Below are 71,390 nucleotides of genomic sequence, written 5' to 3'. Positions count from 1 at the left end.
CAAATACAGAGTCTCTGTGTGTTATTTGGGGCTGGCGCAGCGGCGGGACAAGACCAGGCGGAGGGCGGAAAAACCATACTCCTTACAAATGGTGCCCAACGTGGGGCATGAACCCACGACTCTGGAATTAAGAGTCCCATGCTGGTTTTTCCAATCTGTGTATGTTGTGCTGGGAACTGAATCTAGGACTTTTCTTCATTTTCAAATGAAAAACAACAAAAATTTTCCCCTGGGCAGTGGTGGTGTACACCTTTCATCCCAGCACTTGGGAGGCAGAAACAGGTGGATCTCTGAGTTCAAGGCCAGCCTGGTTTACAGAACAAGTTCCAGGACAGACAGGGCTACAGAGAGAAACCTTGTCTCAAAAAACAAAACAACAAAACCTTTCCATTTCACCTTCTAACAGAGCAGATACAATTGTAACTGGGAAGGGATTATTGAGGGTCTAGAGGTGTCAGAGTCTAGCTAGCAATAAAACTCCAACCCCAAATGCCAGGATCTGAGCCCAGTTAGAGGGACATAATCACAGAAAGAAGCCATTACCTGTGGGACACAGTGCCTGAGGGGCAAGAAGTGTGGAGGAGGCAGCATGCTTTGAGGTAAACTTAGAAGGAAGAGGACATTGTAAAAGAGGGTAGAAAGGAGGGGATGGGTTTGGACCCTAAGGACAAGATGAGAACCCAGCCAGGTGGAAGGGCACCCAGGTGAAGCAGAAGAGGATGGCACAGAGTTTGATGACCAGCATCAGCCTATACAAACCAAATTGAGGCTAGAGTGTTGGCCAGCGGCTTGGAAAGCACAGGTGTACTGTGGGCCTTGGGGTACCCAGGGTTCTTTGTTGTGGGAGCCCGTTCAGCACCTCCCTAAGCAGCCTGCTACTCTCTGAAATTCCCTACCTTCCTTGAATAGGGTATTCATACCTAAGACAGCTGCTCAAGGCAGGAGGGGGCTTCCCTTCGGGGATCCCAAGATTGCAGGAATAAGGCTCAAGGAGGAGGCTCTTGGGTTCTGTTCTGACCGCTGTTGTCCCTGACAGCATTATTGTTCCAAATCCTTGGCCTCAGTTTCCCAGTTCCTGAAAGAGCAGGCCCATGCTTTGCGCCCCTCTGTTACTGATCTGGTGTTGTAGGAAGCAGGGGAATCAGGGATGGGTATGGGGCCAGCAGCTCTGGTTGAGGTTCAAGCTCATAGGGGAGATATGAACAGGATCATGCATCTCCAGGCCATTATGGAGTACTAAGAAATGATAAAAAAAAAAAAAAAAAAAAACTCCAAACTCCAAACAAGGGCTCAGTGCCCTTGCTTGCTAGGATCTGCATACTAGGCCAGACACAGCTTTCTTTCCAGAGGTTGGGACACAAGGAAGTCACGCCAGCTGGTTCTAGGGAGGTCAGGTACCTTTGAGGTCAGGTCTTGTGGAGTTTGGGCTCTGTGGAGGACATCAGTGCTGGTACACAGCCTAGGAAGGAGCATAACAGGAAGCAGTGGAGGCCTGCTGGGACATCCAGGGTATGTATGACTCCAGACACAGAGGGCAGGCCCCGTGTGATCCCCCTGGTTCCGTTTACCTGTCCCCTCCCCTCCAGCTTGGACTGTTGAAAGAGGCTGGAGCCAGGCCTGAGAGTGACCAGAGAGATGGGCTCTGCAACTTCCCAGTGACGCCCCATGGTAGGTGGGGCAACAGCCCATTTGCCTCCCGAGTCACAGTTCGGGCGGAGCCTCGGTGCTCCAGGTTCAGTCAGGATGGGTCCAGCTCTGCACAGAGGCCTTCTCTGGGCACTGGACGTTCACTGGCTCAGGTTCACATTGACTTCAAGGGTCTCGGCTCAAGTCCCACAATCCAGGATCTGCCAGGTTTCTAGACCTTCTGGAGTTCTCTGGCCCTTTGGCTTCCAGTGACTGGTGTGGCTAACCAAGCCTTGTCAGCCTGGCTGAGAAAGGCAGAAGTTAGCAGGTATGCCTGGCCTGACCTCCTGAGGGGCAGGTTCCAGGAGTCTGGATTTGTGTCTGTTCAGAGCTCTTCAGGATCGTGTGACTGCTGACAGGATTCTTCTCCTGGTCAGCATTGCCACCTGGTGGCCTTCCTGGGCATGGCCTCCACTCCAACATCCAAGCGACCTGGGACATCTATCCCTGAGAGGCACTAGCCTCTGGCCTGGCCCTGTCACAGGCCTAGGGAGTCATTCATTCCTCAGCCGCCTCTAGACAGACAGGCAACCCTCAGTGTCCCTCGGCCATTCTGGTTGGTGGTCCCTTTCCTGCACATGTGCAGTTATCCATATGGTACCATGTCCCTTCTGGTCTGCAAATGCACCCTATTTGGCCCCAGTGAGTGTGCCCCTCATGAGGGACCCTGCTTTTTCAGGTGATGGGCAAGTGTACCTAGTGGTGTCTGTTGAGTTTGGGGGTCATAGTATATTTTGCACAGATGTGTGCTTTGTGTACAGAGGTTCACAAACGCCTGTCGAATGTTACCTCAGACCTGTAGAATGTTAATGTCACCAGGGAGAGGCCATCGGAGACAATTGGATGAGGTCCTCAATTCTGGGTGAGGTCCCTCTGCTAAAGGGATAAACTTGACCATGCACAAAAGAGAGGAAGGGGAAGGAGGTATCAGGAGAAAGACACTGACGAGTAATAGACTTGAGCTGAGGAACAGGAAATGCCCTAGAAGGCAATGCAAGGATGTAGCAGGTTCCCAAGGCCAGTCTTGGGGCCTTGGGTTCCTCTGTGCCTATGCACTGTCCCTGAATGCCTTCCCTAAGACCATCCCTGGGTGTCAGCTGTCCATGGGGTCCCTCATAGGATACAGCCCCCAGACTCAGTCTAGGGACCTGCTCCTTATTTCTTCCCACCACCAGGCCACTAAACGCTATTGGTCTTTAGATATCTAAGGGAACCATAAGATACCACAGTGTGACTACTTAGTGAAGATGAGAATAAAAGCTGATCCCAGAGTGTCCACAGCATGGCCATCCTTAAAGGAACTTGCCTGAATGTATATGTATTTCCCTGCTGGCCAGAGACTCTCAGGCTTCCATAACCCAGTTTCCATTTCTATGAGATAAAGTCATAGATGCTGCTGCTACCCTACAAAGATAGGCATAACTCAGAAAGCCTGGGCAGGGCACCATGGCCAAAAACAGGTTGCAGAGAGCCTGGGGCAGGTGTGGTTCTAACCCAAGGAAACAGACCATCCTTTATGCTGTGCTCTGTCTGTGGTCACTGGCTCACTGGCCAATATCTAACCCAAGGCCATGTGGCTCAGGTGTGGATCAGGTGTACCCAAAGGGTACCCAAAGGGAACACATATATGGTGACTCCCAGTCATCTTGACCCATTCTCTTTTCTTTTTAACCAGGTATTTGGTACCCAGTAGAAAGATCCCATTTCCCAATCTTCTGGCTGAAATGGCCTTACTACAGTGGTCATTTCAGGACAGACGGTATCCTAAGGATCAAGTCATGCAAAACGGAGCAAAAACACAGCAGACCCCCATATATTGGGGTGGTCTCTTTGTGAACAAGTCTCATTGGTTATTTGGGCTTCTCTATTTATCACAGCCAACTCTTAACTCCAATTCTAACCCCACAGAGGCCTCTAGGCCCAGAGAAGTAAGGTAGGCACCGCTGAGAGGAAGGTGTTCATGGCAAGAAAGAGGAGCATAGGACATTGGCCATGCCCAGAAAGTTGGAAACCATCATGAGTCAGGCCATCTAACTGTCCTCAAACTCAGACTGATCATAATGGCCCAGAAACAGAAGGCTTTACTGGTATCTACAATGCCTGCCATGAACATATGGCCCCATAGACTTTGCAAAGGTGTTCTAAGCCCTCTTGGGCACCATGTTGCAAAGCAGAAGTGTGATGTCTTGTTCATCTGTGCTAAGAGTTCCGGGCATCTGTCTAGAGTCAGTTAATGCCTCGAGGAGCTCCCAAGCCAGTTCCAGCTTCTCCTCATGCCCAGTTGCCCCCAGAGACCTAGAGAGGGACTATGGGGTGACAGTTCCAGAGATCAGAATAGCAAAGCCCCAAACTTACAGGTTAGAACCCACCAGAGCCAGCCTTCACCAACCTTCAGGCAGTAGAGAGATAGGCTGGGTGAGTGTTCACCTATCCTGCTGGGGTTCAGGGTAGTCAGAGGATAGGCAACGAGGAGTCTATGCAGGAGCCAGAATAGCAGCAAGGTGTAAAATGAGAAGAGCAGGTGGGGTATGACATTAAATGGCCAGGATGACATCAGAGCCCAGGCAATTAATCAAGCATGGCCAGATAGATCTCTGCTGGCCCAGATGGTTGTAGAATCAGGACTTGACATGTAGGTGCAAGTGTCACTATGAAAATCAGCTCACTTTTCCCCCCAATTTTTTTGTATCTGTTGAGGTTTGATTGTATCTGTGGTTGATTTTAGAAAAGCTTCAATGTGGAACAGAGAAGAAGGTATATTCTTTTGTGTCTGGATGGAATGTTCTATAGATGTCTGTTAAACTCAATTGGTTCATAACTTCTGTTAGTTCTTTTGTTTCTTTGTTAAGTTTCTGTCTGGTGGTCCTGTCCAGTGGTGAGTGGGAGCTTGAAGTCTCCCACTATAAATGTGTGAGGTTTTATGTGTGATTTGAGTTTTAGTAGCGTTTCTTTTACGAATGTGGGTGCCTTTGTGTTTCGTGCATAGATGTTCAGAATTAAGACTTCATTTTGTTGGACCTTTGCTGTGATAAATAGAGAATGCTCTTCTACATCTCTTTTGATTAATTTTAGTTTGAAAGTCTAATTTGTTAGATATTAGGATAGCTACACCAGCTTGTTTCTTAGGTCCATTTGATTGGAAAATCTGTTCTCAACCTACTCTGTGGTAATATTTGCCTTTGAAGTTGAGGTGTATTTCTTGTACATACACACACACACACACACACACACACACACACACACAAAATGAAAACATTTTAAAATTATATTTAAAATTTAATTAAATAAAATTTAAATTAAATAGAGTAAATATTCAACTGAATCAAGAAAAGTACAACAGAAAAAAAAACCCAACATTTGAGATGAGAAGGGTTTAGTAAGGTGGCATTTTCCTCAACGTTTACTTACATTTATGTGTGGGTATCTTGTCTGCATGTATGTCTGTACATCATGTGCGTGCAGCACCCTCAGGAGCCAGAAGAGAGCGCCAGATAAACTAGACTCAGAATTACAGATTGTTGGGAGCCACCATGCAGATGGTAAAAACGGAAAGCGCTGGCCCTGTGGGGATGAGCGCCAGCTGCTCTTCACAGCTGAGTTACATCACCAGCGCAAGATGGTGAATTTAATTGTTTTCATGTGATATATTTACATCATGATTCCCCTTCTCCAACTCCTCCCATATCCTTTCCACCTGCCCACCCCTATACCCTTCTCTCTCCCTCTTTCCGTGATCTCTCTAAAACAAAACAAAAACGTGCAACAAAAAAAAATTAAAAATAAAAAAGGAGTGATCAAAAGACCAATAAAATAAATAAATAAATGAAATGAAAAATAAAGTTCACAGGAAAGCCATGGAGTTAGTTTTGTGTTGGCCAACTAGTCCTGTGCACAAGACCTTCTGAAGATGCAGATTGATATGCCCTGTGGTACTACATTGGAGAAAACTGCAATCTTATATGGATGTTTAAGTTATAAAATTCTTTAAAGTTCCTCACTCCCAGGGATTGACTTTATTTTGTTCATAATATGGTACATAATCTTTATGTCTCCCCTATTAAATTGTGTCAATGTGTATTTTCTGTCCCGATCGAGTGAGATAACATATTTCTTTAATTAGAAGCAAGTGTTTTACTACATGTGGGTTGTGTTACTTTAAATAAGAGGCATTAAAGCCTAGAGTTATAACTGAAAGAAGAAAATGAAGGAAAAGAAAGGGAAATCAGCTCACTGTTGAAGGGCATGGGGATGGGGGGGCCAAACCGGAAGCACCCTTTGCTCCAGGATCCTACTGTACCGACAGTTGAGCACCACACTGAGGGTGAGGACTTGGGCTGATTCAGGCATGTCTGGTGTTTCATTGCCTCGAGTTTGTGGCTATTTGAAAGTACCCCATAACTGTCCTGATAGAACAATGATGATACTCTATAGACTTGAGTACCCCACTTTGACCAAAACTGTTTGGTTACACATACCTCTTGCCTCCTATTTAAACTTGAGCCTAATAGCAAGACTCTGAAGATGGGTTTGGCATGTGGGGGTTGGGTGGCGTGAGTAGACTCGTTTATCTTCCCCACGTGGCCACATTGAGTAACTCTTTTTCTGCTTCTATTCCTTCACGGCTGATTGGCTTATTGAGGACGGGTGGCCAAACCTACATTGTTAAGACCGAAGGGGTCGAGCCTCTGATCCCAACAACTCAAGTAACAGCTTCAGGAAATATAGGGCCTGGGACTTGAGAGCCCCCAAGTTGAAGTGCTAAGTGGCTGTGCCTCCCCAGCTAGACCTCCCTGCCCCAGCCCTTAAACCGGCTGACAGGAGACGCATGCAAATGAAGAGGTCAGGCACTCCAAGTCGAATCACTGTGTTTTACTAAGTGCACAGGTCCACTGGGCATCTGAACTTAGCCCTGTGGCAGCAAAACTTTCCAGAACCATCTGCATGCATCCCTGCTGCGGGATTATGCCCCCAAAGTTCCCTGCGAGCACACACTGGCCCGCTCACACAGCACAAGTGTCATTCTGTTCATGTCGAGTAAGTTAGCATCTCAGCTAGTCAGTTAGAAAACTAGAGTTCATTCCCTGGGCATCTATCCCTAGAAGACAGCGTCGTGTGCAGGTGGCGGCACGCTGGCCAAAAGGAGGAGGCCATTCGCTGTGGCCCAAGGGCACGTACAAAATGGTTAGGGTGCACATCAGTATGAAGGCATTATGAAATATTCTTTGGAGCATGAACAAAAGTGCAAAGACAGCCAAAGGCAACAGCGCAGATGGGGAAGCTGCAGCCGCAGCTGCGGCCAGGGGACAAGACTGCAATGGGCAGGTGAGGGCTGGAAGCGCAGGGTGCGCTGCACTGTATATGGAACCATCCCAGGCAGCTGGATGATGTCAAGGGGATCACAGCTTTGAGCCCCTCCGTGTGGGACTACTAGCGGCAGCCCATCCTACCAGCACTCCTCTCCAGTGGCAGGACCTGGAGGTGGAGGCCAGTGTGTCTGTATCAGGCAGGGGTGACCTTGGTGAATTTCCCTCAACATACATTAAGGCAACAACTTTGTAAAATCCAGTCCCAGTTGGGTGTGCGGCATTAGCGATGTGCGCTCCTGCCTGGGAGTCCCAGAAGAGCCTGGGGACTATCCCTTCTCTGACAATGTTAGACACCAGGGGAACTGCAGGGCGGGTCATGGGCCAGACCCAGTACCCTCTGTCAGCCAGGACACCAGGCACCCCTAGGTGTTTGGTGGGTTCTCCTTCCTAGGGTGTAACCCTTTCCTGCTGGCTCCCAGGGCCTGCTGCTAGAACCACCTTATAGACAAGCAAAATTTATCAAATTGTGGTCCCAATTCCTCCATGCACAGGGACACTGAGCCCTTAAACCCTAGGGCCTAAGGCATGTGTTGGACACATGCTGAAGACACCTCAGAAAGAAGAGGCATCTGGATCTCTGGAACCCCTAATTTCCATCGTAGTAACTCCTGTGGGGACCTCTTGCCTGCTTGGCTCAGCTGGGGCACAGTAGGAGCCTAGGACAACCAGACAGACTTCCGTCCCCACACCTTATATCCTACGCCCTGGGAGGTCTCGGGGGAGCAGAGGGCTAGTCTTTCTGCATTGTGGTAGCAGATGAGCACATCGCTCCAGCCATGTGAGCCTGGACTTCAGGAGTATTCTGTATAGACTCTCCACTCTAACCCCAGCCCACCCTGCTGGGATGCAAGGTGCCCCAGACCTGAGTCCCTTCTACCGTGGGTCCCATTGTTCAAACCAAGTTTTTCATGTTTATTTCAAGATGTTGTGGCCTCAGAGAAAGGCCCACATGTCCTGTTGGTGTCTGGGTGTGAGCCATGGGCAAGTGTATTAGCTTCCCCACTATGCACTACTTAAATTGAAAGACACAAGCTCCATTGTTTCAGAAAGGCATTCCTGTCCTAGATCCTCTCGTCTCTAGGGGAAGGTCTGAAGACATCTCTAGGCATACTTCTTTCCACAAAAAGCAAGAGTGTTCTTCACAGTGCCCCTGATAGAGGATAAACCCAACATGGGTAGCAGAAGGCAGGGTGGCCTCCTTTTCCATGTTCTGGAACTGCAGCCACCAGCTCAAGGGGAGAAGGAGCCTTAAACCAGTGCATTAAAAGTAGATGGTCCTGGATATGTATCTCCTATGTCTAGGGACTGGGGATGACTACAGCTTAGAGAGTCACCTCCAAAGAGGCCCATTCGATGTCTAGTGTGGATTTCAAGTGCAGCCCATAAAGGTGAAAGCATAACAGCTAGCATTATGAACACTTGGTCTGCCCAGACCACATGTAGGACAGCAGATGGAGCCTCACCCCAGGTGTTATGGCCTTAGCAGACAAGAGTGCACTTCATGGAGGCCATGATTGAAAAGGTCAGAAAGGAAGATGTTAAGCCAGAAACACCAATCACAGCCTGGCATGATAAAGCAGGCTTGAATACAGGACGACACTGGGAACTGGCCAATACCAAGACTGACCCAATGCACAGGCTGATCTGGACCTCAGTAGGGACTAGAACAGCCCTCGTCCTGACCTAGGCACAGCCTCTCTTGGCACCTATAGACAGCTACCAGCTACTTCAAGGGGAGCAGTGTGGGAATTCAATGGGCTCCAGATGGACCCCCTGCCACTGTTGCCTGGAAGCCCTAGATACCCCAAACTCCCACCCCAGTCACCGCTCAATAGTTTAGAACATTCATCATTCGTGACCCCTCCCCAGGTGGCTCCAATCAGGAAGAGCCAATGAGAGAAAGGTGTGTGTGTGTGTGTGTGTGTGTGTGTGTGTGCGCGCGCGCGCCTGTACACACACATGTGCATATACATGAATATGCAGGTATAAAAGTAGATATTTGCTGTATGTGCATATATGGAATATGTAGCCTATAAGTCTGTATGATCACGTGTGAGCTTTCATGTGTGTGTAAAACAAGGAATACGTATTTGAAAGTATACCTTGTTGACTCCTCATGAGAGTCCTTACCTGTGAGGAGTGTACTGGGGGGTGGGCTGGGTGGGGGAGGCAGGAGGAGGGGTGGGAGGGAGAACTGTGGTTGGAATGGAAAACGAAATTTAAAAGAATTATAGAAACATGTAAGACGAGAAACATAAAAAAAAAAAGTACACCTGTTGTGTGTACACTGGTGTCTCTCTGTGTGTATACTTGTATGTGCATATGAAGGTGTGGTCTGTAAGCTTTCGTGTGAATATATATGAATGTACATATATGCCTGATGTATGGGCATGTGTTGGTAGGCATGTGAGGGAATGTGTTGGGACAAATGTTTTCTGAGGAAAATTTTTCCATGGAGCAGCTGCTGGCCTCCAGCCACACTTGGTCATGTGTGAATACCCAAGAAAGTGCATAAGTTTCTTGTAGGAGCTTCCAGCCTCTATCCTGTCCTGCTTCCCTGAGGGTGGAGATGCCAAGGCAGTGGACATTTGTGTTGCTCAGGCCTGGGTCTGGGTCCCCCAAAAGGGGCTCGGTCATCTCTCACATCAGGGTATCCCAGGCAGCTCTGGGGACAGGGTGTGGCTCTACTGTGTGGATCATGAAGGACAGATGCAAACTCTTTCCAACAGTCCCTGGAGCTGAGACAGCTATGGCCTATCCAGGTCTAGGGGGGAGTGCTCTGGTGTCTGATCTGTTCCTCTGCCCTGGAATCTTCCTGTGTGTCTTCTTAGTGAAGGGGTACATACTCCTTCTGTCTACACTGCCTGCGGTGCCCACGTAGGAGGAAGCTTCTCTCATACCGAGGAGTGGACTACAGCGCCACCCTAGAGGACCAATGTGCACATATTGTGACACAGGTCCTCAACCAGGTGCCTAGCAGAGGCATCCTGAGGTGCAGTCTTAGCAGCCCTGACATGGAGGCCACAGCAGACAGCAGACACAGCTCCTCAGATGCCCAGGTCCCTGGCAGAGACAACCTCAAACTTCTCCTCAAGGATAGGGTGCCTCCTGCTGAGCATAGCCCCCCCCAAGCTGCTTCTACCCCTGCCAGAACACACTGTTTAAGGGTGGGAGAAGTGGGCAGAACTCTGTCCAGGCTCAAGCTCTACAGTACTTGCCTCAAAGACTGGGCCCCGCCCCACCCCGAAATGCTACCATTCAATGCCAAACACCTCTGGGCCAGATGTTGCAGGACTACAACTGAGGGTCCTACCTTGTCTCCTTTTAAAACTGGCTGCTATATGGTCCAAGATGCCCACTCACAAGATGAACAGAGTCCTGCTCACCAGAGTAGAGGACAAGGTGACCCCAATCCCCCAAACACTGAGAGGCCACAGCCAAGGGACCTTTAGTGGATGAATGAGACTGTGGATGGCCAGCTTCCGTGGGAAGGATCCTTGACCAGGCACAGAGGCCATGCCCTCATGTGGAAAGAGCTGACAGTTTGACGATGTCATATGTAGAGCCTAGTGGGCAGCAGGCAAACTGGTGCCCTGGCTAAGGACAGTGCTGGTCTGTTTACCCGGTGGTTCTCTTGAAGTACTGGCAACAGCCTGGAGACCAGTGCCACACCAGGAAAGATTGAGGCCATGAGATGTCAATCCAGACCTCCTGGGCTACAGTGCCAGGGATGAGGCAGCCAGAACCTCCCAAAGAACTCCTTCCAGAAAAGGCTGTGAGCTGGGTCCTCCCTCCCCTAAGAGGTGGAAGCCATGGGTGGGAGGTTCAAGGGTCAGTTCTAAGCTCCAGGTTGGTCCCTAAGGATTCACCCCTTCCTCGTCTCCAGGAAAAGGGTCCTGATCTAAGGGTGGTTCCCATGGAAGGGTCCACGGATTGTGGAACAGGGAGGAAGATGCTGGCCGGCAGCTCTCTAGCTAGGTGCCCAGGGATGAGGAGCATTTCCCAGCCACATACAAACAGTGGGCCTGGTAACGCTTTACTGAGGCAGTCAGAGACTGAGGGATAAGCAGTCAGGTGTGAGAGACCTACTACTATACCTCCTGAGCTTCCAGCCTAAGCTGGGGGACCCATGGGTCTGAGGACTGGTCATCAGCAGTAGACAGACCTGCTCCACTGAGACCTCCCATGTACTGGGACCACCCAGCCACACCACCACTCACAGGTGCCACCATCACTCTGCTGCTCCCCACTCACAGGGCAGTGTCTGTCCCCCAAGAAGCCTGGGCAGGGATAGCTTTGCTGCCATAGGTAGCTCCTGGGGCCTGCAGGGCCCAGCCTCAACCTCCCTCACCTGGTTGGAAAAGAACTTCAATAAATGTTACCATGTGTGCCAAGTAGCCCTGCCTCATCTCCACTCCACGTGAACCCTGAGAGCCAGATCCCATGAGCATCCTCACAACCCCACGCTACTCTATGTCCTTCTGTCACTTTAGGAAAGACCCTGGAACTCCAGCTCCAAACCAGGAACAGGAGTGGGTGTGGCATGGGGCCCAGCAGCCCAGCCCAGCCTCACTTCCTGGGCCCTGCCCAACCCACATCTCCAAAGGGGCCCTCACCAGTGGCAGAGCGTGGGGGAGGCCCGCACGGTGTGCAGAGGTCTGAGTCTGTGTCAGACTCCCCCTCTGCAATGTAGGGCCTGACCTTGGCACATGGCGCCACAGCTGCATAACAGCTGCCTAGGGCATCCAGGTTCTCCTTGGACTGTGAGATACTGAACCCGCTGAAAGAGCGCTCCAGCTCCTCGTGGTCCACAGATGGGATGGAGATGGACGTGTCGCTATCCCGCAGGGCGCCCTCAGGGGGCCTGCAGGTTGGGGCGCCCTCCAGCCTCAGGAACTCGGTACTGGCCCGGTTGCCCCCACTGTAGGCAGACAGCGACCGCTCATGTGCAGGGGGTGGTGGGATGCGTACCAGTGAGCCATGGTCTCCCACAGGGGAGGTGCCGTGGCGCTGGTGGCTCTGCTGCCACGAGGTGGATGGAGGACACTGGGTAGGGGGCATGGCTGGGGGTGCAGCGTAGTTCCTCTGGCCTGTAGAGCTGGTGGAGCGGACGATCTTAATGATACAGCCATGCTTGTCTGCATGCTCACGGCTGTCCTCTGGGCTGTGGTAAGGTGGCGCCGGCTCAGGTTCCTTGGCCCCAAAATAGGCCTCTGTCTCTGCTGGTGGGATGCCCATTCGCTGCGTGTAGATGCTCACCAGGAAGTCTAGCTTCTTTTCCATGGATAAGACCTGCAAGAGTGGAAGTTGCTGGGCTGGACTTTTGAGGAAAGGACCCAGGATGCACTGGGAAGAAGGAACCTGGGAGCTGCCCTTTCTCTATCCAGGACTTCAACAGTTCAACCTCTGAGCTTAGCCTGCGCCTGATCTCAGGTCAGCTGATGAAGGTACTCATGTGGTGGCTCCTAAGGATCCATCTCCAAGAGAGTGAGGATTGGTACTGGGCAAGGAAAAGAGAGGAGCTGGGCGGTGGTGGCACATGCCTTTAATCCCATCACTTGGGAGGCAGAAGCAGATGGATCTCTGTAAGTTCCAGGCCAGTCTGGTCTACAGAGCGAGTTCCAGGACGGGCTCCAAAGCTACAAAGAGATACCTTGTCTCAAAAAAAAAAAGGGGGGGAGGGCGGGGCAACCTATGGCAAGTTCCACAGTGGTTACCCGCAAATAAAAACCAGGCCCGACAGCTACCCTTCTAGGTACTTCCAAGCTCCAGGTCCTGACTACGGGAAGACAATCTTCACAGGGTTATCGGGTATTTCATAGAGCTGTGCCCACTCCTGCTGCCATCTACCTTTATGCTTGGGCTGCTCAGCAGCCTATGGCTAACAAAATGAGACAGAGAGACAGCAGAGGCCGCTCCCTTTCTAGGCTTTTCCTACCTGTTTCTCCACCTTCCCAAGCCGTCCCATCATGCTGGGGTCTTCAGGCAGCTCCGTCTCCGCTGGGCCTTTGGTGCGGTCCTTGTCGGTTATTGTTGGGCCCCGCCCCACAATCTGGTCCACTCTAGCAGGAATAGAGACCCAGCCCCCAAGTATGAGTTTGAGAGGGTAAGACCAGGCCCCTGCCCCTTCTTCCTGGGCTAACCCACAGCCCCCCAGATCTGAGCTCTGAACCCTATCCAGAGCTGACCGGGGAGCAGCAGGTGCCAGGCAGATGGACACCGGTGCCTCGTGATCGCAGGCTGCCTCCTGACGCCTTGGGTCCTGTTTCCTATCTGTTCCATCCCCATGGGATCTGGCACATTAACAAGGAGTAAAGGGGAAATTTCTCCCCAGGGCCCTCTCTACTATGGTTCCATCCCCATTGGCCTTGCCTCATAGCTCTTCCAGGGCCTGGGATTCACGGGTCTCACAGCAAACTGGGGCCCATGGGGTCAGAGGTTGCTGGTGGGCATCCAGCCAAGGGACTAGAGTAGGGGAGGTTGTAACTTTGCCCAAAGCCACCCCCTGCCAGCTTTACTCCCACATTAATGTGCCATGGAGTTCCTTGGACCCCAATGGGTATGACAGGGACAGTGTTAAATGTCTGCGGCAAGGACAACAGAAGCAGGGAGACGGTGAGTGTCAGCTCCATGCATCAGGGGAAAGGAGACAGGGACCACATAGGAGCTGCCAAAGCACAGCCAGGGGAGAGATGAGCACTGCCAACCAGGGACTTGTGAGGTGGTGGTTGGGGACATATGCACGCAAGTGCGCTGATGCATGCATGAGAGTGTGATGTATGTGTCCTCACATGTGTGTGGGGGGGTATACTCACACCCATGTGAATGAATGTGTGCACGTAAGTGTTGGGCGAGATGAGGAATTCAACCGAGCTGCTCAGTAACGATACTATGATACCGACAAGAAGGGAAGCGATTCCTTTGTCCTCCGAGGATGGGGGTTCTTATCTGCCCAGTGTGGCACCAACAGATCCATGGCATGTGACGAGGGCATGTAGGGCTGTGGCAGGGCTGGCGGGTGTCCCAAGAGTGAGCTTGGGCTGGGAGCTGCAGGTCACTTAAAAAATGAAGAGCCTGCAGAGAGCCTAGGAGCCCGCTGTACCCAGAGTGAGGCTGAGCGAGGCTTCTCCAGCTGAGCTGTGCAGCCCCACACGCAGCAAAGCACTCAAGCAGGAGCATGTCAGCAGGTTCTCCCTCCACTTTCTACAAAACGGGGCGCCCTGCCTGCTTTTGTGCCAACTGCAGAGGAAGGTTCAGGCTCGCATCGGCCCGGGGGAGGGGGGCAGCCTCCGCATGCCACTGGGCTCATGCTGGGCTCATGCAAAGGTGGGGGGAGGGATGGCAGGTGGGACCTTCTGGCTCCGAGCATCAGAGACAACAGCAAAGGAACAGGCTCCCTCATGTCCCACTGCCCACAAGGCCCAGGCACAGATGCACAGCCCCTTCACCCCCGCCACGTGACGAGCCATCTGCCTCATGGATCTTGGGTGGGCTTCAAGTTGCTGCAAGGTGGCCAGACAAGGGTCCTGTGAGGACCTTGTGCCACTTCCTCCCCCCAGGACTCAGGCTGGAGCATCAGACTCAGTCCCCAGGGGCCTCTCAGCTCTTGGGTGATGTGCTGAGTGTCTGGATATCACCGGAGAAGGCTGAGGGGGCTCTGAGGTCTGTAGGGCCTTCCCGGCCTATGGCCTGGATGATCAGGGGACAGGACTAGCAGAAAGACCCAGGGGACTAAATGGGCTTCAGTCTCGTCAGATAATGTCACGGACCACTCAGTCTGGATGTCATCTGGCTAAGAGCTGCTCACTACCTGCTCCCGCTCTCATGGACTGACATGCTCATCACCTTGACCTTTGTCCTCATGACCCAAAGGGTGGACGGAGGCTACATCTGCCAGTTCCAATTTCCCGAACTCTCTGAGCTGCCCAGAGCTCTTCTGTCCCCGGCTGACAGACAGGGCAGGGTCTACGTGGCCTCCTGAGCCTGCTCCTGAGAGGTTTACTTTTCCTGGACAATCAGGCCCCACCAGAAGGAGACAGGGAATTATCTGACTGTTCCCTGTCCGCCCCCCATCTCCCATCTGACAATCTGCTGAGGGACTGGATAAGGTGGGCTGCCATCTTTCTTATCAATGACATCAATGATGGTGGTGACAACTTGAAATAGCACCAGAACTGGCAGAGCCATCTTGGTGCTAGGTGTACTATGTGTGTGTGTGTGTGTGGGGGGTTCTCTTGTTTATTTCTGCCCCCTGCCCCCTACAGTGCTGGGAATTGAACCTAGGGTCTTTTACATGGCAGAGAAGTGCTCTACCACCAAGTTATATCCTGTCTTCACTTATTCTTCAGAACAATTTAGGAGGCAGGTGCATCTCACACCTGAGGAAGTAGTCCAGGAAAGCACTCCCATCTGCTTTAATCTACACAGACCCAAGATCAGGACCACATGCATGGTGTCCACCCCAGTAAGGGGCAGGTGTGAAGGGCTTGAGCTAGTCAAGGTCATAGTGTCACTGGCCATCAAGGCCCTCTGCTTTAGCAGCCTCAGCAGATGTCATAGAGAAGTTCATGGAAATGTGGTCGGTGTAGATGGAGGACTCAGGATGCTACCTAACAGCCCTGGGAGGGAGTAGCTTTTTTCCCTAACATGCCCTTCAGTAAGAGAGAGAACCCAAATGTCCCCTGCCCTGTAGAAGGAAAAGTGCAAGGTGCTGCTATCATGCGGCCTAGAGCAAAGGGGCTGGCCATTCAGACAGGTTGGGAGTAGGCAGTGCATCCTAACCTAGGTGAGTACTGGGGTGACTCTCTCGAAGGGGCCGTGGGTCCTTTGGTAGGGTACTTCTTGTGCCGGGGAGTTGAAGGGGGTGGGGGGCCCACAATCATATCTATCCTGGCAGCGTAAACAAGAAGAGAGACACCAGCAAAACACGTCATAAACAACCCAAGGTGACTTGCGGCACATGCACAGAGACACGGAACAACTTGACAATAGAGATTCTTCCGGCACACATGCTCAAAACGGAATGGTGGGCCCACACTCTGCCCTCACATCTGTCAGGCTTTTCCCATGCCCCCAAGCACTGTCCAGCCTGCCCACTGACCCTCAAGTGGAGTGCAGGATGGACTGGTGCTGGGAATGAAGTCCCAGGAAGCAACTACAGGGCAACAGGACTCTGCATCAGAGGCCAGAAGCACAGGACTCCTCATTGGCATCTGTTTCCCAGACAGAAAGAGAAGGAAAGGGGGAGTGTGGCGTGGAAGAGGCCGTGGAGCAAATAGTTGTGAGGATGGGCATGGTGCTAGGCTAGAGGATGGGAATTCTCACTCACTCACTCACTCACTCACATGCAACACATGTACAACGTATGCTCTGGGGAAGCCAGTCAGAGCTAGGGGACACCTGCCTGGCCTCTGCTTATGAGAGCAGCTCATGGCCTAGGAGCCCTGCCTCTGTGACATCTGCCTTTGATGCAACTTTCTGTGACCTCAAGGGTTTCTCCAGGCTGTCTTTATTGTCCTTACTCTCTGTCTAATCAAAACCCAGGCACCACTTCCAGGACTGGAAAGCAGGGTGTGGCCCCCTCCCCCAGGAGACAGGATTCCTCACAGGTATCACAAGCACACACATGTGTAAATGATGTGTGTGGCTAAGAGTGTGTGCCTAGGAACACGGGGAGCAGGGACGTGCTGGGACCGTTGTGGATATGGTCTGTGCACACACCTGTGTCCTCCTGCACATGCAGGAATGCACACTTGCATGTGTTTTGCATCTGAGGATGTGTTCCTGTGAGAATGTTGGGGGTAGGTCGAAACAATCATGGATATGTGTCTGCATGTGTACACACCTGCTCATGTTGAATGCATGTGTATGTGTGGGTGGACTCAGACCTTACTCATGTGTACACAGTGCATGTGTATATAACTTCTAGAATAAGCAAGCCTATTCTCACACACAGACAAGCCAGTGGTTGCCTCTGATGCGCTTCCTACTCAGGAAGTAGGACTCCACCATGAGGAAGCAGATGGCTGTATCTTGGAGGAACAGCTCCAGGGTTCCCAGTCACCGCCTGGCAGGGCCTATAGAAGCCCTCTCTTCACAGAAACACTCCCATCTCAGCATGTATACATATATTACCAACACACATGTGCACATACACAGCATAGCACATGGCGCTTATGCACACACCCACACTTCATATGCACATGTTTGCACACACATATGCTCACATGCAAGCACATGAGTACATTCAGATGCCCAGACATATACAGATTCACACACATGTGCACACACATGTACATGTGGACACACACATACACACACTCACCACCACAGTGCAGGTGAGTGGGGGAGGAAAGGGAAGGGCAGGAAAAAAAAAAAACAAAACACTAAAGACAGACAGATGGTATGAAAACACAGCAGAAAGCAACGAGAAGCCAACAAGGTGGGAAGAGACCTCCAATGGTGGCACTGGCCCTGTTCTGCACACCTGTCACCCAGCCCTTGGTGCCCCTTGTGCCACGCCTGGTTTTGTCCCGGAGGGCCCTGTTCATGCCCAGACTGGACAGGCAGGGGCTCTTGCCTGGACTGCAGGCTCTTGATGCGGGACAACATGTCCAAGTGTCCGGCTGAGTACTGTTCGATGACATCCATCACGTCATATGGGCGCAGACTCTCTTTGAACTTTCGCTTAGATACCAAGAATCGCATAACACTGCAGAGATGGATAGATCATGAATTCCAGACAGAGGCTACACTGCCAGGGGCCAGTTCCCATATCTAACTTCCTTTCACCCTCAAACAGCACCAAGACCACAATTCCTGGGAAGTACAATCCGTCCTTAGCTGGGCTGCCCACTACCCCTCCCCACCATGGGCTTACTCAGTCCTATTCTCCTTGGAGCCACTGGCATGTGGCAGCTACTGGTTTTCTGAAAAACCCTCCTGCCCTTGGCTTCCATTTCATCCACACAGTCAGGGGCCTGGGCTCTCAGGTTCAGACAGCTCCGCCAGGGCTCCCTGGCCCTCTGGGAACAAGAGGACAGATAGAGGAGCTAGAACGGGCAGGAGTCCTCCTCGGGACTCCTTGTGCTTTCCCAGTAGTTATAGCCTTTGGTGACTCAGCAAGACCCCACGAGGTCACTAAACAGGAGGGCCTTCTCATGCAGAATAGACAAGAGTCCCTCACCACACGGCTCTGATGCTGACTTTGAGGCCAGGGGTGAGATCTTCAGTCACAAACTCGCAGTTACAGCTCTTGTTGTCCTCTACAATGTCCTCCCCAGGGAGGCTTGCTTCTGGGTGGAAGGAAGCACAGACTCTGAGAAGATGGTTACAACAAGGCAATCCCCAGGCTGACCATCAGGGGGCCACTCAGGCTTCCCCAGGATACCCCTTCAATGCCTCTGCTGCACTGGAGTACCCACCCCTGCCTCCCTGCGCTTCTCCTTTGTCAGTCTCTTCTCCAAAAGCTATTGCCTGAACAGCATGAGGGTTTAGAGGACACCCTTCCAGCAGATGAATGGATGACCACGTTGTGGTCACTGTTCAGCCAAGAAATGAAGGCCGCTGTAACACTTGACAGCACAGATGATCCTTGGAGACACCATGCTCGGTGTGCAATGAGGCTCGATATCGTGTATGTGACATGCACAGACTGGAGGGAGAGAGAAGTAGGCATGGAGCCCAGTGGTGGAGAGGGCTTGGGGTGATACCTAGAGGGTCCAAGGCTTCTTCTCTGTTATCTGCTAGAGGTCTCACTGCAAGTAATGGAACTTCCAAGATAAGTGGTTCGTCTGACGTGGTGCCGCTTAAAAGTTTAAGAATGGGGGCTTCCTGCTCCACGAGACTCTGATTTGCACCTTATAGCCAAGTGCTAATGTCCTTCCCCCAGCAGCCACCAGCCTTGGGGGAGGTGGTGCTGACCCACCTTCTGAGTTCTGCCGGGATGCAGCACCCTTGATGCGGAAGGCCTGGCGTGCGCGGCTGCGATCACCAAAGCTCCAGCTCTTGGGCACCTTGCTTGGGCTGTCGTCGAGGCTCTGATCAGCACTGGGGGACCGCCGGACCGTCTGGGCCTGGGGAGACCCTTTCCCCTTGGCAGCCACGCCTCGGGGGCTGGAGAAGACACGATCTTTCAAACTGACCTTCTGACTGTTTCCAGGATAACCGACCAGCAGACAGAACAGGCACAGACAGACACACAGAAAAACAGCAAGAGAAATCACTCCGGAAATAACAAGTCATGTCTGTTTGCAGCTGACGCCCCTCGCCCCACCCCCCAAGCCAGGAGGGAGATGCAAGTCCAAGGAATAACCGACCACGCTGGGAAGGGGGAGCAGTGGCTGGTGAAGCACAGGGCAGGGGTGAGGAGCCGCACAGGTGTGGCCGGACCCGAGGAGGCAACGGCGGGACTCCTAAATCATTCAGCTATCACCACAAGGTGCCTGGGCTCTCTCCACACTGCCACGTCAGCTTCCCCAAATGACTCCTAGGCATAACTAACCCCAGACGCTGGAGACTGGATCTCCTCCCTGGACCTTTGTTGCCCATTCCAACTGCCCCTGGAGTGTCCCTGTAATCATATCACTTCCTGTCTTAGGATCATCTGAGATCAGGGCTACAACTAATGCGTCTAGATCCAATCTTTTTCTATGAGTCCCAGAAGCTGCCTAGCCTCTATGTGGGGCTGATGCCCAGCACTGTCTGGTTTCTGGGCTTCAGATCCCTCCCCTAGGGTGTTTCTAGGAGGACATCAGGGATGAGGTTACTCAGAGGCTAGGCTTCTACTATCACAGGACTGGCTATCCCAAGCTTCAGCCGGCCCCAGGTGGTGGCTGGGAAATGGAGAAATGACAGCCAGCCCCTGCCCAAAGTTCTTTTCCACTGCACTACTATTTCCAGATTCTAGAAGGTCCTAGATCCTCCCTCACCCTATGTTTCTTCATAATCCCAGAGCTCAGCAGCTCACTGTGATCTAGATATCTGGTCTGTGACTGTGATGCTCCAGACAGAGGTGGACTCCACCCATTGCTCTGGGGACAACATGACTCAGTCCAGGCCAGTTACTTTTTCTACTGACGACTCCACTATAACCCCAGAGGCAGAAGGCAGCAAGTCTCTTGTGAAGTGGGACTAACATGTTCAGCCACACAGGGGCCACAGAACTTCCCGGAATAGCTTCAGACAGGGCCTGTGGCAATCCCTAGCAATACTAAAGTAACTCCAAGGAATACCTAGCAATACTAAAGTAACTCCAAGGAAATTTCAGTGCTTAGTATTGTTCACCGATGCCTCAGACCCCAACTCATACCCAGCCACAGTGCACTACCATGGGCCACCAGCCAGAGAGACATGTTCAACAGATAATACAGAGCTGGCTATCACAGAGAAGACAGCCACAGTGCTAAGGCCATCCACTTCGGACTGTGGATGGGGCTAGTGGCCCTCCCCACCCCATCGGGACAGTAGGCAACTTAGGAGGCTACCCTTGCCTTCGCAAACTGTTTAAAGGAGGAGGAAGAAGAGGAAGCCAGAGGCACAAAACACAGGGAAACTGAGGCAGCTTCAAAGTGTCCTGTGTCCCGGGAGCATCAGGAGCCAGCGGCATCTTCTAGCTTTGGAAAATGGCCCTAAGTTCCGACTTGTGTACTTCACTGAAACCCTGGCAGCCACACACAGGCAGCTAGTGGCCAGGGGCACCCACAGTCCACGAGACCTTCTGACCCCCTTCTAAACAAAAAATTCTAGCTGGGTCTAGGGAAAACCAGATATTCAGGGGTCTGTGGCTTCCAATATGTTTTCTCCTCCTGTGGGTCCCCCATACCACAGGAACTATTAAAGACCCAAGACAATGTCTCTCGTGGTCCACCCAGGGTAGAGAGGGTAGGAGCTAGGCAGGGGGAGCTCATGCTTCCCAGTATCAGTCAGGGGCTCTTCCTGTGCCTCAGCACCCCTACCCCAGCTTATACGCTGAAGGAAGGGAAATGAGTCACCACTAAGAAAGCCTGGTTTGGATCATCCTGAATGGAGTTACAGAGCTGCTTTGCTGCTGGGGTCCCAGGAGCCACTCAAAGTTGCAACATTTATAATCAGTGTATATTTAACTCTGGCTGTCAGGCAGACTGAAATGCCGTAGATGGTTATAGTTAGGTCCTCCTGACCCCCAGCCTCTGTTACACCAAGAGGGATTGAAATAGATCCCTCCGGTCAGGTTACCCAAAGTTGGCCACTCTTCCTTCTTAGTAGTAATTTCTTCTGCAGCCACCAAGAGAAGTTAGCAACCACACAAACGCAGGCCTGGACTCTAGCCCTACACAGGGCTGCAGCTCACAGCAGAGGTGCAGCTGCCGGGAAACAGACCCCCACCCTTAGCCTTGGTTCTTCAGTCTCCAACTCTTCATACCGTCCCTTCCTTAGAAGGAGGCCCTGACAGAGAAAGGGACAAAGTAGATTGCGGTTGACATTCAGTCCCCACACAGTCTTCCACATCTCTAGGGCCTGGATAGAGGCATAGAGTCTAAGGGACTCTTACCTCCCAAGCCACCAAGCCAAGATAAAAGCAAACATCAGGTAGGAAGCTCTTTAGAACATCCTCTAAAGCCCCAGCGAGAGAGCCCATAAACACAACTACCCTGTGTGGAGTCAGGAGTTAGCCAGGAGTAAAACTCAAAAGGAAACCAGCCATAAGATTGCCCTCACCCTAGTCAGTGCACGAGGAACCAGACTCAGCGATGCAGGGAGCCAGCATCCACAGAGAATGTGCATGGACTAAGGATGCCCAAAGGAAAGTCCACAAGAACACGTACAGCAAGGCGGACTTCAGCTGGGCTCCTGCAAGCCCATCCTTCCCAGACTTTCTGGTCTTCAAGCAGCCTGACCTTAGCCTCTGCCCTTAAGGTCCAATCTGTGGCCAGAAGCACCTGGACACAAATGCCATGGGCAAGCAAGGTAGCTTCAGCCAGGGCCTGAGCAGGCTGCCTCCCAGGGCAGTCCAGACACCCAGCTCCCTGCCTGCAGCTGCAACACTCTCCCCACAAGCACCCACCTCCAGTGCACAGAGCCAGCAGAGAGGCCCGTGGGGCGGGGAGGTGGCCTTCAAGCCCCTCTCCCAGTGGAGAAGGACACGCAGCATGCACGGGTGCAAATGCACAGCATGCTGCTCGGCACAGCTGGCCTCATGCACACGATGGGGGCTCCCCCATGCGGGGGCCACCACAGCTGCCTGTGTATGGCTGGGTTGTACCAGCCAGGAAAGGGACAGGCACGGGAGGGCAACCAGGAGGCAGGGGCCCCAGAGCAAGCAGGACAGATGCCTTCACACATGGACAACAGACAGGGAATAGGACGGAAAAGGAGTAGTCAAGGTGCAAAGGGTTAGGAGGCTTTTCACCATCCTGTTTCCAGTCTTTCCTAAACCAGGCCTGCAAGTCAGAAGGGGGAGACATGGCCTCTGGCTTTTGGGGGCCCTGAAGAGCCCAGAACACAGCGAGCTGCCTCCCTCAATGAGGTGCCGGCTAAGGGTCAGTCCTTAATGCCTAGTAGAGGTACCAGAGTGGCCGGCTCCAGAGGAAAAGTTTCCTGAAGGACATTGGACTGTTTCTACAGCAGTAACCCTGGCCAGCCAGCCCCTGCTCTGACAGGAGGGGACTCCATCAAGAGTCGGAGGCCAGGCGCCCAGCTCTGCCCTGTGCTTAGGCATCAGGGGACCCAGAGTCGGGTGGGCACTGTGCCGGCTCATCCTGAACCTCTAGTAAGCAGGGAGGGCAGGGGCGTGCAGCGTGGTCAGTCCGTGCGAGCATTGCGCGGTACCTAGAGTGTCCGGGGCAGCATCCACACAGGCACCCTCGGCACGGTCTGCCTTTACTGGAAATGAGGAGAGCATAGTTAGTCCCGGGGGCGGCGACAGGACCGGAACAGAGAGCAGGTAACTGAGGCACTGTGACCACTCAGGGAGTTCAGGCTCACAGTACCCCAGCCGCAGTGTTTGCGTCTGAGCAAGGGCAGAGAGAAAGGGGGTGCGCGCGAAAGTCTTCCGCGGCCTGGGAAAGAAAATAGTTCTCTATTTTTGGAGAAAAAGAATCCCTGTGGTTTTCCTCCAAAAATACCTTTTCCTTCCAAAGCCAGAGAGTGTGGGTTCATGTTTCAAGAGATGTATTATTTTTTGCTATATCCATGCCAAAAAAAAATAATAATAATACATGAACCAAGATATTGCAGGAGGCCAGATGTGGATGGAGATAGTCTGGGATGTCACTGCCGCAAAGCATGCTCTTTTTAGGGAGGGGGAAAATGTGCAATTTAGCTTTACAAACCAATTGGCAAGCGGCGAGATTTGACCACACCAGCCTATGGCCCTGTTGGCAGTGGGCTTTTATTTATCCAGGAGGCAATGGCTCTCCTCAATTAAAAGGACACTCAAGAGAAGAGGCTTGGGGACATACTCATATTTAGAAGAACTGACCAAGTACGTTCATCTGGGGTTGCCATGGCCTGGGCCAACAGAGCTCCAAAGAAGTACCTGAGGTACCTTAGCAAAATCCTAGCAAACACTGGCCCTTTTCAAGACTCCCTCCAAACTCTTGAGATTTGTTTTGCATTAGAGCATGCAAAAAAAAAAAAAAAAAAAAAAGGAAAAGAAAGGAAGTAAGGAAGGAAGGAAGGAAAGAAGAAATGAAGGAAGAAGCAATCAGTATCTAAGGCCAGCCTGGTCTACAGAGTGAGTTCCAGGATAGCCAGGGCTATGCAGAGAAACTCTGTCCTGAAAACCCAAAACTAAAAAGGGAAAGGAAAAAAAAGAAAGAGATAAAATTACAAAAACATTTTCCCCCCTCAAGGCCTTCCCTCTTCCTGTATAGTTTACAACAACACTTTGCAAACTTTGCACCTGAAGAAATCAACATAAAGGACCCAGGAGGAAAGTGTCCAGGGGACCATTTCCATTACACATTTATTCAAATCACTTCCACTCTGTTATGTGTCATTGACGCACAAACCTCTCCACTTAGGAACAAAGGACTTATTTCGATAACTAGTGTAAATAGAAATTAGAATTAGAACTAGATTCTGGAAAGCAGGCTAGTTGCCAAACTGTTTGCACTTCTGCTTAAGCATCCACATACGTTTGGTACATTAGGTAGACACAAGCAGCTTCGGGCTCCTCACACACTCGGGATGTAGGACAAAGGCTGCACACATGCTACTGACTTACTGCAGGGTACTGTTGCCACAGCTTTCCCTATGACTTGACCCAGAGTTAAACAGCCCGTTAAACAAGTGAGCCTACCCCTTGGGCCCTGACCCCTGTGTCCATCCTGAGAACAAAAGACAGGTAGCCCATTCCCAGCACCTTTGACAAATGTCTTTTTTGTTCCCCAACTCTATGGCTTCTTGAGAAGCAGGGACCTTAGATGCAGCAATAGAGGCCATGTCTAATAATGGTGCTGTCTAGTGGGGTAGCCACTGATCACACCTGGCCACTGAGACTCAGGAATGAATACCAACTGTGTCCATTTTAACGGATGTCACATGTGGCTTGTTACTCCTGTCTGGGAAAACATGGTTTGACAGCCTGGCAAGATCTGAGGAGGAGAAAGCTGCTTCTACAGCCTTCTCTGATCAGTAGGTGCCAAGGACTCCAATTTGTGTTGGTGTGACACTGTTCATTCCCGCTGACCCCATTTTTTTTTTTCTGCCCCATCAGCAAAGTAAAGCTCCATCCTATCTGGGAACAGTTGGCCAATATCAATCCCAGGCAGATACCAACTGGCCAGCCCATGAGGAACCTAAGCCCGGTGGGTAACAGATATGCCCACAGACACTGGCTAAGGTCAGATAGGGTAGATGGGCACCAAGACACACAGACACCTCCATCTGTGAAGAAGAGTGGACCCATATGGACAAGAAAGGCAAAGCTGGGGTTAAGGGCTCCTCTAGGCATAGGGTAGAAAACACTGAGGAAGAGGACAGGCCCACAAAGGACAGTCACAGCAATTGCGGTCACAAGAAACACCGGTACAGCACAGGCCTGAGCTCCCACCTGCCCTGGATCCCCCAACCCAGATGCCCCCAATGGTCACAGCCTAGTCATCTAGGTCTCTCAGGAACAAACCATCCCATGCAGCTATGTCCTGAACCACGAGACACTGGGAAGCTATCTTCAGGCAGTAGAGGGAGAGGTCCTAGGTTCACACCACCCTCTTACCCAGACAGATAATGCTATCTGGCACTGCCGGGCAAAGTGCAAGGCTATGCCTAGAGCCAGACAGAGCACGGCCACTGACTTCTGCTAGACTGTCAGAGTCCAAGGATAGCAAGACTCTGGTGAGCTAAGCTTGCCCCCACACACTTAGCATTTCAGACAAGAGCCCAGGGACAGGCTCATCCCACTATTTCCCCTTAGGTAGTAATTTCCTACACACTTCCTATGTTCTTGAAGCTAAAGAGGGGGCAGGGGTTTAGCTGCCCCTGGCAGAGGCCAGAGATCCACCCCACCATCCATCACCTGGCCAGCAGGTATACAACCCAGCGAAGGAAACATGGTCTTCACTGACAGAAACTGCTCCTCACTCACTCAACACTCAGCTCTCCAGGTGCCCCAACCTCCTTGAGGAGCCCAGTGTCCGTGCAAAGGTCCTGCACACCCTTCCCAGGGAGGGCAAATGTTCTGCCCCAACTGAGCATTTTGGGAGCAGGGCGTCCTGGCAGGAGGACTGGGTCGGTGGGCGCTGGCCCTCAGGGAAGGGTGTGGAGGTGCAGGCAGGCAGGACCACTTACACGCGGGGAAGACAGAGGAGTGGCGGGGTGGAGAGCAGGGGAGCCACGGAACATACCGGAGAGCCAGGGGGCTCCCATGGGTCCTCACCTTGAGTCCTGATTTCAGGGTCAGCACCTCATCCCAAAAGACAGAGCAGACGAAGAAAAGGGGCCCAAGAAGGGCAGTGACAGTGATTAAAAGCCCTTGGGGGCAGCAAGATTTTCCAGATGGGGGCAGAAGAGGAAGAAAGAGAAAGAGAGGCTGAGACGAGAGTCGCGCAGAGCGTGCTAAAGCTACGGCAACAAGCTGGGGGCCGGAGGCCTCCTGGGCAACCTGCTCCCAGTCAGGGCGCCAAGTGCCAGGCAGTCAGGTCCATCTGGGGCACAGCCAAGCTCAGCCTAACCTGGTGTCCAAGACCAAAGAGACTCCTGGGCCCAGGGTCATTAGAAATCGTGCCAAGTGAGGGACGGGCCAGAATAGCCCTGATGGACATGAGGAGTCGGGGTGGGTACCAGTGGGCAGTGAGGATGCCAATACTCTCCGGTTTAACCACATCAAGGGCAGGTGGGGCTACCTTTCTTACCTCCATTTGTCAACAGCCAAGACTACACTAGATTGCCCATTTCTCTCCAGCTAGATTTCTTAGTGGCCAGGGTTTCCCAGCAGAGGCTGTCTCTTTAGCTGAATTGGGAAGCCAGTCTTTGCAATCCAGGGCACCACCTATAAATTCTCCTTTTGTGGTGTGGAAGAGGAGGGCGGTGTCCTTCTCCAATAAGTAGAGGGTATGTTCAGCCTAAGTCCATCCTCCTCTGCACACGAGAGGGGTTTTTATATATATTCTAGGTCGCCCTGCTATCCGGGGGGCACAGGAGATAGGCCTAAAGTCTGGGGGCCATGGTCACACATCACCTTGTGGACAGGTCACTTGTGGGGAAGGACAACTCGGCCCAAAGGCCTTGGAGACCCAGGCAGATGCACACTGAACTCAAAATCTGTGAGATGGTCTCTCTTTGCTTATAAGGGCTAGGACAGCATGATCTGTTTCCATATTTCTCTGCCAAGTGAATTTGACCCTGGAGTCCTGTCTAAGCAGCCTGAACACAATGGAACCTTGGAGGCCAGCTGGGACTGGGAGAAGGAGGAATGAGATGGGGATCTTCGTGGAGGTATGAGAGGGGATAGGGCAACTCAACCTCCTCAGGAGGACTCTGGCTCTCTCCCACCCAGGGGCTATCAGGATAGCAAGGTCCTGTTCCCTCTGCCAGCATCTAGCCCTGTATTCCCCGCTCCCACTACAGTGGTGGGAGAGACCCCCTGCTTGGGATTCCCAGCTGGGCCTGCAAATTCCAGCAACATACCTGCAGGGTACATAGGAACCTCAGCCTCAGAGTCCCCTGTGGGCAGTGTTGGGGAGGGATGACCTCAAGAAGCCCCACCCATTTGCTGCCCAAATCCCTGTGACCCTGGATGTGTGCCAAGACACACTATCACACACTGCACACAGAAGCACACACAGGGCCCCATGGTAGCCCTGCCCCATGACACACGGTGTACAGAGAAAGAGCAAGGCAAGATGGGTACAGCACACATCAGGGCAACTGGAGGCAGGAGGGACTGACCTTGGTGATGGCTCTGGTTGTGGCTCCTTCCTTCAAACAGAGGAACACAGAGTTAGTAGATGCTCCTCTCTGGCAGCCCCATAACATATCCAGTAGCCCAGGAATGGGAAGTTCTCTTGATACCCTCTAGGATCTCTCTGATCTACTCAGGCCCTTAGCCTCAGACCTGACACCTGTCCTCATGCCCACAGGTTGGGTTGTATGTAACAGGATATGATACAAAGAGCCATTCTCCTGGCTGTTCTCTTGATGAGGCAAGGCTCAGGGGAAGGCAGGGACTCCCAAACGAACTGTGATCCTCTAACCTAGAGGGCTCTTTTATTTGAGATTAGTGGATACTCATTTCAACAGACTCATACCAGCATAATAATAAAGTATCAAAGAGCCGTGGCTGAAGAAAGCTCTTGGTTTAATAGAATGTCCTTCCTTCTGTGCAGTTTTTCAGTAGGAGCAGGAATCAGCCAAGGACCAGTGTTTGTCTCAAGGCCAGAAGTCATCTCCAGGCCCTGATCTACTTGCAGGGCTGTTTTGGCCATTATTTGTTTTGGGATTGGTTCTTTCTAGTGGTAATAGCTAGATGATGGCTAGATATTATTTAGCTGATGAGGAGTGGCCCCTGGTACCCTCAGGAGGGTAGTGCCAGACCAGTCTTTTGCAAGACAAGGACTTGCCACCACTTTCCAGCCAAATACTGTGCTCAATAGCTACTGTATCACTGCAGAGAAGTTACAGCAGAGAAGAACAGGATTCTGCCAGGTTCCTGAAGCTCCTGAGGATAAGTCCAAGCCATTTCAGTCCCCTCCATGGCCCTCATGGAGGAGCCACACACATGTGAGGGTCTAGCCCAGCAGCACTCCTGGGAGCTCAAATGGCCTGAACAGCTGAGGGTATATACACACTCCTACCCACCCCTATCAACCCCAACTGCACCTAGGGGCAGTTGACATTTGAGATTTCCTTTCTTGGCTTTGGAAGCTGCAAATCCAAAGTCAAGGTGTGGATAGCCACTTCTCCAGTGGACCAGGGAAATGGCTGCCTCTTCAAGCTTTAGGGGCTCCAACATTGTTAGTTAACAGCATATCTCTCAAATTTCTTCTTCTGTCTTCCCCTTGTGTACATTCCGGCATCCTGTGTCTCCTCTCCTGACCTTCACGCAGATGTTCACACAGGTGCTGAAGCTCTTAACTTACAACCTGAGCAAGGGCCTTTTTTTTCAAAGCACGGTCATAGTCACAGGCATGTCTTGAGAACCCACATTTGTGTACACGTGAGGTCTAGAATACACCATCCACCCCTAAACTCCTTAAGCCTCAATCCTCTGCAGCATCAGCTCTGTGTTAAAAGAATAAAAATCAAAAATCACTCAAATTTCTGTTAAACCACAAAAAAAAAAAAAAAAAAAAAAAAAAAAAAAGGTTATCAGGACTCTAGTGTGGTTGTCTTTGGGAAAGCCCTCTGCACACAGGCATGAGTCTCAAAAGTAAAAATCATCCATCTAGTGGCTGTGATGGCAAGACAAGCACAGGGTGACAATTCCTCTCAGAATGGAAAGGCTGACAAAGGGGTCCCTGGCTACCAAAGTTTGAATCCCAAATGGCAAGTTCTGCTTAGATTCAAGGATTCTTAAAAAACTAATGCCTGGCCCTGTTAATCTCTACTTCTGCTGCTCTAAGTGACTACAGGAACACTACCACCATCCCCCAAACACACACACACATACACACTTGTAACAATCTACAATACTGCCTTTATTTCACTTGTCTCTGTCCTTTTCAGTCCATGATAGCAATGTCTCTGCCCAGAACTTTGTGGTACACTGAGGAGCCCCAAGAATGAATATTACTAGTTTTTGTGTGTGTGGGTGGGTGTTCTGTGTACTCCTGGTGTGGCCCAAGGTGGATGGCACTAGTCAGAAATGTCTTAATGTGGAACACTGAAGTGACCCATGGTGGAATTCACTGGTCAGGAGGATTCACTGTAGAACCCTGAAGAGGCTCAGGATGAATGCCATTGGTCAGGGGAGTTCTCTGTGCAACCAAGAGATAGTCCAAGAATGGATTCCATTAGACAAGAGCATCCTATTGAGAGCCTGAGGTAGCTGAGGAGTGGATGCCATTCCATAGAAGAGTCCTGAATGATTGATTGGATCTGAGATGCACACCAACTTTCTGCCTCATCTGCAGCCTATACTCTGTAGTTGAGAAGCCTCTCCCTGAAATGCTTCTCCTTGAAAACATCCAAGATCTCCAAGTTCAAGCTTCTCATGGGAGTTCCTCAACTTCTTTCTTCTGAAATTTGACAACAAACATCAAGGAGAAATCAGGCTTCATATTTGGCAGAAAACCTCCTCCAGTGGCCGAACATCCAAATCTAGCTCTCTTATGATTCTGCCTCCAGGGGAACACAACTCAGGAAAGCTTTTGATACTCTACCACTGCCTTTCCTAGTTTTCAGTAACGTGTTCTTTGCTGACTTCCTTCTCCGTGGTGCCAGAGGTACCATTACTATCATTTCCCACTTAGTTTGAATGTGAAGTATCTCTTTGAACATATTGTGTGCTGAAATCTTGGTCTCCAAATAATGGCATTATTGAGACATGATTGAGTTAACCCATTCATGAGTTCATAGTGAATAGGCTATTAGCAGGTACAGGGAATGCAGACAAAGATCAGTGAGCAGTGTGTGCTTATGAAGGGTGAGTCATGTCGTGTCCCTGGCTTCTTCCTCTTCCTCTCTTCCTCTTAGCCGTCAGAAGATGAACAGTTTTTATTCATCATGTCCTTCTGCATGGTGTTCCTACCCTCCCACATCCTATAAGCAATGGAACCGACCAACCATAAACCCAAGCCTCACTTCTTGGGAGACCTCCCAGAGTGTCTTTAACACCTATACTTCCTTTAACCATCCCTTCACGGTAGTGTGTGTTTGTTACAATGTGTACTTCAAACCTCTTCAGAGCCCAATCATTATGCAATTTGAAACTCACTGTCACACTTTCAGGTATTTGTTACAAGAGCACCCCATTTTATAGACTCAAGATCTGAGTTTTCTGGAGCTTCAGTGATGGGACAGCATAATCGATTATTGAACCCACAAAAAGAGACTCTCGCAGTCCTGGAGTAACACCGGAGGTCAAAGTGTTCCTGTACTCCTTCCACAAACTCTAGGGGAGGACCCACCTTGCCCCTCCAGGTAGCCTTGGCTTGCGGCTACATCTCTATAGTCTTTGCCTACATCTTCATTTGGCTTCTTCTCTGCGAGTTACTGCAGAATTCCTTCTTCTCATATGGATATTAGGAATGTATCCAGGGTCCACCCAGAAAATCCAGACGTAGAACGGTTGCCTAGGGCCACATTAGCAGGTTCGGAAGCTCCCACATATTTTTAGAAACAGGGCCCACCCTCCTGCCCTTCCAAAGGCTCTTCAGAGACAGGAAGTTGCTTGAGGTTCTAGCTCTGTTCTCTTTGCACCCATCACTGGTTCAAGCAATGTGAGTCACAGATTTCTCTAACTAAAGAACCAGTAGGTACACTGAACACTGGGAAATGCAGTGTTGGGTCCTAAGCATGAGCCATGGAGCCAGATGACCCTTTATCGAAATCCATTCTTTACCCCACTAACCTGTGTCCATCCCCTCAACCAGATACTTTTCTAGAAATAGGACCCTCAATCCAGCCAGATGAAGCAAAAGCCACCAACAGCAAGACAAGCATACCCCAGCCCCCAGAGCTTTTTGTCACTGGACAAGGTTCTGTAGCCTCTCAGGAGACTCAAGCTTCCCAGCTTGTCCAGTGTTCCAGCCTTAGGAACAGACCCTTAGGGGGAGACCCTGTGCTGACCTGAAGGTGAGTCCAGATTTGCTCTTGAGGTTCCTCAGTAGCTCCAGCTGATTCAGAGGCGGGATGAGTCTGGAGCAAGAGAAGAAGTGAGTAAGCCTGACCTCCGTAAGATATGAGGTTCAGCTCTGTATATCCACACCTACTTCACTCATGGGAGCAAGCAGCGGCTGGCAGAGCATGGGTGTAGAACACCTGAAGCTCTGGGCTCAGTGCCTATGCCTCTCCCAAGCTCCAGGGCTGTCTTTACTCGCTCTCTCTCTCTCCTCTCATGTTGTTCCTGGGGCCTGAGACACAGGAAACGGTCAGGACCCAGCACGAACAGCAGGCCATGAGGGTCCAGCCCTTCAGCATGGAGTAGATCAAGAGAGTGGAGTCCAGGTATGATACCTCCTCCCTCGACCTCTCTTCCATTCTATTTCCCCGCCTCTGAAATTTTTCAAGGAGCTACAAACACAGCACCTCAACCTATTGAAAGTCTCAGACCCCTAAGTCCCCTGGTGAAGCATCTTTGCCTCCAAAGGCTGGAATGGTGCAGGGGGGAGGTCACAGAAAAAGGGAAGCTCATTTCCATGTCTATAGGATGATTATCCTGGCCTCAATCAGGCCTTGATGCTCTGGGGATGCAACCTGACTGCTTCTTTCCCTGACCTGGCCACACACCACTCTCAGCCCCATGCCTGGCCTCTGCCTTCCTGCCCTGGCATTTGGTCAGCCCACATCCACAGCCACAGTCTCAGGGAAGGCATGCTCCCACTTGGAAGGTGAACAAAATCCCTTCCCGTCTAGGGATAAAAATCTCATCCCAATCCATTTTCGCCCTTAGACCCTCAGCTTCCTCTTGGCAAATCCTGTTAATTTTAGGATAAACACAGCAGTCCCTTGGCTCCTGTGACTCCAGGCCTTGATACTCTTAGGACCCTACCGGCTCTAGAACAGCCTCCGCGTCAGATAATCTTGCATCACTCTAAGTAGTGGCCTCTTAGAGTCCCAACTGCACACCAGGATCCTCAGGACCCCCAGCCTGTCCTTGTCTGTCATTCTTGACCCCTCAGCTAAAAAGCACAGAACCTGGTACCTCCTGCTGGAATTGGCCTGTGTCTTCCTCATCCCTCTGCCTACCTCACCTGGACTCTCTTAATACTTTCACCATCTCTCTACCTCATTAGATCTTTCAAATATGCCCAACAAGCCTTGCTATTCCCCCACTCAAACATTTAATGGCTCTCGACCACCTCTAAAACAGAAGGGCCAATGGGTTTTCTGGGAAACTAGTCTTGCTCTTCAATCATGTTCCTCCGCTCAGAGGGACCCACCCTGTACCACTGGGCTTCTATTGCCTCGGGCTGCCTTCTCCTCTCCTCTTCCTTTAGCTCCATAGGTTGCACAGGCTTTGGCAAGGATAGCTACATCTGGGCCTTGCTTCATGGGCACAGCCCCGGAGTGAGACCTAGAAGGTCTCTGAAAATGCTGGTAAAAAGCAGATCTCTTCTTACCCCTTTCTGCCTCCCCTCCCCCAAGCCATTCTCTGTCCTTGTCAAGTCAGCATGAGGCAGGAGCCTAGCAATCCAAGTTAGCAGCTAGCACCACCAGGGCCTTCCTGCCACTTTTTAACCCAGCCCTGGGACCTGGAGCAGGGTCCTTGGCACAGCCCTCTCCCGTGCACCCCCACAACCACCACCACATAGGCCCAGGTTAGACACATGTAAAACCATCCCTCCCAGCCACACTGGACGCATGCCCAGGACACACAAAGCAGCCACCAGGGGCAGACACATGGAAGAGGGGCCGTGCACATAGCTGGTCACCCCTGAGCAGTCACAGAGGGTTGGGGGAGGGGCAACCCCAGGAAAGCATCAGGTAATCTGAGGATACTGTTGGTCTCATTGAACAACTCCTGCCACACAGGTTGGGGGCTCTGTGTGTGGGGGGGTGTAGGGGGTGGTTGGGAGGCATCTTCTTTCTGAGTATGGTGCTGGCTGGAGAAGATGGGCTGAGGGGAAGAGGAGCATCACAGGACAGCACACAGGTCTTCCACCTGCCAGGGGACTGGGAGCCCCAGTTAAGGCTGGACCTTAGGATGCTACTTCCCCTATTCCTCTGGGCTCTGAGAAGGAGAAATCCAAGGGCATGCCCAACTGAAGAACCCTTCTATTTTGAGAGGCAAGTGCTTACTCTCCTAGTCCAGTCCCTACAAAAGGCAGGAGACAGGTCACAGCTCATACATAAGAACATATACCTGCTACTGGACCAGGTCAGGAAGGACTTTGTAGGGCTGGGCTGGTATGAGGGTCTTCCTCCAACAAGGCCCCACCCAACTGAGGAAGGGGGGACTTGCCTCGTATATACTGAGTAAAAGTTCCCGGGCAGCTCAGCTGCCTGCAAATGAGCAAAGAATATGTCTCCTGCTTCGGAGCCACCACCCAGAATAAATAAGTCTGTTCCCTGGGCCTTTACACTTTCTCCAGTGTGGTATAAAGACTGCAAAGTTGTGGGGGGGGATTCAGACTCTGGGAGGGACTCCCTAGAGCAGATGACCAGAGTAGAGTTCTGGCCCTGAGTGTGCTCCTGGTCCTGGACATATATCCCTCAGAAACATGGTGAGTCCCGGGACCACCACTCTGCTCTTCAGTGGGGGAGGCAGGGTTGGGGAATCACAGCTGTAAGACAAGGCAGGAAGCAAGCCAAGGAACAAGGCACACTGAGGACAACGGGTCCAGCAACAGTAAAGCAGCAGCTGGGGAAGCAGGAGTCAGAGAGGCAAGGTGTGCTCACACTGGCCCAGAAGGAGCTACAGGTTAACACAGGGACTCCAGGCAGGGAAGGGCCACAGGATGACAGGATCCGGCGATGGTAACATGAGGACTGAAGGGCAGGTACTCTAGGGTGGGATATAGGCTCCAAAGGACTTGCCCCACCCCGGACTTAGGCAGACAAGGGCTACACACCATCTTCCACCCCATGCACGTCCTACCTGGAGGCCCCATAGGTTTGAGTTTGCGAGCTTTCAGGGGTTTCACACACACACACAAAGGGAAAAGAACCAAAGTTTTTTTTTAAAAAAAGAACGGGATAAAAAAAAAACAAAATGAAAAAAAAAAGTTGAGGGAAGTAGGGGAAACAACAGAATAAAGAAAATTAGCCCCATAGCTCAGTCCTGTCCCAATGCCCTGCAAGGAGCATGGAGCTTGGGGCAGGGCCAGGCAAGGGCTCAGGACTCCAGAGGACCCTGGGGTAGGTGCTGGAGAAGGAGTGGCAAGGCCACCTTTGTCCTAAGCAATGCCCTACCAAGACTGATGCAGGCAGAATGGCATACGGTCTATCTGACCATTGCTGGTTGTCAGATCCCTGAAGATAGATGGTCCCCAGCCCAGGAGTCCTGGCAGAGCTCTGTGCCCATGCTACCTGCAGATGACTCAGATGGATAGAAACAGGTGGAATGAAGTACTCTGACATCGGTAATGAAGCTGGCCCGGCCTCTTTTCTCTCAGTTCGGGGTGAAGGGATAGCACCCCAAGGGCTCGGACTTGAAATCTCTTAAAGTATCACACCTTCAGCTAAGCACAAGCACAGTTTCCCCAAGTGGTCCACAGTGGTCCACAGGCCAGCTGACGTTGTTCCCCGGTGGCCTCCAGAAAGGCTCTTCCTGACCTCTTCCTGCTTTCTAGATTTCCCTGGGGTATTCCCAGGCTATCCTGGAGTATCCTTTGCTCTATTTTGCTGAGGATGCCTGGAGCCCCCAGGACAATAGGACTTTCCTCTAGACTCTCAAGACTCTCAGTGTACTCTGGGTTATTTCTCTCACACACATGCACAGGCACAGCCACATGCACACACACACACACACACACACACACACACACACACACACACACACACACACTACAGTTTGCCTGGTCTTCTCTGGAGAACACAGTTGCCACCTCTACACTTCTTCTTAAGTCTTGGGCTGCTAGAGGGCTCTGGCATTGCGACACTAAGGCCATCACTCATCCCATGGGGCAGCTTGGGTTGAGGATCACAACACAATGTACCCAAAAGAGGAGAGGAAAGCAAAGGATGGGTACAAGAGTAAGAAATAAAAGCCACAACACTGTAAAACAAAGAACAAAATCAATACTGTGAAATAAACCACACAGAATCCTTTGTGGAAAGATACACTTGAAAAAAAAAAGAAAGAAAGAAACACAAATCAATGGGGTAAAGAACAAATGGAAATTAAAAAGCAAACCACCATGCAGGGTGGCGAGGCTGGGCCTGGCGCAGTACCTGTACATGGGGACAGTGACTGTGCGTTCGTAGTACTGCCACGTGGAGTGCAGGTCGGTGCGTGAGAGGTTGGTAGCATAAAATCTCCAGGCAGACTGCAGTGGAAAGAGGTGAGATTGTTGTGGCTGGGCCAAGGCTACCCCTACCCCAGCAACATAGAACTATAGCCCCCATGCCTGTCCTCACCCCACAGCCTCAGTTTAACCCTATGGGACGAGCATGATGCCCAAGGAAGCCGGTGGGATATGGGAGATCGTCTGTCTCTAGCTCAAAGCGAGTCTGCAGTGAGCCTAGGCAATCTCCTTCCCTTCTGCCTTTCTTGACATCCAGGGCATGACTTGATTGCCCTTCCTAGTCCAAACAAGACCTAACCCCAACCCCATGAGATCTGGGGAGGGAGGTAAGGCTAAGATGTAACTCCTTCCTTGGGGCAGGGTGGTCCAGGCTCATTCTTCTCTACCGACTCGGGCTTCTTCCCATCCCCTACATATCTTTTTGGATATGCAACATAATCCACATGGCGTTAAGTCCATCATCTTGACTGCTTTAACGTATACACACCATTGTGTAAACGTGGCCACTCTCTACTTAACAGCTTCTGACCCTTAGAAAGGCGTGCCCATACACAGACACTTACTTCCCTTCCAACCTCCTCCCAGGCTCTGGTAGCATCAATCTTTCAGTCTCTGCAGGCTTGACTGTTTTGGAAATTTCCTATCCATGGAATCTCATAATTATGAGGTCTGCCTATTAGTTTCTTGCACGGAACAAAAGGCCCTCAGAGCTGACATGAACTTCAATGTGCCCAGAGCTTCATCCCTCTCCTGACTAAATAACACTTGGTTGTACAGGTGCATCTCTTGCATTTTGATCATCCTCCAATGAACCTAGCCACCCCATATTTCCGCTGTTTATGGACAGAGCACTATGAACGCAGAGGATTTTGGTTGAACACCTGTCTTGGGTTCTAACAAAGGAGTGAACATATGGATAAAAGGTAACAAATCCATGTGTCACTTTCTTTTCTGGATATTTTTTTCCTTTTTAGTAGAATCCAGAATTTGCACATGTGAGACAAATGCTCTACCAGTGAGCCCATCTCTGATTATTAAAGTTTTCTGAGTGGTCGTTGCACCATACAGCCCCTGGGTGATGTGTGCAGGCCCAATGCCAACACTCTTGCATTTTTTACATTGTAACCATCCCAGTGAGTGTGAAGTGGCCTCTCCTCATTTGATCTTCCTTTCTCTAATAGCATAACATCTTTTCACATGTTCATGTCCAGCTGTCTTTCTTCTTGGGAAAAAGAATGTCTATTTGAGTCCCTTGTCCCCAAGCCTTCTGGGTTGTTTGTCATTTTGTAATTGAGGTTTCTAGGGCTCTTTACATATTCTGGATATTAAATTCATTTCCAAACTTTTCCCCCATTCTATGGGTTGTCTTTTTGCTCCTGAATGTCCTCTGAGGCACAAGTTTTAAATTTCAATGTTCTCTAATTTTTCTTTTGTTGCTTGTGGGGTTTTTTGGTGTCATATATAGAAGATAAAAACAATAAATCTTGCTTACTTCTAAGAGTTTAATAGTTTTAACTCTTTTATTTAAGGCAAGGTCTCACAGCATATCCAGCCTAACCTCAAACTCAAGATCTTCTTGCCTCAGCCTCTAGAGTTCTGGAATTACAAGTAAGCACCACAAAGCTTGGCCAAAAATCATTTAAAAAAAAAAAAAAAAGCTCCAAAAAGGGCATGAAAACGTATGCCTATTATAGAGAACTTACAAGGCTGAAGCAAGGGAATCACATAAGTTAGAGGCCAGCCCCTGTAATAAAACAAGCAAACAGCAACAATAACAAAACAGGTCTCCAGTTGTCCCGTACCATGCATCAAAACAGTTCTCATCTGTAATCAGTCTACAAACGGGCTAACTCATACACACACTGTTCTGCTGGTACACTTGTCCTTATGTGAGAACTACACTTTGATCATTGCAGCTTTGTAATAAATTAAAAATCTGAATGTATGAGTCCCCCTACTGTGTTCTCCTGCTTCAGCGCTGTCCTGGATATTCGGAGTCCGCTGTATTTGCACAGACACCTTAGGATTAGCTTTTCTGTTTTTGCAAAAGGGCATTGGACTTATGAGAAGTGCTCTGAGCCTGCAGATCAGTGTCTGGGAAGAACATTTTAACGAGGTTAAGTCTTCTATTCCATGAACATGAGATGACTTACTTCGGTCTCCATCGATATTTCAGTAACATCAAGGACTACAAGGGGTCCAGGCTGGGCAGGCTGACTTCTACAGAATGGAGGTGCTTTGGGAGTACAGGAGGCCCTGGCACCTCCTCTGAGACTCCCTCCAAGATTTTTTTCTGCTTGGGAGCCAGAACCAAACCCAGGTGATAAGTCTCTTGAAATATTAGTCCTTCTACCCTTATACCTACATCAGGGCCACTGGGGTCACTGCTAACCAAATCTTTGGCGTCCCAAAACTGCAGGAAGGTCGGCTTTGCTCGGAAGGACCTTCCGATCAGCTATTCTGCCACGGTTCCTTTACCCTATGACCATGCACCATGAATGTGCTGGAGATGTCTTGAAGCTCTAGGAATCATCTTGAGGTCCACAGTGGGGAAAACTGTGCAGGTAAGACCAAGAGATTGCTTTGTCCTAATAAGGACACTTCACCCTAGGTGTCCTCTGTCACTTGTGGGTGAAGCAGGGACAGCAGATGCTGTTGCTCTTTGGTGGTACTTCTGACTTTTGGAGGATTCACAGGCTGTGCTGAATGGCCTTTGAGAGGAGTATATGGGGGAATATTAAATTTTTGCTGTCCCCTCTTAAATCTTTCGGCCCCATGGATATTCAGTCATTTTCTTTTTCAAACAGGCATTCTATTCTTCTTTGTTTTTTTTTTTGTTTGTTTGTTTTTTGTGTGTGTTTTGTTTGTTTGTTTTTGGTTTTTGTAATTCAAAAACAGTAGCCATGTGTTTTGTGGTAAAAGCTATGTAATCAACACAGAAAAGGAAGCTGGACCCAAGTTTGAGACTGTGAAGGCCACATCTTTTAAAAAGAGGGACAGATATAGAGCCACATTCAGCTGGCAGGAAATCCTGTCCAGCTCTTGTGTCCAGCAGGAATCTCTGTCTTCTTGCATGCATGTTCAGGTGGCCTCTACATCTCACCTGCCCCTAAATGCTAAGACCAGCTCGGTAAGCTTGGGGAAGGAAGGCACAGTGTTCACAGGTTGAACAGTTAGATTAAAGGAGCCCAGATGTGACTCTAGAGCCACTTGCTGCCAGATTGTCAACCTCTATAAGCTGTGTGTCTCACAGCTGCAGAATGGATGTGATGAGACACCTACATCATAGGGCACTGGAGGTGACCTGGATGGTTTCTGGGACAGTATGGCCTGAGCCAAGTGCCCACTGGGGAGAGGACCACCCAGTATCATTATTATGAATCACTGGGTATGACCTCAAGTGTCAGAACTGTCCCCATGCCAAACACAACCTTGTCTTCCAAACACGGGCCATGGCCCATCCATAGACAAGGAAAAGCCTGATACAGCCATTGTCAATGCCAAGATCTTGGTGGGCTCCCTTCTAGGTAAGGGGGAATCAGAACAGGGGTTGGTCCCTAGCAGGGGCTAAGGCTCACCTGGATCAGACCTGCCGCAGGGTTCCGCCGCTTCTCAAAGTGCTTTTGTCGATGCTGCTCTTGGACTTTCAGAGCAAAGCCAGATCCCAAAATGCCCTGCAAGTCACTGAGGTCAGACCACATCCTGGGACCATGCCCCTCCTCACCCTTGCCTACAATGCATGCATTTCACATGTGACACCTTCCTACATCCTTGGAATGTCCCCATACTTCATCACCTAGAGACCAGGCTGGAGAATCTAACCAGCAGTGCCTTCCAATCCCAAATAGGCACCCTCCTAACCTACCCTGTCCACAAGGCAGCCATCAGCACACCCATCCCATTCTGTACAGAGTGAATAAGGACCCACTGTTCAGGGTCACTCAGATGGGAGAGCCACTGAAGTCAACAGAGCTGTGTCAAAGGGCCCCGTCTGAAGACACTAGGAATCTGCCTACTGGGGTTACAGGCATCTAAAACAGGGAAGCCTCACGCTGGTAAGGTCTGGGGCCTCTCTAGGGGCTGTAAACCCCAGAGGGGCATGCTCCTGTCTAAGATCATCACAGTTCACAGGTGGCTTGTGGTCAAATCTTACAGGGAGCCTAACATCACTAGGGCAGGAAGGGGCGGGCATAGGACTCACTGCGGGAAGAGCGAAGAACGAGACACCAATGAGGGTAAACGTCGCTGCCAAGAGCCTCCCATTCCAGGTCTGAGGGTACTTGTCCCCGTAGCCAATGGTCGTCAGAGTGATCTGAGGAGCAGGGAGCTCTGGTCATTTGGGCAGGCTGGCAATGGCCTACCAGAGGCCTACAATCCCAGGCTAGAGTTCCCTGCTCAGTCATGAGAAGCTCACCCAAGTAGTTTGCCTGCATCTTTAGGGCCATCTAGACACTGATGGCCACTGAGACTTGGGCTGGACGGACAGAAGGATCACCCTTGTTACATCACTCATACTAGGACAAAACAAGGCCAGGGTCAGCATAGGCTGTCCTTTATCCTTTATTGCAACAAACCCCAATCTCTTCTCATTCCCACGGCTCCCCTAGTTAACGCTTGGGAGAAATGAACTATACAGTACACATCGGCACCAAGCAAGGACAGCAGTTTCCGTACAGGTGAATCGCTGACGCGCCCAGCCCCTGCTCTGTGCTCAGAGGTAGGGGGCACTGGTGAGTACCCAGCAAGTCAGGGAACAAGAGCAATGAAGTGCACAGTGCCAGGGTCCATAGAGTGTAAGGAGTCAGCAAAGGCCAAGGAGAGTAGGGTTCAGGGATGATGGGGGACAGACTGGAGAGGGCCTGGCCCAGGACGTGGGGGAAAGGGGCAATGATGGCAAACAGGAGGTGGCCAAGCAGTCAAAAGGGTAGGGGGCTGCATTTTAGGAACAAGTAGACATTTTAAAACACAAGGATTACTTTGAAGCAATAAAGGTAAAATGCTTGTTTCCGTTCTGAAAGAGAAGGAAGGCCTAGGTCCAAGAAAAAGCTGAAGAGAATGGGCTATATCCCTCTCCAGGTCCCTGGGGCCAGATGGTTTGCAGCTCAGGTCGCCTGGGTGCCAGGCTGACTCCCTCAGCAGAGCCTGGGCACACAGTCAGTCAGCCCAGATGCCCCTGCTCTGTGCCTGTCACATACTCTCCACTGCCACTTATCTTAAACTCAGGTCACTCCCAACACTTCCCAAGAGGACACAGGATTCCAGGCCTGTGGCCATTAGTAAGGTCATTAATGGTTTCATCACAGAAGAAGTTGTCTGATCCTCTCCCAATGACTGCAAGCACAGCGCCTGTCCAGATCACCACGTCACGATTTTTCAGGTGACAAAGGCTCTGCCCTGAGCCCCCAAGGAGTCTGGAACATTGGGGGAGGAAGGGCTAGAAGAAACTCATTTCTGTCTAATTAGGGTGAGTCTTAGGACTAGTGTGGTGTTCAAAAAATAGGGACCTAGGAAACCTGTCAGCCATGCCCACTCCAAGCAGATGTCCAGCGGTGTCTAATAGGCCCTTCTGAGAAGGGGCAATGACAGAAATTTCTGGAGTATACTGGGCAGAGTCAAGCACGGAGAGCCTCAGGCCCAAGGGCCAGGTAAGATTCTAGCATTTGGGCAGCAGCATGTGGTGGAGGACTCAGGGCCACTGTTAGCAGGCTGGAGAGATGGCTCAGAGGTTAAGAGCACCAGAGGTCCTGAGTTCAATTCCCAGCGGCCACATGGTGACTCACAACCATCTGTAATGAAATCTAGTGACCCTTCTGGTGAGCAGGCAAAAATGGAGGCAGAATACTGTGTACACAATAAATAAATAAAGCTATCCTTAAAGGAAAGAAAGGAAAGGAAAGCCCCAGAGAGTCAGGGTCTGTGGTTTCTTCTTTTGCTGTGTGTGTGTGTGTGTGTGTGTGTGTGTGTGTGTGTGATATCGTGTGAAATTTTTACATGGGTTCTGGGGCAATTCCCATGCTTTCATGGCAAGCACTTTGCCCACTGAGCTGTCTTCCTTTTGTACTCTCCCTTATCCCTCACAATGAAAGGCAGGACTGACTGGAGGTTGGCGTCCAGAAGTAAGTGGCCTGCAATAGTGGCACTTGGCCTTGGCAATGGAAGGCATGACAACAAAGCTGCCTCCACCCTCCCACTGCTCCAAAGTTGTAAGGGTCATTTATACCCTTGAGTTGGGGAGCCCCGGGATGGCTCTCTCCCGGTCACGACTCTCAGAACCCCAGAATTCTCCCACCCCAATCTGTCTCCTCCACAATCCAGTGCCAAGTGGGGATTGCAGGAAGGTGATGACAGGAAGAAAGGAACCCAGTCTGTCCCCTGTCACAGCTACCAACTGTGGTTATTGTTAACCACATCCACCTCAGCTGCCATCTGCATATGCTACCATGTCTATAGCCAGCCACCAGGTGGCTGCCAAGAGACATGACCACCCAGGTTAGCCTAAAAGCTGTTAGGTCTCTCCTCAGGTCCCAAGGGGCAGGGTGTATCATCAGGACAGCTGTACCAAGACGATGTGGGGGAGGAAGTGATCAGTGACCAGGACTTACCAGGCCCCACCAGAGCGCATCTGCATAGGTGTCAAAGTGGTCATTCTCGCCCTTCTCTGCCAAGTACACCAAAAATGAGGCCAGGATGAGGCAGAGGAAGCCGATGTACCAGGCAGTCACCAGCTCCTGCAAAGGCAGGGGACCACATCATTGTCCCTCTCAGGCCAACCTGGACAGTGTCGAGCACGGGGGCCCTGACCTGAACTGTGCACCACAAGGCCTTTGTAGGATGGGATTCCCCTCACGACGCCAAAAAGGTATGACTAGAGTAGACACTGGTCAGGGTTGGCAGCAGGGCTTGTCCTGAATAGTCAAGGGTGACTGCTGGCTATTTTAGATCTGGGAGCAGAGCATCCAACAGCCCGGTAAACATCCTGTCTGTGGCTGGGGAAACACATACCCCAAGCCAGGAGTTGTAGTCCCAGCATTATTTACATACTGTGGAGAAATCTCCAAGAGGAGGTGCAGGACTCAATAGACACTCAGTTCCGTACATTGAGGATGCAATTCAGGAAGGGAGAAAGGCCAGACCTCAGGGAACTCAACGTCTCCAGGGCCCAGTGCTGACATGGTCAACCAAAAAAGGGGGCCTGAGCAGGTTAGTCAGCATTTGACTCAATGAGCTCATCGTGTGCACAGATGCCCCATTGTACCACCTGGCAGAAACGAGGTCTTGGCCACTGAGGACTCCTTCAGCACCAACCATGTACCCACAGCCACTCCTTGAGTACCCTGGTCAGCAGCCACCACAAGCCACAGCTTAAACAACCCCTCAGCCAGTGATTCAGGCAGAGTATCGATCCAGGCCCTCAGAACCAGGAAGGGAAATGCTCAGCTACAGGGGCTGCCAGCTACAGGGAGGATTACTCAGACTGGGAACAGAAACAGCTTCCCTGGCTACATCCAGCTGAGAGAACCCTGGGACTTGGAAGCCAGGGTGACCAGCAAGCCCCAGGCTGGGCCAGGGCTCACCTTACTGTGAGCATACACCACCGATCCCAGGAGCTTCCAGGTGCCGCCCCTCCGGTCCATACGGATCATCCGTAAGATTTGTAGAAACCGCAGACTCCGAAGTGCAGATGTGGCAAAGACGTTTCCCTGGGAGCCGGCAGCCAGCACAGCAATGGAGGCGATGAGCACCATGATGTCTGTGGGAGACAGGCACAGCTCACAGGGCCTCCTCCCCTGGGCCCCCAAAGGAGGCATGCGAGGTCACGTAGGGCCCTGGGAAGGGCGGTTTCCAGTGCCCACCCTGCCTACCTGTGGTGTCCAGGGAAGACTGCCCAGCACTTTGTCCCTCCCATCATCTAGGCCCTGTCAGCCACGGGCACCAACTCCAAATCACTCAGAAGCAACCCTTGCCCCAGACCCAACTGCTGACCAGGCCTCACCAATCACACAGAACGGCTTCCTGGCAAACTTGAGCCTTCCCCTCCAGCCTCGATACCGGCAGCAGCAGCCCGCAGCCCAGATCCTCACAAAGTACTCAACGCCAAACACCACAATGGTCACGATTTCCTGGGAGGTGGAAGGAACACAGATAATGAAGACACTGAGAGATGCCTGTATACTACATATGCAGTCTCAGGACAAGGCTGGATGAAGCCCCATGGCTCAGAAGCTAGAAATGAGAGCTGCAGACTTAGCCCACAGGGCCCCCAGCTCATGTCAGCCGGGACTGAATCCCTTCTAGACACAGATGATCTCCCAGGGACTCGCTGCTATCAGCAAGTCCCGGCCTTTCTTGCCTCCCTTCTGAGCTAGATCTGTCCTGTTTGAGCTAGAGTGGGAGGCTCTGGTGTTTGTGTGCTGGGCGGGCACGCTGACAAACAAAAAGTTCCCAGCCATAGTAAAGGGAGAGAGCAGGTTCCTCTAGAATTCAGGCAGGCCCGGGGTAGTGGGGCAAAGTGGGTGGAAGAACACTCTTCTAGTGGGATCACTCTCCTTGAAGGGCCACCTCCGTTACCAATAGCAACAGAGAAATCACAGTACTGTTTCCATGACGCCCACCCCTGCCCCATCACAGGGCTTATGTGAGTGAGCATCACGGCCTCCCACCCCTTCACCCACACCTTTTGGGAGCACCACACCCTTCCAGTGGGGGCACCTGTGTACTTAGAATCCAGAGAGCTGGGAAAGGAGAAGTGGTGAGAGCTGCTTCTACTAGGGACTGGGAAGCTGGGAAGGGGCTTGATGTCTACACCACAATTCCAGGAGCAACGGTGGCTGTGGATGCAAGGATGCTTTCTACTCCAGGGGAGACCCTGGATACAGAACAGTCAGGGTTAGGGACAGAACCAGAGGGGTCCAGGGGTTAGGAGGCAGACTATTGCAGAAGTCTCACCACCGGATTAACCAGGGCTCCTTCCCAGCCTCCAGGCCTCTCCCACTCCCTGCCTAAGGGTGGGGCTTACCAAGATGTAGAGGGCCCCCTCTGAGCTCTTCTCGTACTCCTTGATGGTGGAGAACACGGAAAGCACAAGGCAGGAGAAGACCAGGAGAAACCTGCGGAGGTGAGAGACATGTAGCCAGTGGGCCAGCATCATCGCATCACGGGCCAGCAGCCTGTTACTACTAGCCGGCACACCTGCCGCTAAAGTCATTGGAGGGCCCTCAGAGAACAGCAGGAAGAACCGCGCATGTCCCGTTTCCTGCTACCCAAGGCTCCATAATCAAACCGATTGCTGACCAGGCCCCTTCAGACCCTTGTCTACACGGTTTTGGCCCTGACAGCCTCAACTAGTGCAAAAACAATGAAAAGAACCAACTCCACACACCACCTGGCCCACAGAGGGCAGACATGCATACCTTTTCATGGAATGCAACACTTCCTCCCTAGGTTCAGAGACAGAGAACTTGTCTTCCGACTAGATCTGGTGCTGAGCAAGAATATCTCAGATCATCTTTCTGGCCTTGCCCCAGCTGCCATGGTTTCTCCTTCCTTAAGTTGCAATGACTCCTGCTCATCAGCCTATACTTTCTGCTATAATTATCCCTCTCTCCTTTATTGCCTGACCCTTCCTGACCTACCAAAATTCTCCTGCAAAATTGTCTGCGTCTTTCACATCTATGTGCATCCTCCCTATCCCAGAAGACAAGTACCACAGTCTACCACAGGAACCCAGTTTGTGGCCTTTGACAAGGGCACACCAAGCGACCTAAACACACGAGACACCGCATAGCAAGAACACTGCCTGCCCAGGACCACCACACCCGCATCTCATCCTGGGAGACTGGAAGAGCTGCAGTTAAAACCCAGAGGCACACTTTAGGGCACATCAGGGGTGAAGATGCTTGCTGATAAGTTTCATCCCCTAGACCTACATGGTAGAAGGAGAAAACCAGCTCCCACAATTTGTCTTCTTATCTCTACATGTACACTGTGTGTGGCAGGGAGAGGGAGAGAGAGGGGGGAATCTATAATAAAATTTTTCGACAGAAATTGCAAACTCCAACACAAATAGGACGTGTGCATAGCAGGAGCCCACTTTTTAGGCAACTCAAGCAATACTAACATTTTTCTGCAGATGACAAACTGCCACACAAAACAGGCACATCCAACATGTAGTCATCGGGTCCTGTGCACCCAGTGCTTGGCCACAAGGCACCAAGAAGAACTTCACGTCCATCTGAACCACAGATCTCTTGCTCGGAGAGTTCCTTTTGCCTGTTTCCACCTCCCAGCAGCCCCCTGCTACCTTCAACAGCCAGGCATCCATCCGCATGCCCAGCACACAATGTTAATAATGATGATGACGATGATGACAGAGCTACCACGCTCCAGTTGGGCCTTAGAGTCCTTCTGTCATTATGGCCCCCACCTTTAATAGCAGATGAGTTCAAGGGGCCAGGTTCCTTCTGATGGGAGATGTCATTCTGTAAATATGTTTCTCTTATTGGCTAATGAACAGAGCACTGTTGGCCAATAGGAAAGCAAGATAGGTGGGACTAGGAGACAAGGAGGTTTCTGGAAGAGGTAGGAGGGATTCAACATGTAGGACCAAGAGATCAGAATGCCAGGCCCTCTCTCTGGTAAGATAAGACCATGTGGAAATACTTAGATTAATAGAAATGGATTAACATTTCAGACATAGCTAGCCAATAAGAAATGCTAGTAACTGGCCAACAGCATTATATCTAATACAGCGTCTCTGTGTGCTATTTGGGGCTGGCGCGGCTCTGGGACCAGGCTGGTGGGAAAACCTGCTCATAACATCCTTCCACATAAATCTCCCGCTCAGCCTAATGTGTGGGGTTGGCCACTGTCCCTACCTGTTAGTTCACTACTTCTGTCTTGTCATTCTTTGATAGATATCCTCTACTGCAGGCCCAGGGTACTGTCCATGAGGACATGCCCCCTTGGGTAGTCACCCCTGGCCCAGGTTGGGAACATAGCACAAAGGCTCTTGCACCCACAGATCTCCAGGAAAACCAGGGATATTAAGCACACAGAATTATCCTCTCCAAGGAACGGGCTTAAAACCTGTCCTTCCATCCAGAAACCTAGGAATTGGAGGTGATTAAGAGCCTGGTGATCTGTGTTGTCTGTTGGGCCAGGCCATATCAAGCTCCACAACCAGGACCAGAGGTGGCTAACAGCCTGAAGGACCTCTACAATATCTGTGTGACTGAGACCAGGCCAGATCCTTCCTTGGGCCCTTAAGCTAATACAGGTAGTCTATCTCTAGAGTCCATCTTCCTGGAAGAAATGATATGTACCCGGAGTTGAGCTTCAGAATAATTATGCTTCCTTGTGCACCGGGATTGTATCACACCAGGAAACTTTCCCCCCAGTTCTATTGTGTTTAAATGTGCTGAAAATACCACCCCCCCCTTGGCATCAGACTCTCCATATTGCAGAGTCTAGAAGGTTTGGTCCAGAGTGACAAAGTCAACCTGGTTTCATTCTCACCTCTTCACAGTCTGCTTCCCTACCTGCCATGGCCACCTGCAGGGTCCTCCCTGCAGACATACCCCTTGTCACATGCCTTCTTTGGGATCCATTTGACACTGAGTTACTGTTGTCAGTTTGGGGATCATATCCTTGCCATCTCTACCACCTAAATGTCCTTTCTAGTCCAGGGTTCAAGGATGTTCATGGGTAAAAGCCTGGCCAGCCGATGCCAGACCACTAGGACACAGGTGTCCCTTTCTACCTGGAAAATGTCTGACAGCTTAGGAAATTAGTCTGACAGTCCCAGAGAAACCCAGCAACAGGCAGATGAAGACGAGAAAAAGCACATGGCTGAGCACTCACATCCAGGTCTGCCAGGACCTCTAGAGCAGCAGATGACGGCGCCCGTGACTAAAGATGCTGCATTAGGTTTCTGCTCCTATAGATTAAAGACCTCTGACTTTTCTAGGCTGTGTCTGAGGGTCAGGGTAGGTCTTACTCCAAGCTCACCACTCACCATAATGACGCTGTGGTCAGTTTCTATAGCCCTGGCCCCTCCCCTTCAGACAAGCCACAATGAATGAGAAAACAGGGAGCTCAGGATCCTGCTTGGTTGGCAGAGTTCTTGTCTAACATACACAAGTCCCTGGGTTTAGTGCCCAGCAGAATATAAGCCAGGCATGGTGATGCATATCTATCATCCCAGCACTCAGGGGCTCCACATCTTGAGAGGAAAAAATACACAAGTCCCCGATATCTGGGTGAAAAGCCTGGGACCGCCAGCCTGATCGTTTCAGACCCTCAAGGTCCAGGTCCCACATTCCCAAAGCATAAATGGCCCATCAGGAAAGTGACAGAAATTCAGGCAGTTCACTGATGGAGCCTGGCACGTAACAGTGATCCATACATGTGCTATCCGTAGTTGCCCACCTGGCCACCTGAGCCCAGTGACCTGCTGTAGGTCTTTCTCTAGATGCTTACTATCTCATCCCTCATTCGCCGGGCTCCCAGCACCACAGAGGGCCCTGAGGTCAATCCCATCTCCACCCTCCATGATTTCAAGTACCTAAACACTGTAGAGGGCCACCTCTGCTATGGTTGCTGACTAAAGTGTCCATCACACCTGAAAACACAGCAACACCACTGTATGTGCTTGGCCAATGGGGTACACTGCCAGCCACACTGCTATATACAACTGACTTTCATGGGTAAGCCAGGTGCTTGGGAACACCAGCTGACTTGGTGGTCATGGGGAAATGTCCTGATGATGCTCTAGGGCTGCCATGGGAAAAGATTTACGGCCAAGTGCCACAAAACGTCTCCATCACCCATCACTGACCTCTCCAACTCCCACCCAGGACCTAGTTGCCCTACTCTCAAAATGCCAACTAGCAGGTACTGGGAAGACCCATGCAGGCCAGTGAATGTAGCATACCATGGTCTGTGCAGCAGTGGCATATCCAGCCCATATGGATGGTGAGTGTTGGGGTGGTACTCTCAGAAAGACAAAGGGTTGGATACACAGAATACAGAGCTCAAAAATCGAAAGGGAACTCCGAAAGACCAAGAGGAGACCACTTGTGTGAGAGACAGTATACCCTATCACTCCTATCACAGCCAGAAGTTAAGACACCAGCTTTCCCCCCCAAACAAGAGCTGAGGGTGCTGCAGGGCCTACACTACATGTTCCGGCTTGGATCAGGCCACAGCAACAGTCAGCCAGCAGCATTCAGGGAGTATCTGTAACCAGGAGTCTCAGTCTCAGCCTTAGCTAAAACTCCAACAACACTGGTCGTAAAGAGAGGCACCGTCCCTGATGATCTTCCTGGGTGTAGGCCCTAGGTTTGTGGCTCCTGAGAACACCCAACCCTGGAGCCCAAGCTTCCGAGCTCCCGAACTGGCGGCAGTGGCAGGCTGCTGGCACTATCAGAGCAACACAAAGCCACGGTCACATTTTAAAACTGCAATTAATTTCCTTTGTTCATTAGCCAATTTATTCAATTAACTAAGCCCTGAAAATAAATAAATAAAAGGAAGTACAGACATCTCATATGCCTTCCTAGCACTGATTTTGACTGCCTGGGGCATCTACTCCCAACTTGGTGAGCAGGGAAGGAGTAGAAAGAAGAATGAGGGTTCCTGTGCCCTGATAAGGACCCTGGAGGCTTGAGTGGTGATGAAAACACATGGGAAACACCCAAGGTGCCTGTGGCAGAAAGATGCCAGGAGCAGCTTAGCCCACAAGGCAAGGCAGGAGTCCAGAGGAGGCTTCCCCAAAGTGGGGTCCCTGGGGCCAGGTCCTGCTGAATAAGGAGGAGCTGGCTTGGATAGGAGGGAAGCAAGGAGGGTGTTTTGACAGAAGAAAGGTTTGCTGGAGAGGGTAGACACGTGCTGAACCTGGGCAAAATGGAATTCAGCTTCAGGGGCAGACCTAAAAAACAGAGTATCTACACTTAGTCCAGAAAATCCAGCTCCCCGTGTTAAAACACTGCAGCATCTTCTTATTACCTATCTCACTTAACCCTTCCTGTACCAGGATTCCCTCCCTGCCTCCTTCATACCGTCTGTATTCTGGCCTCCCTCCTGGAAATCTCCCTGTGGCCCCTTAGTGATTTCCTGACTTCGTGCACAAGACCAATCCAGAATGAGAGGGTGAGGGGTTCATGAAGTCCCACCTCTAGCTGAAGAGCTATTGGCAAAATATAGATGCTGGATGAGAAAGATTCCATTTTCTTCAAGGATCCTACCCCCAAGAGGCTACCTATTCCCCAGTCCATGGCTTGACACTCATTTGCTTACTAGCAACACTAAGTGGACTCAGTGAGTTTTTAAAAAAAGACCACATTAAGTTGGGAGAGAAAAATGGTGGGTGAGTAAGGGAGTAATTAGAGAGGAGAGATGAGGGTAGATTTAAAAACATATGCATGTATGAAACTCTCAAACAATAAAATGTGAAAAATAAATGTATGCAGGGTTTTCCCCACTAAAAACAAACAAAAAGAAAAGAACATTGAAGCTGAGCCAATGACATAGCTCATCCGGAAAAGGAGTCTGCTACCAAACCCGATGACCTGAGTTCAATCAGACACACATGATGGAAGGAGAAATCAATTTGGCACATACGTGCATGCCTGCATGCAAAACACACACACACACCAAATAATAAGTAGATAAATTTAAATAAAAACAGCTGAGGCCAAGATGCCAGTTGGCCAAGCCCTCTCAGAACATTCTAGAGGCCCTACAGGCAGGGGCATTTATGAATGTGACCGTGATGACCTGGATATACAAAGCCAATGACTAATCTTGGTGGAACATAAAACCTAGTTCCTCCGAACACTGCCATGCAGCCAGCGGGTTGTATATCGTCCGTTGTACAGAGGAAAGCCACTCTGGAGCCGAGCTACCCCCAGCAACTTCCAGAAAGTGCCCACCATGGCTCCTCCGCTCCACAGTTTGTTTTTTAAGTTTCAGAACAGACAGAGCAGATGGCCCCCTCCAGGAAGGCTGGTGCAGGGGAGGCTGCAAGGGACACGCAGGAAGGGTGGCGCCCACGCTGCTCTTGGAAGCTCAGAGACAGGAAGGAGCTCAGGCTGTGTGATCAAGCTCCTCCCCAGGCAGGAAGCCTCCAAGAAGAATGGACCGAGCTTAGCCATGTCTCCAAGCCCAAGGCAACTAACTGCCTAGACACGTGTAACCTCATCCATCTGTAAACGCCTCAGTGACTGGCAACTGTCCTGACCAGTACATACCAGGCCCAACACACCCCACATTCACGTCCACTTTGGAGACAAAGAGGGCTCTAGAAGGCTGGCAGGGCTCTAATACTCCTTCCTTCTATCCTTAGGAGGGGTAATGGATGGCAACCCCTAGTCTCTAGCCTCCACGAGGTAGGCACTTCACAGGATCCCAGCCTCGGGCCTCAGTATGGGGGGAAAATGACAGTGAGAATTATGGAGGCCTCCCTCAGACATGCCCCCTACACAAACCTGCCTCCTCCAGGCTAAGCCATCATGTGTCAATAATCATTCAACCATGGGCAGAAACTGTGTCCTGGGAATGTCCATCCCCTCCCTTCTCTCCTGTCCTGCTACGCTGTGTTACGTTTCTTGACACTCATGGGAACTGCAATAGGGAGCCAAGCATAACTTTCCTTCCCCTTTGAGAGAAGACAGAAATGCAGGGAGTATTCAGCCAGCATGAGCCCCAGTGTTCAGAGGGGCCTGGAACCACCCACTGGGATTGGCCATCAAAGGGATTGCCCCATAACAAGACATTTGGACTTGGAATTCAGCATTATTCTCAACCAGATGGGACTGGGGGGCATAGGATAAACAGTTTGGGAGAGAGGGCTCCAAACCCTGAGCTACCCTCTGAGGCTTGGCCACATCTCACCACAGCACGCACACACCAAGGTTAGAAGAGGCTCGTCACAGTCTGTAGTCCAGCCATTGCTAAGCCTGGAGGCTCAGAAAGGACAAGAGGCCTGGGTCAGGAAGAGGGCTGGTTTTTCTGTAGCCCTGAATTACAACACAAGGGGTTTCAGGCTAATTATGATAATAGATTCAACTTCAGGAGGCTTCCCTGACAGCAGTTGCCAAGGAGACCGGCATCACGAGCAGCTGGTCCTCATCCCCACATTCCTAGAGCCAGAAAGGAGCAAGGCAGGGACCTCAGACAGTCCTTGGCAACCCACCCTAGCATGGGGAAAGTCACCTAGAAATGGAGCTTGCGTGCAACTGTTTTGTATCTAGAGACACATCCAGGCCCGAATCACAAGAAACCACTGGGAGAATTGGAGCCAAGCTGCCTTTATCCAACAGCAAAAGGAAATTTATGAGAGGGACTTCTCCACTCTGAGCAGAGGATGGTCACTTGAACCAGGACACAAAGAAGAGGAGACAGGCAGGGACCAAAGGTGGGGGACAAAGGGCCCTCAGTCAGGCCCAGAAACCTCACAGTGGTTAGCAATAGCTGGCGCCGGCATATGTTGAGATTTGGATGTGTAGGCATCCCATGCATGGATCTCCGCACATCAGGGAGGCTGCCACCCCAGGGAAACACTCTCCTCCTACTCTTCCCTCCTCCTTCTGCCCCCTCAGTCTTACAATAGGGAATCTTTCTCTTCTGGAAAAGCATCACAAAGGTGCTACCATCCCCTCCCTCCAATGCTGCCTCACACACTGACTACCCCACTGCCAGGCCCTGGGAACATACCCTATCCTGGCTCCTGACCCAAAGGCCAGGGTCCACTAGCTCATTGCACATTTATTAACTCGGAAGACAAAATCTAACATCTGGACAGTAAAGGAAGATAGGCTATCACAGATCCCCAGCCTTGCTCACAACTCTTAGACTATTAAGAGATCCATGAGCTGGAAGCCTCCACTTGCATACTTCATGCCAGGTCTGTGATGACCGTAAAGGCAGGCAACTGCTTTTGTCCCCACTTACAAATGGAAAAAGAAAAAAAGAGGCTCCAAGGTCACTTGCATGGTCCATGTGGGATCCAACTAGAGCAGGTAAAACTACCCTGAGTGGGAGCCTATAGAAGGGGACTGTCTGTCCACACAGGGTCTGCCCTATCGGGGTAATCCCCATTCCCATAATGCTAGGCCAGTCCATCCTTGGGGCTGGAGTACTGTAAGGCCTGAAGAGGGCAACCACAGTGAGGCCACACACATCCCCTCTGGTGCAGATCACACATGACTCCCCAAGGACCTCCTGCCGCCTCGTCCATTAGGCACAGCTATTGCTCTAACCTGGAATCTAATTTCTTCCCCTAATAAACTGCTCTGCTGCCAGGACCTACTACCTCCTCCAGTGTCAGAAGTAAAGCAGAGCTGGGATGTTGATGTTGATGGCTGCTTCTAGTAATAATAATAATAATAATAATAATAATAATAATAATAATAATAAATCACACATGTGTCTTCATCCCCTGGGCTTGGACAGGACAGAGGCCACACTCCATCCAAGGGTCTCTCTGCTGGAATGGGTTCTAGCCTATGCTGCCCTACCCTGGGGTAGTATTGGCCTGTCTGTCATGCTAAAGCCCATCTACCCAACCATCTACCAGAATGTAAGGTCCTATGGGGGTGAGAGTAAGTGGCCCAGGAGAGACAGACAAGGCCCAGTACACACCAGATGCTCAGAAAGTGCCTTAGACCCTCACAGACCATAGCTCAGGAAGACCCTGATTCTCAGAGGCTCAGCTGATGACTCGCTCATTTCAGGCATCCACAAACAGCCTTACCCAGCCCCAGTCTTGTCCCTCATCTCCCAACACCAAAGTCAAGAGGTGTTCTCAAGGAACCCCTCACCCCCCACTGACCAACAATGGCCATCTCAAGAATGGGGTAGTACCACAGAGGTCTGGTGCTTCCATTATCCCTGACCCACCCCCATACATTGCCCTCTGTTTACTCCATCAGAAGCCCAGGACTTACGAGGACTCCAGCCTCAATAGCTCCTATAGATACCCATGGGGCCTCCCCAGAAAGGCCAGATATCTGCTACAGGCACAGATACCCAAGCTGAGGACCACAGAGGGCTCAGCTTGGCAGGAACCTGCCAGCTCAGCAAGGGAGAGCTCTTCCCAGGTGCCAGCTCATGACCTGGCACCTCTTACATGAGATCCCTAGAGGCTGAAGCTCCCTGGGGTTAATTTACGCCCATTAGTCATCATGGGTGCTGACCAGAGCTCGGTATACTCAGGTAGGGATGTCCCAGGCCTACACACTGCATCCCTGCCTATCCAAGAAGGGAGCCCTACTGAAGGCTTACAGCCCCCAACTAGCATCCCTTACCACTTCCCAGGAGTTTATCTCTGCCCTTCCCTCCACTGTACCCCACGCCAGCCAATTGTGCATCCCTCTGAGACCACGGGAAATTTGTCCCATCTCCATCCCAGGAGCAGTCAGAGAGCTGTTGTGGAAATGGCTGACAATGTGCACAACCCCTACTCACAGCTCTATGCTGGCCCGGGCCCTAAGATCCTAGCCATACCTGATTCTCCCTACAGCGTTCCTTTATCTCCCTTCCAGCACTTTCTCAGCCTCGCCATGACATTCCCGTTCCTCAGGGCCACTGGACACCTCCTTTTGATACCTGGAGTTTCCTTCTACTCATAAAACCCAGAGACATCTTTCCTTCCTCAGGCAAGCGCCCTTTCACCGAGGACACAGCCTCACCTTTTCTGCCCTCCCCAGTGCCAAGCCCACACTTGCACAGGTCGTATGTCCTGATTAGTGGGACCCTGTCCTGACCGTACTGGGCCCAGCTCCAGAGCACTTGCACACAAGCACGGCCAAGAAGGCCAGGACAGAAGGAAGACAGTAAGGTGAGCCTGTGTAGGTCTGAGAACAGATGAGGTAGGGTCTTTACCAAACGTCTGGCCACCCCAAGTCTGGCACAGAGCAAAAACATCACAGACAAAGCTGTGTCCCGAGAGAAATTATGTATGCATCACAGAAATTAGGACCTACCTTATGGCAGCTGACAGAGGAACAGACAAATTGGACCCAGGAACCCACAGAAAGAAGTAAGGCTCCACCACTCTACAACTCGGGCACTCAGAAGAAACCACACACAGGGAAAAGCATTGGACACAGGGAATAGGATGATCCCACTTGTAGGAAATGCCAAGAACAAACCTATCACAGACAGGAAGATGTCAATGAGCCCCAGGACATGGAAAGGGGCACTGTGGGGGACTGTCCTTAATGCCACAGAGCACTGACGGCCACATAGTAATTACACAAACTACCGATGATTTATTCACCCACAAATCGTAAGGGTGACACCAGGAGGATTATATCTGATTTTAAAAGATAACAGGCAAGCACCTCCTTGGCAGGGTAAACTATTTCTCCAGAGTGCTTAACTCTATGCTCCAAGCAATGCTTACCCTGTGCTTTAGGGTCTCCTTGCACGAGGACAACATGCACACACACTGTTCCAAAGACTCTCCAGCCCAGGAGCATTGGGCTCCATGGGCCATTCTGGTAAAGATAGAGATAAAGATGAAGGGCGGTCTCTGAGGCCTCTGGGGCAAGGCTGAACCAGTCTCTCTGGGAAGGCTTGAATGTGCACAGCTCCAGCAATGGAGATTTGATACCTCAAATAGAACCTTGTCCTGACATTAGCCTCTCCTGGGCCACCCCTGAGCCTCCCTTGCTCCTCACCAGTCTTCTTAATGATCCAAATGAGCAGAGCAAAGGACATGACCACAGTCAGAAGCACAGCCTGCAGAAACGACCCACCTGGACGGGACATACCTGTGGACAAAGGCATGTGTAGACACAGCCTGCATAAATGACCCATCTGGACAGGACATACCTGTGGACAAAGGCATGTGTAGACACAGCTTGCAGAAAAGACAACCCACCTAGACAAGACATACCCATGAATAAAGGCATGTCCAGACATACAGGTATACAGGACACTGACTCAGACACCATCCTAACCTGTGTGTCCCCAAGTGAACCAGATGGGCTGAAAACAGTCCATAGGAGAGGACACACCAGTGTGGTGTGAACACAGGTAGAAACCAGACCCCAGGTCTCCTTCTGTTCTACAAACTCACAGAAAAACAGAGGCTGAAAATCTCTCTACACACCTTGTTTTCCAGTTTCCTACATTTGGCATATAATAAAAAAAAAAAAAAAAAAAGAAATAATATCCAGAACCAAGTGCTTCTGTGAGAGACGAAGCAAGCTGGTCATACCAGAGCCTCCAGAGCTGTCTGCCCACACATTTCCTTCTGCATGATAGAATTCAGCACTTGGCTAATTCAACAAGGTGTCACGGAGCGCCATTATGGAGAAGGCTTTCTCATGCTGACCCAGGAAGAAGGAAACCTCCCTGTGTCTTTGTCTATAGTCCCTAGCACCCTCTAGAAATCACAACCCCCCCCCAAGTGCCTGCCCCTTCCGAGGCTAACACCTGTGAGCTAAGCTTCATTTTGCGGGAAGGCAGGGACAGCAATCACACCACAGAGCTTCTCACCCACAAGGAAATACAACTGTGCACTTGAATCCAGGACCATGGTCAGCACTGCACCACAGAGTCATTTCCCCCTCTTCCCCCTGTCCTTTTCCTGTCCCTTCCCAATTCCAGGAATACAGAAATTCCTACCTCCTCCCCAAGTGTAGCAGGCCCTCCTCTGTGCTGGCCGCCTGAATGGAAGGGGTAGCAAAAATGGTTCCAGACCCTTGCCTTGCTGCACATGCTGTCTCCCACCAGAGGCTTTCTACAAAGGTAATGAACAGTAAGCACCAAATCTGTATATCTAGCCTGAGGAGAAATACTGTTTTGGATGAGAACATTTTCACAGTAGTCAAAAGCTTCTTGTGATATCTCCTGTAGCCCGGATGTGTGTGTGTGTTAAGAATTCGGGAGCCTCACAGCAGCAATGTTAGCAGAGACAAAATCTGAGATCTGTCCTTCATTTCCATTAACAAAGAACCCTTCACAGGTGTTAGAATGGGGCTTGGGCACTCAGCACAGAAAAATGCCAGGGCTGGCAAGGTAAAGGTGGCAAGCACAAGGCCTTCATAGACTCCATGGTGGTCTACAGTGTGCCCTGGGAATTTGCACAGACAATATCTCCAGAAGAGAGAAGCTGGAAGACACAGCTGACAGGAAAGAAGGCTAGCCTGGAGAATCACTGCACCACAAACGATCTCATAAGCCCCCAGGCTTTTTTCCACTGTGTGCGTGGTTCATGTGAACTTTGCCCATTCTGGAAAGAAGGGCTAAGAAGGGTGAGTAGCAACCCCCCCCCCAAGCTGGTCCTAATAACTACCCACGTGCACACACACACACACATCGATGCTCAAGGAACATCAAGGAAGAGAAAACAGAAGATTGTAAGATTGTAAGAGCTGGAAGAATGGGAGGAGTACCATGAGATGTCTTCTGGACATGACATGGCTGTTGCACACATGGACTCACAGCATCTGTGTTAATCTACACAAGACTGTAACAAGTTCAAGCCAGTTAATAATTCCAACACAGGAAGGAGAGGAGAGTCACCCAAGGTCCCACCCATAGCTAAGGAGCTACTGGCAGCTGGTGGCTGCTGTCTGATGGAGAGTCAACTTTCATTGGAAGGTGGCAACTAGCAGGTTGTCTAACCCCACATCCATATGTTAAAGGCCTTACTGATTGTATTCAGTGGGTTATAAAAAGTAAAATAGCCAAGTGTGGTGGTGTACACCTCCAATCCTAGCACTGGGGAAGTACAAGCAGGAAGATCTCTGTGAGTTTGAGGCCAGCCGGGTCTGCATATCAAATTCCAGGCAAGCCAGGACTACATGGTAAGAACTTCTCTCAAAACTTCTTCTAAACAAGGTAAAATAGGACAGGACACAGAGAAGATAGAGGAGCAGGGAGAATGGGAGTGGATATGGCCAGGATACACTGCACATGTGAATGGAATTTAAAAAAATAACCAAGCAAAAAATAAAGAGAGCATTCAAATAGCCTCCCACCCAAACCCTGCTGCTCCAGAGGTCCTTAAGGTGCCTCCTCCAGGCATCACACAGCACCTCTGCATCTGGCTCAGAACCTACACTCACTGCACTAGCCATCAATACAGCCTCTACTGAACAAGGTTTGCAAATTTTTTCATTTCTATCTTGCTTCCCAAAACTGAGACTCATGAAGAAGCTGGCCCTTAACTCATACCCACCAACCAGTGTCTTTCCAAGTCAAAGCAGGTAAGTAACACCAGCCTTATAAAGTCTCTAGCACAGGACAAAGCTGGTGGCACTTGGATGGAAGGGGCCAGAGACCAGGCAGAACCTGGAGTCAGAACAGCCCCTCTACTTAGGGGAAGGAAGGACTCCAGGGATGCCACCTTGGAAGCAGCTGACACCCATGAGATCATCAAGGAATCTGTGCAGACAGTTTCCAAGCAACTCCCATAGAACATTCTAGAATAACTGCTCTGGTTGGCATCCATAAAATTATCCCTAATATCAAAAAGAAATAGAAGACCTAATTCTGTTCCCGCTGGATAGCCAGCAGAGCCCAAAGACAATCAGGGGTGTGTCTGGAACAATTCCTGCCTCCTTTTTCCATTCAGAGAAGCCACTGTCCCAGAGCCCTCACTTCCTCTGCAAAGGCTCTGATGAACCCAGCAGTCAACAGAAGAGGGACAGGGATGGCCAGAGGAAATGCCAAGAGCTTCCTCTTAGGTGAGTCTCTTACCCAGACCACCTGCTCAGCCTGAGTGCATGGCAGCAGCTACTATATAGTTCAAGAGCCCACATCCTTCTGAGCATGTCCCTCTGGAATCACTTTTCCTCACCCACTAATCCCCCTCGCCTTGGGTAGTGCTAGAGACAGGTGGATCTCTGTGAGTTCAAGGCCAGCCTGGTCTACAAACCGAGTTCCAGGACAGCTAGGGCTGTTACACAGAGAAACCCTGTCTGTCTTGAAAAATAAAGAAAAGAAAAGAAAAAAAACCAACAAGATGGATAGCTCTAAAGTTAACCTTTTGCCTCTACACAAATGTTCATTCACACATAGATCTGCACATACGCCATAAGAGAGAATGCAGAATGCCAGGACTCTTGCTGTCCCCAGCCCTGCACGAGGCAGGAGTCCTGAACAGAATGGTGCATCTCCACACTAGATGACTGTTCTCAAGGCCTAACCCTTGAGCATGGACACGGAGTATACAGTACCTGCACACAGCTCACAGGACACACCTGGGATTCTGAGAACTACAAACAAATCAGCAAGAAAGCAGAAATCAGAGTTCACTTGGAACAGAGACCCCAGTGGAGGCCTAGCTGTACAGGGCTGAGCAGGCACAAGGCAACCATGAGTCACTGCCAACCTGATCTTTGGGGGCCAGTCACAGGCCACCTCAACATCCCTCCTTTGCTCTCAGATCAGCTAAACAGCTTCTGCTGTTGTTACGCAGTTGGACAGCTGCTGCTGGCTGGGTTCCCTCCTCCAAACCATGGCTTGGTGTCTGGTACGTCACTGAGAGTGAGGCGCTGTTTGAAGAAGCTCCTGGAGCTGTCAGCAAATTCTTGTCTGGAAGCAAAGTCCAGTTCTAGCCATGGAAAGGCCCATGCTTGGCAGGCATCCACACACCACACACAGAGGACAGTGCTCACTGTGAAGGGGGACCCAGCCAAGCCAATCATCCACATCTTGGTATAAACAAGATTTCTACAAGGCTTAGACAGAAGTTCCTCTGCAGACTGAGGGGCTTACTGGTAGAACCTGAACACTGTTTTTCAAGCCAAAATCATTCCACCCCTCAAAGCCCAACCTTGAGGGTCCCATAACATATGTCACTCAGCTCCACACAGGAACACACTCAAACACACTAACACACTGTCCTATGAAAATGGTTGGTATTCCTGGAGCTGGCCCACTGGACAAGCATCTGGCAAGCTTCTGACACTCAGAACTCATGTCCAAGCCTTCTAAACCTGTGTCTCCTGCTAAACAGTGGCCCAAATAAGCTTGTCAAGATCAAGGTACAGACTGTGTCCCAAGGCTTTGCCTAAGGATTGGCTGATGAGTATAGGGCTGAGAGTCACTGCCTACAACTATGCCAGCAATGGTTCCCAGCTCTCCAGGCCCACTGGACAAGGTTTCATTCTGCCAAACCTCAGGCAACACAAGCCAGTGAACACTGGTACCTACAAATCTTTGTGTCTTGTGACCCAAATCCATACCCACCGAGGAACATCACTCATGTATTGTGGACAAGGAAACTGAAGTCCAGTATCTGGACCTAGTCAGTGGGAATAGGGCCATCAGAACCCTCAGTCCCAACCCTGTCATCTTTCACCCCTGAGAGGGAACAAGAGTCCCCTGTCAGGCAGGTGGTTGTGGCACACGCCTTTAATCCCAGCAGAGGCAGAGGCAGACAGGTGTCTGTGAGTTCAAGGCCAGCCCAGTCTAAAAAACTACACGAAGAAACTCTGTCTCAACAACATCATCAACAACAAAAGAGTCCCCTGCCAACCCCACCTCCTGCAGCTGCAGCACAAAGGTACATATGTGGTGGGTGGAGGACACGTGATAGCTGCATGGCAAGGTGGTCTGCTTCACTCAGAACTATTTGTAATAATAAGAAATGGGGCACACGCCAAAGACCCTGAAAAGAAACATTCTCCCTTATCAACTTTGTCTTACCAGGGGACAGCAACTGCCAGCTCAGAGCCTACTCTCCTCCCAAAATGGGGCCACTTCAGCCTTTAAAAGCTACGACAGGATCAGGGCCAGGGCCAACCCTTCCATCCAACTTCACGGATGCAGATGGCATAGTACACGTGCCACATCCCTTCTCCATCCTTTCAATGTCAGCTCAGTCCTCGTATGCTCAAACCCAGCGGTTAGTACATGCCACAAAGTTCTCCAAAGAGCTTGGTCCTAGGCATTTGCCCATTTCTCTAGATTCAACCCTACAGTAAGTAGTGAATTCACTGTTCTCACTGCGACAGACTGAGGAACATGCCGGCCCTGTTTTCTCAACCACAGGGGGTCAGAACACCTCACCTGGGGTGCAGTGGAACAGCCAAGATCATAAGGATATACAAAGGCTTGCATATTTTGCTCACTGGAAGACACTAAATGCCCCCCATTCACCACTGTGTTCCATCTGCACTAAGACACTGTCCTTGGCTCCTTGAAAGCACTCCAGACTCAAGTACTTTCAGACTCAGAGATAGGCCTCCTACCTACAAGGCCAGCACCTGGGAGCATTCCCAGCACCTAGCAGTCTCCATGTCCAATTTCTTCAGGCTGGTGACACGCTGTGAGTCCTTCCGAGTCTCTATAGATGGCTTTACATGCCTGACTCATGCTGGTATCTGTAAAAATGAGGTTTCTCTGCTCTCATCTGCAACACTACCCAGAGAGCTCCCTGCCTACTTGCTAATTCATTGTTTCTTTACAGATGCAAGGGTGTTTAAAGGTTTACTCTATGCATAACCAGGGCAGAGGGACTGCGATTGTTCTAACTCTTCAGTACTGTTTAAGTCATCGCTGAGGGTTAGAAACGGTGAGCAGGCCTAGGAAGAAACGCAGGTTTCCCTGGAAACCACAACTCTCTGAGGTTTTCCCATCTTCTGGGAAATTTCCATAAGATTTTCTGAGTCTCCATCAATGAGGCTGCAGGAAGACCTGCTCTTTGGGAGAAGCTGAGCACATGCCACCATTCAGTGATCAGGGTTCTTCTCCAAAGGCCACATACAGTCAGAGACCTGACCTTGGGACTCCAAGTGAACACCTCTCCTATCTGCCTCAGGTGAGGACCAGACCTGTACCTACTCCTCAAATGACCTGCCAGCTCCACCTTCCAGGGATCTTACCAGCTTTGGAGCTTAAAGCGCACTTAAGGGAGATGAGAAAGAGCTACAAAGCAGCCTAGAGACCATTCTACTGGGCAAAGAGGGCTATCTGGGCCCAAAGCACCCAAAGACACTTGAACAAGGCACTGATCCTGGATATTGTTCCTTCTATGAAATGGGTGGTGACACGTGATTGGACAGCCTCTGGTGATGGCTCTGGAACTCCTAGGGTCCCTACAGGGATACCTTAGACACTTTGGACAGAGGGGCCTTGGTGATCAGCCCAAAGAGATGAGCCATAGGCAAGCCCACAGTCCACAGTACAAATCCTCATGGTTGGGTTTTCCACTTAGTTGTTTCAAATGCCATCTTTTTCTAGTTGTCCACTGGCCTGGACATTGGAAAGACCAGGTTGTCTACATTCTCAGCTCTCAGCTCTAAGGCAGGCCACCTCTCAGCTTACACAGGAAAACTTTTTTGTCCTCCGTTTTTGCCCATCAAGCTCCTCTGGCCATCAGGCAATAAGGCTAGCATGTGGTAGGGACATTATGACCCAACAACTTTTCCCAATGTCCCTGAGTTACTTGCAGCTACCACTCAGCTCTCTTAAGCACAACAAATGGACATGATTTCTCTAAGGCCCCCATAATGCTCCCACCTCTGCTTAGATTTGTCTTTGCTATGGCTTACCCTTGAGGCAAGCCAGGTAAGCCACAGTGTCTCTGGCCAGGTGACCCCCTCACTGGCCTGGCTGAGTGCAGAGCTGTGTCTGAAAACATCTCACACAAGTCATACATAGTGGCATCACTTTGTAAAAGACACACTGCAGAGCCCTGTGGACAGTGGGTCTAATTGATCTTGTTCACCAGGGTCCAAACCAAGGGTAGCCACTTTCCTCCTGACTCTGGACAGTGGCTAATCTTCAGGGATCCAGCAAGACTTGCCAAGAGACTGATACAACTGGACCTCTCACAAATCAGGCTTTGATGGCCAAACGCCCAGGAAAACCCAGCACTGCTTAGATGAGGGCTCATCTATGAGCCTTGGCTCTGTTCCACACTAGATACCAGGAGGGGCTGCATCTTCTTTGCTAACTAGTGAACAAACCAAATACTGTGTAACACAGTGTGGCCTACTCCGTGGCTGTCAACTGTCGACATGAGCTGACCACAAGCTCAGGAATCTCAAGCCATTGGGTTACCTAAACCAGATAGGGGTCAGTGTGGAGGATTCTGTGTCTGGAAACTGAGGGCGATGGGTCATGAGCAACAACAAAGGCAGTCAGAGATGTGTCACCATTCATAATGGGATCAAAAGGCAGCCTAGAAAATATCAGTTGGTCCAGGGAGCCAGGAGTGGATTTTACCACCTTACTGATGAAAAGATAAGGCTATCAGGGGTTCTGAAATTTGGCAAGTGAGTCTGGCCCCAAGTTAGCAACCAGAAACTCTCTGCTCTTTAACACCCTCTCTCCTGCCCCCAACCCCAAGACACCTCCCTGCAAGACCCAATCACAGAGGACCTGCAGCAGACTTTATGCTACAGGTCTAAGCCCTAATTAAAGCCTGGCACATTTCAGGTTTGTTCTATGATGGACTGGGGTGGACTTGGGGATATGTAGGTGGGAGAAGGACACACAGTCCATAAAGCAAGGGCCTCCCACACTGGACTCTGAGCTCTGGGTGATGCTGGTTTTAGGAAACAGGATGCAGGCAGCAGAAACAGAGATGCTGACAAGCCAGACCCAGGAACAGGACAGGGCCCCATAGAAGCTACAAATTCAAAAGAGAATCCCAGATAATGCTGCCATCCTGGATATCCACACCCAGTCCTTCGGACGCAGGATTCATCCTGTCTATGTCTCGGGAGTCACCTCAGGCCAGGACCTGGATATCTACAGCCAGCCACAGTAGAAACCCTTAGGCCCCAAGACAAGCAAGGAGAAGGTGGCTACAGCAGAAGGACCATTAGAGACACATGGACTCTTCCTTGGAGTAAAGAGAAATATAGCACCCTGGGTAGAGGAAAATCAAATTCACCTCTCTGGAGGGGGGTGGGGGCTAAAGCCATAGTCTGCTCCCCTTGGCCAGTCTATCTGGAGAAAACTCTACCTTAGGTAATCTTAGAACTGTCCACACACACACACACACACACACACACACACACACACACACCACATCACACCACACCAGGCTGTGGCTACCCCCCAGGACATCATTCTGCAGGCAGCCCCCAGAATTTCCCTCTGTGGACCTTCCCTCGTCCCCAAACCTATCCAAATCACATACAAAACACTCCCAGACACATTGGCCCACTCACAGGACACATACCCTGCCAAGGCCAGGACAAGTGGGCACCTTGATAGAGACTTTTCCTGAGCATGGGTCTCACTCCCATCCCCAAATGCTTTCCATACAAAATGGCCGAGTCTCAGTGCTCCTCCTCTGTCCCTGGCTCCACTAGAATGGGAGAGCCAGCATCCTTGCACTGGGAGGTTATGCATACTAACACACACACACACACACACACACACACACACACACACACACACACACGAACACTCATATGCTCGTGAATGCAGGGTTGCCTCTGCCAGCTCTGCCCCAGAAGTACCAGACTTGGGGACAAGGACTAGCACCTTCCTGGCAGTGCCTAAGGGACAACAGCTGCCCCTACTGCTGAACTCCACTTAGGGATTTAGAGCCCAGAATGTGTAGAGGGGCTATCAGGTGCAAATGGGCTGCTTGGAATCTGGAGGACAAGGAGAGTGGGCCTCTGGGGATGGGTGCAAGCAGATGCCCTCAGCCCGGGGCTGAGGTGATGCGATGTTAGGTCCTCTCCCCATTTCTGCAACCCGGAAGCTCAGATGGGTAGCAAGAGGTTAGGAGGATGGATGAGAAGGGGCCAGCCCTCTTCACCACCCCTATTTGGTTGTGGGGAGATCCATGGGTGCAGAGGGGCGGCTGAGTTCAAACCTAGAGCCTAGCCGCCCTCCCTCCTTGCCGGCCCTTTGTTTCGCGCTGCGGGCCATGGGGAGGGGCCTCTCGGGCTGAGGGGGGCTGGGGCACCAGCACATCCCGTCCTGCGGGGGAAGGGCTGGCACAACCCAGCCAGGCGGCTGCAAACGCCCCCTCCCCCCCAAAAAAAATACTAAAACAGTGACTCTGATATGACCGCCAAAGTCACTCTCCAATCTCTGTCCTTTGCTTTAACCAGGGACTGCAGTGCCGTGACCCAAACCCCACGCCCACGACGCGACCCAGGCGCGAGCGCGGACACGCACACCAGGGCCCCTCAGTCCACCGCAGTTGCGGCCACAGTCAACCCACGGCCGGGCTAGGGTCTCGCCGACCCACCGCGCACCTCATTGCGGGCCACTTACACGTAGGCGTGGTAAATGAACGCCCAGCCGCGGGGCCGCTCCAGGACGTTGTAGAGGAAATTCTGCAGCTTTCGGTAGAAGGCGTTGCGCTTCGGGGGCTTCCCAGCTCCCGCACCGCCCGCGCGCGGCTTGCTCAAAACGCTGCCGCGCTTGGGGGCCTCGGAGCCGGCGATGAGCAGCGCGCCATCTCGAGTGGAGTCGGGCGCGCCTGGGTCCAGCCCCACGAAGCCCACCTTGAGCTTCTTCTCCCCGCTAGTGCCGGGGTACACGCCACCGTTGCGCGACTTCTGCACCATGGTGCCTGCAGCGCCCAGTCGGGCGCGGGCTCAGCGGGGGCGGCGCGCGGGGGGTGGCGCGGGCCCCAGCCCAGGCCTCCGGTCCGGCAACCGCATGGCCGAGGCGGCTGCAGCTCCGCGTTCCTACCTGGCTCGGCCGCGCGCGGGGACGCAGCAGCCACCAGGCTCCGCGCGCGCCTCGGTGCCTGGCCCGCTTCCGTGAGGGCTCCGCCCGCCGCCCCGCCCCGCCTGCCTTAACCCCTACAACGCCATTGTAGGGGCAAACAAGAAGAGCAGGTCCAGGTGTACTGCCTCACCAGGCAACCCTTCCAACTCTCCTAGCCTGGTGATCCTTGACAGGGAGTCCAACCACTGAGAAGGACAAAGCTACGCAAGTAAGCCCTTTGACTTAGCTCCAGCTTTCTGAGGAACCCCAAAGTGGTGCCAGGGTCGACCTGGGGTGAAGTGGATGCTTTTGGGAGAGAAGGATATTAGCCACTGCCAAGTTCTGAGTTAAATAAAGATCAGCCCACTGGGATCTTAGCTCTTAGCACCAAGTGGACCAAGCATTGGTCTCCATCTCTTTGCTGGATATGCAAGGAAGTCTGTAGAGGCTGTCCAAGAATTAGCCATAGGAGTGCCAAGGGCCCACTCCTAGTGCCTATTCCAGGCTTACTGAGCCAACTGAACCTGGTTAAGGGAGGAGGCACCAGCCCAACCCACTCAGTCAGAGGAGGTCTTGAGTTTCCAGAGCAGAGAAGTGCTGCCCACTACACTGCACAGACTGGCTCTATCATGACCTCTGGATCATCTTCTCCATGCAAGTCTCTGTAAAAGAACTACATAAGTCATGCTGGAGAGATGGCTCAGTAGTTAAGAGCACTGACTTCTCTTCCAGAGGACCTGGGTTTGGTTCCCAGCACCCACATGGCAGTTAACAACTGTCTGTAACTCCAGTTCCAGGGAAGCCAACACCTTCTTCTGGCCTCCTTGGGTACTGCAAACATGTAGTGCACATCTTAAATAATACTGGCCCATCTTATCTCTCCTCCTGGGACAGCAGTTATTTCTGATTAGAAGTCAGAGTCCTGAGGGACGAAAAGCCGTGGTTCCCAAGCATGGAAATGTGTCCCGAGAGGAAGCGCTGGGCAGAGGCAAAGTTCAAGGCTGTCTGTACTTCCATAACCTCAGTAGACACAAACTTGCTCATTTTCCCTTTCAGGAAAAAAAAAAATGGGGACACATCCCTGAGGTTGTTAGGAGCCATCAGTTACCTCCACCAACCTGGTACTGCAGAGTAAGAACACACACACACACACACACACACACACACACACACACGGGAAGCTCATAGGGGAGTCAGTTTGGTGCACATACCACTGCATTCCCAAGATCTCTATTCTCTCCTCTACCAATGTTGTTTGTACCAACAGCTTTGTCACATTTCAGAAGATTCTAGAGAGTGATTCCTTCATCGTGGCTTATAACTCCCTGCTTCCTCTGCTTAGGATGTCTTCCCAGAAAGCTGGCTCATTAATCATTTATGGTTTTTTTTTTAAATATCATGCTTTGCATACCTGTAGGCCATGCACTGTCAGCATCTCAGTTAGCAGCATGCCACTGGTCTCCCCAAGACCCAAGAAAATGGGTCATGAACAACCAGTCAGACAAGCAACAGGAATTTCATTTGATTTAAAAGTAGATGGGAAAAGCTCACAGGCTCAGGCCATCTCTGCCAAGACTGCATCGACAGAATTCCAGAAGGTGGGGGCGGGGTGGAAAAATTCAGATGCACATGATACCCAGTTCCAGCCTGGGAAGAGCACTGGTCTGCGGCGGCAGGCCAGCTATGTCATCCTTCAGCCGGGCGCTGTCCCTTCAGCACCTCCTTCACAACATGCCTGTTCTCTCTCCTGCTGCTCAGGTCAGGAAGTCTAGGTGGGTGGCTCCTCGGCTCTGCTATCACTGAGCTACATGAATCAGGCACAGACACTGGACCATCAAGACACAGGATCACATTAGCTCCTGCTATATCAAAGGGCAGTTTGGAGTTCTTGCCCTTGAATTCCTCCTCCATACTACTTCCTATACAAAACAAATAGCTGGGGACATGGGTTGGCGGTGAAGGGCTTGCTTACCACGCATAAAGTCCTGGGTTCCATCCCCAGAACCTTTTTTTTTTAAAGTAATGTATTTATCTAGAAATAGTGGCTCACACTTGTAATTCCAGCACTCTGGAGCTAAGACAGGAGGGGTATCAAAAGCTAAAGGCCAGAAAGACCCTATCTCAAGAAACAAGCAGTAAGGGGGCTGGAGAGATGGATTGCTGGTTAGGAGAATTGGATACTCCTCCAGAGGATCTGGGTTCCATTCCCAACACCCATATGGCAGCTTACAACTATGTGTAGCTCCAGTTCCAGGCGACCTGGCACCCTCTTACAGACATACATGCAGGCAAAATACCAACACACATTTAAAAAAAAAAATCAAAAAAGAAACAAGGAATAAGATCCCAGAGGCTATGGCCACAGATTTTCTGCCTGGGTCTTCCTGAGCTTGTATCTTTTTACCCACTGTCCCAGAGCCTGGCATAGGTAAGGGTCTAAAAGCCATGGTTGTTATGGCTACTCATGATGGAGGCCCGCCAGCATATCCTCTGGAGAGTTGTACACAGCAATACAGCTCAGAGGAATCCCAGTGCTTTCTGGATGGAAACCCACAAATCTTTTCCCCTCCAGCTGAGGTTGGGACTCTGGTCTCACAGACACCAAGCACAGGGAATTTGAATGGAAAGTATGTTCAGCCTCCACGGTCTGTGCTGGCCGCCATACTGTCGGAAGCCTCGAGGGAAGCCACAGAGAACCTGTGCAGACAGTTGCCACCACCTGAACCCCTGCTAGGAAGCCCAGCTTCATACTTGCAGCACACCTGACTGTTACATAATAGCATTCACATCCAGGAGTTTAGCCACCTTCCTTCTAAGGGTCAGTGATCACACTGGAATGCTCCCCACTATAGCCCTTCCAACAGAGACCTACTTCCAAACAAGATCTCAAGAAGACAGAGCAGCTGCTGAGGACCAGAAGGGAAAATGCTGCCAGCCGGGAAACAGACTCAATTTGGGGAAATGAGAAGAGACAGGTTCTCAGTCACTCTGGCTGGGCAGAGCTGTGGTTGTTTTAATCCTATAATTTGGACAACAGGAAGTGCCTACCCAGGCAGAAAGCCCCCCCTCAAAGGAATTTTCCACTATTAAGAAGCAGGACTGTGTTAGTCTGGATCATGGAGAGCAATGAAGGGAGGAAAAGACAAGTTATGAAAGCATTGTGTTTTTGTTTTGTTTTGTTTAATTTAACAGGGAAGCTTACTGATTGAAATCAATAGGAATTTAATTTATAGTTGTTACAATTTTTTTTTTTTTACGGACCAGAGCTCTCAACAAGCTGACCTAGCCCCTGGCAAACTAGCTAATTACATGAGGAACTGAACTTGTACTTCCCAGCCACTGATGATAATTTCACTAAAGGAGTCCCCACAGTGGTGACAAAGATGGCTAGGGAATGGTGGCAGCCATAGAAGTGTCCAAAGAGGCCCCAAGACACGCTTTCCAGACTTCTAGAAAGCTCTGATCACCCTCCTCTGTGACAGCCTTATGTCTTTGTATCCTCCCTCCTTCGTTTCTGGACCACAATGTTGTAAGTACTGCCCACATGCCCCTTCTCATACCCCAGACAAGTAAAGGAGCTGTGGCAATTTCCCCCATTCCGTTGAAGATAAAAGGTGAGGAATATAGAGGCCCCTTTGACCCAGGCTCCACTGTGGAGCAATCCATGATGCACTCCCAGGCACCTTTGTGCTGAACACTTTCCAACTCATGGTCTCTCTTCCATGAGACCAGCCCATCACTCCCTCTCAGAACTTCCTAACCTCTGTCCTCAGACACTAGCCAAGCACAGTACCCTGGCAACTGTCAAGCAATTGCAGTGACTGAACTCTCAGTCTAGAATGTTGTTCCCTGATTGGATGGACACTGTATCTCTGCTCAGGAAGACCCTGAAGTCAGATATCCCCATTCCACTGTCTTCTCTCCCAACCTTAGTTCCTTGTCGGTCTGAAACTATCACTCATTTGTCTACCACATGCCCATCTTCCCTGTGCAGTAAGCTTGGCTCAGGGCCTTATGGTCCCTCGAAGTCCACGGCCTAATCCACAGGAGGGACTTGTCCGATTTCACCAGTGAATGGTCACATTGGCCTAGGGCTGATGTCACTGTGAGCCTCCAACCACATGAGCCCTGGAGGACCGCCCAGGAGTCGCATGGCTTGGAGTCCTTGGTGTGCACCCTGGGAGGATGTGGGTGGCTGGAACTCTGTTCTCTAGAGATGCTCCTGCTGGCAGAGTGGTCAGCACCTGCCCACGCACAAGCTATCTGCTGATGGCTCCTGCCTACAGCCAGCCCAGGCTTGTTAGGATTGTCTTGATTGACCAGTGGGTTTGAACAGTGCTTTCCAGCCTGGGGAAGGGCCCGGGGGCCTTTGAGGTTCCTTCTGCAACTGACTCATACCCTCAGACAAAGGTAGCAAATGCCCCACCAGAAGATGACTTGAGAATATTCAACAGGAGCTTCAGCCTTTTCCTGTGACCCCTGTAGCTACATCCCAGCACCCAGTAAATTCACCTTCCTCTTTTGTCAAAGCCAAGGTGGTACTAAGGGCAGGGCCATGCCTGCTACAGAGTGTGGCCCCCCGGGGCTCCATCACTCTTGCAAGTGGATTACCTTGAGCAGTCCAAGGGCTTGACTTGCAAGTGGATTACCTTTGAGCAGTCCAAGTGTTTGTTTGAGCAAATCCTAAACTAGACTCAATTTGTTTGTGTCTCCCAAATCGACTTGTTAGAATCCTACACCAAATTGATAGTGTATGTTCAGGGCATTTGAACTGACTGTTGGTTGTGACCTTCCTTGGAAGCTAGCATGGCACTTTCTAGAACCATGGAAGCTACCATTTGACAGAGAGCAAGGAGGGTTATATGAGAGGCTTCAGAGGGAGGGAAAGGAGAGGGAAATGATGTAATTATATTACAATTTCAAAAACACCCAAAACAACAATAACAAAAAGGAAGGATATGGTAAATCAACTTTAACACTAATGGCATTTGGGTTGGATAATTCTCTTGTGGGGGTGCTGTGTCTTTACCCAGTGACACCATAGTAAGTGTAATTACACTAGTTTTGGGGACAGGTAGCCGCCTCTCTGCAGTACATGTTTTACTGTCTTGCTCTCAAGAACCAGCCTTGGGTTATATGGCATTCCCTCTTCTACTGCAGCCATGGGAGGGTCTGTATTGGAATCATGGGAGAGGTGAGTGCTTGCACCTGGGTCACTGTGGGCACTCTCCTGCCATTAAGTGGCTGGTCACAGCTAAGAAGGTCAGGCTGTTTGGCCATTTGTCCTATTCTAATAGGAGGCTGTCATTCTCCTCCTGCTAGAGGAAGACTGGGGACAAGAACCCAAAGCCAAGACTTAGACAGAGAAATCTATTTCCCCAGTTTTGGAGATGGAAGTCCAGGACTGAGGTGTATGTGGAGGGTCTGCAACCTTCTCTGTGGCCACACACAATGGGGGGGCAGAGAAGGTACTTTGCAACCTAGCATGAAACATCCAAAATAAACAGATCTTCTCTCCCTGTCCACCCCGCAGCATTGCTGAGTACATCAAAGCCAAGAGAGGATAACTTTCTTGAGAAAGGAGGGCAGGATGGAGGCACTTGAAAGAAGGCTACCCAGCCCCAGGAAGGGCTTTTAGGGCAGCCAGAAAGCATTGGCATGAGCCCAGCGTCCAACTTCAGCAAAGCAACTTTGTTGTTTTTGTTCTCAGTCGGTGGGATAACACTCCTTTTGAAAGCACGTGGGGCCACTGCCTGTGTTTCACAGCTATGAGCTTAACTTCCAGGAGTGGTTTTGGGGAGGTATCTGAGCCTCTATGCCTGTTTCTTTACATATAACGGGAGTGAGACAATCACATTGCAGAATTGTGATGACAGTGGAATGAGATTTGTGAAGCATTAAAACAATGCCGTGCCATGTTATGTAACTGTTAAGGTAAAAATAAATGAGCCAACTCTAGCTGGCTAGGCGTATCTCTGCCAGGCTCTGCCTTCCTCAGCACTCTGGACAAAAACTGAGGCCATCAGAGATGCATCAGGGAAGCAGGGAGGGGGTACCAAAGACAGCCAAAGAGCCAGTTGGAAGCAGCCTCAACCTTCTAGGAGTGGGACTATAAGGAAAACCCTTTAAGCCTATGACCCAC

General features: G+C 50.9%; 1 protein-coding gene across 1 annotated transcript; it reads right to left on the bottom strand.

The window, feature by feature from the left end:
- Positions 1–11,612: 11,612 nt before the first annotated feature.
- Kcnq2 (potassium voltage-gated channel subfamily Q member 2) lies at positions 11,613–65,306 on the bottom strand. The gene is made up of 17 exons (XM_051184613.1): positions 64,808–65,306; positions 44,619–44,709; positions 43,596–43,722; positions 43,177–43,352; positions 42,205–42,330; positions 39,804–39,914; positions 39,181–39,276; positions 35,529–35,623; positions 34,234–34,263; positions 31,263–31,331; positions 27,423–27,452; positions 18,979–19,202; positions 18,238–18,346; positions 17,632–17,763; positions 15,834–15,941; positions 12,991–13,114; positions 11,613–12,344 (listed from the first exon to the last, which is right to left on the bottom strand). The coding sequence occupies exons 1-17, from the start codon at positions 65,101–65,103 to the stop codon at positions 11,622–11,624; spliced, it is 2,667 nt and encodes an 888-aa protein (XP_051040570.1). The 5' UTR covers positions 65,104–65,306; the 3' UTR covers positions 11,613–11,621.
- Positions 65,307–71,390: the final 6,084 nt, after the last annotated feature.

The sequence above is a fragment of the Phodopus roborovskii genome, unplaced genomic scaffold (assembly GCF_943737965.1).
Source record: "Phodopus roborovskii unplaced genomic scaffold, PHOROB, whole genome shotgun sequence".
NCBI classification, from domain to species: Eukaryota; Metazoa; Chordata; class Mammalia; order Rodentia; family Cricetidae; genus Phodopus; species Phodopus roborovskii.
Note: the sequence above shows the minus strand (reverse complement) of the source record. Positions and strands in the feature narration are given on the sequence as shown.

What these genes read in the sequence shown, in the direction of transcription:
- Kcnq2 (XM_051184613.1), bottom strand. Translation starts at nt 65,103, where the DNA reads ATGGTGCAGAAGTCGCGCAACGGTGGCGTGTACCCCGGCACTAGCGGG. An exon ending in AGGGGGCCCTCTACATCTTG is followed by an intron (nt 43,723 to 44,618) that starts GTAAGCCCCACC and finishes TCCACCTCCCAG; the next exon opens with GAAATCGTGACCATTGTGGT. An exon ending in AAATCTGGACTCACCTTCAG is followed by an intron (nt 27,453 to 31,262) that starts GTCAGCACAGGG and finishes CTCTGTTTGAAG; the next exon opens with GAAGGAGCCACAACCAGAGC.